Source organism: Citrus sinensis, chromosome 8 (assembly GCF_022201045.2).
Source record: "Citrus sinensis cultivar Valencia sweet orange chromosome 8, DVS_A1.0, whole genome shotgun sequence".
NCBI classification, from domain to species: domain Eukaryota; kingdom Viridiplantae; phylum Streptophyta; class Magnoliopsida; order Sapindales; family Rutaceae; genus Citrus; species Citrus sinensis.
In genome coordinates, this window is record NC_068563.1 from 15,581,573 (window position 1) to 15,653,661 (window position 72,089).

Genomic DNA, 72,089 nt, shown 5'->3' on the forward strand with positions numbered 1-72,089 from the left:
ATCAACATATAAGAATGGAGGAGGATGAAGGTACAAGCCACACTGGTGGAAACAAGGTGCGTATAAGGCCAGCATGGGCAAATGTTGAAGAACAAGCACTGTTGGATGCACTAGATGCAGTGGTCGTAAGTGGTGGTCATGCTGATAATGGATTCAAATCCGTTACATTTAGACATCTTGAAAAGGTACCAAATCAAAAGTTGCCAAATTGTGGTCCGAATGCTCCTTCTCATATTGAGAGGTTAGGAAATGTAAGAAACAATGTGGGTTTATATTTGAGATGCTGAACATGAGTAATTTTGGATGGAATGATGTGAAAAAATGGGTGGAGGTTGATAATGATGAAGTTTGGAATTCATATGTGTAGGTTAGTGAAAATTTAAAAAAAAATGGATTTATTTACTCTCATTTATAGGTTTTTAAAATTTTCTTTTTAGAGATTGATAACTATTTAGCAATTGTTATGTTTAGGTTTATTAAATTTTTGAAATTTTGACTATTTACTACATTTAAATTTAATATTTTTTACTATTTACTGTATCTAACTACATCTTGATTAAATATTTTGTAATCTCATAACACAATAATTAAGAAACTGGAGAAACAAGGCATTCTCACTTTATGAAAGATTGGCAAACATATTTGGAAAGGACCGTGCTACTCAACATGCATGCTGATACAAAAGACGAAGCAAATCAAGAAGAAATTAGCGATGATGATAATGAAATAGATGATGGATGTTCTCCAATATCAGCAACACCACTTTTAAGTTCTCAGCACATTACTCGATCACTCACAACAACGAAATAGGAAGAGATCTAGTCAGAGGGTGACCTGCATGCTGGCATTGATACGATTGCTAATCTTATCAGCCAATCATTTGAAAACATGAATACAATAGCTCAACACATGTTTGATAACAAAAAAGATCGTTTTGACATTTTTTATGAACTTTCAACAATGTGACCTTCTATTGAAGAAGAACTTCTAGCCCTAGAGTTAATTCTAAAGGAACCCCATAATATTTTAGTTTTTAAGTCCTCACAAGGTGAGTGTAAGTTAACATTTGCTCATAAGCTCTTACGAAGAGCACGAGGTTGATATGTTGCTTAAAACAACTGCGATATTTTAAAGTCGATAATATTTTAGTATAGAAAAGAAGTGTGTACTAAACACGACCCAATATTTTATTATAGTATTATAGCATGTGAGTGCATGTGTGTACTTAACACAACCATATATTTTGGTATAGTATTGTTTCAATATTGTATTATTAAGTTGAATAAATTTTTGTAAACTTTTGAATGACTATGTAATTTGATTAGAATTACTTTGAATAATTTTCACAATAAATGTGTAGAAAAATTATGTGTTGAAATTTTTTAAAACTTATAGTTTCATAAATAAATATAAAAATCTTAAATTTGTATGTAAGTATTTTTGTATATAAAATTATTTTTTAGCATATCCATCCTTTTTAGCATTCAAACATAATTACATGTTCTAAGGATTATGATATTTGATATAAAATGGTTAGTTATTTACTTAAATTATTTATTTTTGACAAAAATTAATTGCCAAACATAGGACAATTGATAATAATACAATACAGCGCAGCATCAAATGTTGTACAATTTATACAACAAGTCAATAAATACTATTCTAATACAACACACTCCAATACAATACAATACAATACAATACAGTATAGTGTGGCTCACCAAAGCAATACTCGTTGATTGACTCCAAGTTGCGTTATTATCACCATTGAATAGCTTGGTGACCAAACTAATTCTTGGAAGATTTGAGAAATGAAGATAAAATATTTCCTTTGGATGGCCAGTCAGAAAGAACTATTCAGATGCTTGAAGATATGTTGTGAGAATGTGCTATCGACTTTCAAGGATCATGAAGCAATTTTCCAATGGTTGAATTTGCCTACAACAATAACTACCAAGCAACAATTAGCATGGCACCATATGAAGCTCCATATGGTAGAAAATGTAGGTCACCTATTTCATTAGGATGAGATAGGCGAGCTAAGGTATCTTGGAGTCGACTTAATTACTGTCTCATCGGAAGCGATCGGGAAAATACGTCAAAGAATGTAGGCAGCTCAAAGTTGATAGAAAAGTTATGAGGATAAAAGGCGAAGTGCTTTGGAATTTCAAGTTGGTGACAAAGTATTTCTAAAAGTTGCCCCAGTAAAAGGATCAATGAGATTTAGGAACAAAGGAAAATTAAGTCTGAGGTTTATTAGACCATTTGAAATACTTGAACTTATCAGGAATATTTTTTACTGACTTGCCCTCCCACCATCGTTATTAAGAATACGCAATGTCTTTCATGTCTCCATACATGTTCCAAACTCCTCTCATGTGCTAGATTATAAGCCTCTTCAATTAGAAAAAGACTTAACCTATGAAGAACGTCCAATTCAAATTCTTGATAGAAAGATAAAAGAATTAAGGAACAAAAAGATCCATTTAATTAAAATACTATAGCAAAATAGCTCAGTGGAAGAGGCAACATGGGAATGTGAGGAAGAGATGAAGAATAAGTATTGTGAGCTATTTAGTAAGTAAATTTCAAGGATGAAATTTTCTTAAAAGGGGAGGAAATTATGAGGTACAACTTTCTCACTTGAATATAATATAATTAACTTTAAGCTAAGAAGCCCCCTTAAGTATAATAATAATAATAATATAAATATTTAATTCTAAAGTAATGATGGCATGAGCAATGACATAAGTGGTGATGCAATAAGAGATGTTTGTAGAGATAGTTAGGAATTCTATAATTTACTAAGATATTTATGGAAGGATAATCTCAACCATTAATCAAGAGTTATTGTGGCAAAATCCTAACCATCCATTAACTTTAGGAAATCCTATAAATACCTCTTAGGCCTTTCGTTTTCTATATAAAAAAATAAGAATTCAATCATCTTCTATTCTAAGTCATAACATTAAGAGTAGAGAAATCTTCAAGTTTGAAAGGTCTAGAGAAGTCAAGGTTAAAAGATAAATAACACTTCAACTGCAATGTAGGGACAAAATCCTATTTATACTTAACTTCAACTTTACCTAATCCTTTTTCTTGTGATGGCTACTATAATGTGATTGGTTATAATCTAAATTTTTATATGGATGACTATGCCACCTATATTATGGTATTTTCTTATTTATCTTTATTTGGTTAGCTAGGCTGCCTATATTATGATATTTTCTTATTTACTCATTGTATGGTCGGCTATGCCGCCTAATCTGTGATACTTTTACTTAATTATACTATGGTTGGCTCTGCTGCATATATTATAATACCATTTTGTTTAATCTCTATATGAATGGCAATGCTGCCTAAATTAAAGATTGTTGTCCTTAATTAATGTTGTGTCTTGATTATGTTGTACATTTAGGAACTTCACATGTTATGACCTAAGTTGCATTAAACACGTGCATTTCATGGATTACTTTATAAAGAAAACTTTTTTTTTTTAAAAAAAAAGAGAATTTTTGAAAAATGGGTTGTTGTACTACCAAGTGGCAAAGTTCCCAAAGAGGGAAAGCTCTCTAAGCTAAGTAAAAAGTAATCTTTTGGAGACGGCGATATGTAATGCCCAAAAGATCAACTAATTAGACTCAAGGGCATGTTGTTTTAAAGAATAAAAGTGCTAGCCTTTTAGTGCAACATACCTGGGGCCCTAATAAAGTTGTTTTGTATTTCTAAGTTTCTTTTAAAAACTTAATAAGGTCATCTATATGCATAATCATTTAAACATGCATCAAAGTGTTATCTTACTAGACATTGTCTCATAAAGTCCTTACACTGCAGGTAACGATGAGTACGGCAAGCTGACGCCAAGTCCCAATCGAGGCAAAGTGCTTATGAGCATAACAAATCTTGTGTTTTATGATGGAGCTTTGGTTCTATTAAAAAATAAATATCTTAACCTTATGTAATAATAAAAATTTTAGATTCATACTAAGGAATCTTTGCATGTCTCTTACATTTTATAACAAAGTTTTGCATGTTATGTAAAACTTTTTTTATAATCCGTATTTATATTAAAAGTAGCGAGGTTTTAAATATTTTTAAAGTAAATCATTATTTTTATTATAAAAGTGGAGTGTTACAAAAAAAAAATCAAAATCTCTTCTTTTTTTTAATTGTGCTTTTTTTTATGTCTGGGTTTTAACATCGTTAAGTGTTTGATAGAATTTCCCAATTTTCTCATTTGGGTTGTTTAAAATATTTCATATACTTTGAATTGTTAAATTTCTTCCTTTCTTATCAAATATCAATTTTTTTTTTTGTGGTTTTAACCTATCTTCTTGTTTAAGCTTTGTAACTTTTTGTGGACAGTTGATGGATTGTTGGGACCTGATTAAATAGTTCATGTACTTTCTGGGTATATGTGATTTTCCCAAATTGTTCACAAAATGGTATTAGACTACGGATGATAATGCTGTATTAGGACATGGGCAGGTTAAAGAAATAAGATTCTTTCTTCATTTGACTTTCTCTTGGATAACAAGAACACAAGAGGAATTAATTTTAACCATATCACGACATGACGATCTTCTCTTGATTTAGAGTTTTTAAAGGTCATCTTATGCCATGTCCATATCACTCTTGTATGGTCAAAATTTGCTCCTTTCATTTGAACAAGTTTAGATGTTAAGTTAAACATCATGAACATAAAAAAAAAATTTACCAATTACTTGAAAATTGAGTGGAGTTTAAGCCATTGGTGATTTTTTTGAGCCTTGAAGTTCATGCAACTACCGCCTTCGTTTTGGCTTAATTAATTTAACTATAGTAGTAAGCTCCCAAACCAAATACCATTTTATTTTTTAAGTTCCTCTATTTCTTAATTAATTTCTTTAATTTTAATTAACCATATCTTCTTGCAAATTATATATATTATATCTCCAGTACTCTTCATTATCTCATGCAAATTTGTATCTTTGTATGTATGTATATATGGTGTGGGTATGGGATTCAAAAGATTCAAGCGTAATTTCTCGATGAATTTGATTCCAAATTAATTTACTTTGAATTTTTCGAGATTTTCCTATTAGAAATTTAGATCTCTAGTTATATGCATAGATTGTTGATGACGAGTGGGTGCCGCCCATTTTTATATTCTGGTAGAATATAAAATTAACAACGTGCTCAACTCATCCAAATTCTTTCAAATTCAGCAATTACGCTTCTTAGAATCTTCATCAATCAATTTGATTTCAACACTAGCTTCTCGGGAAATGGCTAGAGAATGCACTTGAGATTTACGTGCAAAGCAATTGTTTAGCAAGTTATACAAGGAGCTCCACTCAGTTTTTTACTTTTTACTTTTTAATTTTCACTAGTTCTAATAGTAAGTTTTAAACTCCTAGTGGGATTAAAATGTTCACAGCAATGAGTGGTAAAAAAAGAGTGGACCCTGAATTAAAATCAGTGCAGGTAATTTTATTTTCCCTATTATTTTAATTAACTATATGTTAAAGTTTTTTAGGTACTTAGATTGAGTTTTACTGTCGTGGGTTCCAAAAAAACCTGGTTTATACGAATGTGGTTACTATGTCACGCTTTATATAAGGGATATTACTGTTGATCATAGTTTGTTGTGCAGCAATGTAAGTGATATGTTTTTGTTAACATGAATATGTTCACAATATTGATTTTAATGATAACAAACTTTAAATGTTTTTTATTAAAATGATGGAGCTATCCATTAATAAACAAAAGCTTTATAATCATTCCAATTATATTCATAAAAGTTGGATAACTGTTAAATTTGAAATTGGAAAATGATTCTCTACAATATCTAGCTAAAACTGTGATTCTGGAAATAAACGGTGAACCGTTTTCCTTTAAACGGTTAACCGATTAAATCCAGAGAGTAACAAATTACTTAAGCTTTAACGGCAAACCGTTTATTTAAACGGTTAACTGATAAAATCCAGAATGAAAGATTGTACTCATTTGGTACCATTTAACAGAAACGGATAAGGCTAATTTGTTTTGCAGGTTACTGGAAACAAACGGTGAACCGTTAATGACAAACGGCTAACCGAAAAATTCCAGAAAGGTCATCTCGTGCAAATCTTTAACCGTTTAGTATAAACGGATAGCTAAAGTTTATCTTGCAGGTCTTTGGAATTTAACGGTGAAAGGGTAAGCCTAAACGGCAAACCGTTTATTTGAAATTCGGCCCAATGGTAACTTTGACCAGTCTAAACGGTTAACCGTTAATGGTTAACGGCGAACCATTTTCGGGCAGACAGTCTGTAACGGCTAGTTTTTCAGCTCCAACTATAAATAAGCTCACTCAAATTCAAACAAAGGTTGATCACAACACTACCATTGAACTAATATTCGAGAATACAATCTTCATAGAGCTTTAAACACATTCTTGCTTCATCTATTCACACATTGGGCATCGATTTGAAATCTTAAATATTGTGTGAGAAAAAAATAATTTGTAATCTTTTACTTTGAGTGATTGTAAGTGTTGAGATATACTTGGGTTAAGAGATTGAGGATAATCTCTTGTTGTAAAGGTCCATTGACACCTTGGAAGTCAAGTGTAAGCATTTAAAGCCTTGGAGGCTTGCTTAGTGAAATTCTCAAGCCCGAAAAACTTAAAGGCGTGGACATAAGCGAGGTTAGCTGAACCACGTAAAAATCTTTGTGTTTGAATCTCTCTTCCCATTATCTTTTTATATTGTGATTGATTTAATTGTTATTGCTTTAAATTCGTTTTAGATTTGCTTGGTATTTTGTTTTAGAATTGATTAATTTTTAAAATCTCAATTCACCCCCCTCTTGGGTTGCATAACTAGAATTTCAATTTTATGTCCATTTTTTGTTAATATTTTTTCTCCATCATATTTCGTTAAATCATTTGGCCATTTGCAGTTTAACAACAAACCAGTTTACACTCACTTAGAAATGGATGAGGTATAGTATGAATGGATAAATTATGTCTGAACGCTCATATAAGGAGAGGAGATATTTATTAAATGCTTCGGTTAGTTTGGATCTGTTTTGAGTTTTAATGTTCATTTACTTGGCTGTGTTAGGTTGGTTTGAGAGCAAAATTTTGATATGTCAATATATTGTATGATTTTTTTTTTGAGTTGAGGTTGTAATTATACTGGATTAGATTGGTTTGGTTTTGATGGAACACTGCATTTTTAGAAATTTTAAATGTAATGGTAGTATAGGACTAAATTAATTTTAATTGAATATTGTGTTAGCTTATATGACTATAAAATAAAGATTTTGATAATAACAAACCACATGTTTTTGATAGAAAAAGAATTACACATTATGCTTTTATAACAAAAAAATGATTTTACGAAATTAATTATTTTTCAAGATATGGACTAAAATGAAAAAGTTTGATTTTTAAAAAGTATTGTTTTGAATTATGAATTGGGACCTATTTACAAATAGTTGAAACATTTTGGGCCATACCATAATTTCCACATATTTAGGCCAAATCATAATTTTAAAAAGTTTTGGGATTAATAAGTATTATTTAGAAATTCTGAAATTGAATCTTTTTGTAAAATTTTATGACATTTTAGGCCATAGTATAATTTTATAAAGGTTTGGGGGCAACATTACAATTTTAGAAAATAGTTGTTTCATTGTAGCGAAGCGGCTAACCGGATTTGACAAGCATCAAGCCATATTATGGGTAGAAACTCTCTGGATTGAAAGCGGCTAATCGGATTCTGAAAGCGGCATGCTAGATGTTTTAAAATTCAAATATTTGCTGTAACTGTAATATAAAAGCGGCTAACCGGATTCACAAAGCAGTAAGCCGGTTATCACCAAAAAATCAATAACGGCTAATTTTCTTCTTCAACTATAAAATGACTCAAATTAAATTCATTGCAAGTGATGCAACCATTAATACTTTGAGCATTTCTCTGCAAATCTAAAAGCATAAACTTTGTGTATTCATTCAATTGTTCACACATATTGGGCTTTCATTTGTATTCAAACACATTGTGTGAGAGAAATTTTTATAATCCTTTTTGTAAAATCAAATTGAGAGGTTGTAAGTGTTGTGATACACTTGGGTTAAGAGATTGGAGATAATCTCTTGTTGTAAAGGTTCATTGACACTTTGAAAGTCAATTGTAAGCATTTGAAACCTTGGGAGGCTTGGATAGTGAAATCCTTAATCCCGGTGTGCTTGGAGGCGTGGACGTAGACGTAGATTGTCGAACTACGTAAAAATCCTTATGTTTGTTTTCTATTCCCTTACTCTTTTATTATTGTGATTTATTGAATTTATTGTTTTCGATTCTATTAAGGCACTAGATTGAATTGTTGTGTGGTTTGCTTAGCTTAAGTTTTAAAATCTCAATTCACCCCCCTTTTGGGTTGCATAAGTTGTATTTCGTATTGCATCTAGTCTAATTATTAGAAGTGTGAATCTAGTGGAATTTGGTTTGGTTTTTTTTTTATGTTCTCCATAATTTCACTTGCATCTATTTTTATTGCATATGTTTACTTGCGTTTGATTGCAGTAGCAAACTATGTTTGGTTTTGTGGCATTTGATGGCAGTTCGACTGTTCCTGGTGTTGATTTAAGATTGATCTTGTTGTACTGATGTTAATTCCAGGTGCTTGAATCAGCTAGTGTCGCTAGCTTATTCAAATGGTTGACTCAAGCGGTGTTGCTGGTTTAAGGTGGTGTTGCTGGTTGATTCAGATGGCTGACTCAAGTTGTTCATCTAAGAATTGTAATTCTAAAGTTAAGAAGCAAATTAAGAATTAATGAAGTATTCATTTAACTGTAATTGTTGTAGTTATTATATTTCATAATTGAATTATAATCTATGAAAATTGTGGATGGATTTGAGAATTATTATGTATGAATTATATATATATAGATAGATAGATCTTTCTATTTATATAATAATATAAAGAGTATATTTCAATTCCTTTAAAAAAAAATTGGCGCCAATTTCAATAATTGTCGCTAAATAATTAAAATGATTTTATTTACTGCCAAAATATATCTTAAAAAAATTTTAGTTATTCTCGCCAGATTCAATAAAAATAATTTTTAGGAATTATTATTTAATTAAAATAATAAAATAATTTTATTATTCCAATTAAATATGTCATTTTTATATGACAGACAACAATCATAAATGGGGAGTCTTTATGATTGATATTAATCATGCATGAAATTTTTTTATTAAAGTAAAAATGACAGAATCGTGATAAATAGTATATCATGCATAACATGACATATAAAAACAGTCATCTTATTTTCTTGGCACCGAAATCAATGACGGTCGCTCAACTATCATGTTATAGGACAAATGACGGGTAATAACCGTCATAAAAGCCTTTTTTTTTGTAGTAGTGAAAAAATAAGAAAGGAAGGGAAAAAATATTGGAAGAAACTTATTACCGTAATACATTACATCATTGTTGCACATTGTTTATATACAAAACCATCAGCTAACTAAAAGGGTAAAAAAATTGATTGCTAGCTATACACAACAGTAAAGAAAATTGCTGCTAATAAGAGAAATTTGACTATCTAATTACGTTTATTAATGCAGCAGAATAATTTTCCTTAGCCTTTGCCAAATTTCAACATCTCTTTTTATTTTTACAAAAAGTCTGAGCTTCCTTTCTTATTTATTATTTCCTCTCTCTCATTTCCCTCAAACTTTTTCAGTTTTGTTGAATGAAATAGAAGTGGAAGGAAATTATCTAAACCAATATTGTTAGTATAAGAAAGTACGCAAGTGAATTTATATTACGAGAGCAAATCTAAACTGAAATGAAAATATTTATATGTCACACAAGAAAATTATTTAAGTTGAGAAAGTCTATAGAAAGAGAAAGCTAACATCAATTAGGGAGAAAAAAAAAGTTCCAATGAGTTTTTTGATAAATAAATGAGTTGAGATACTACTCCAATTAAAGTGAGAAAGACGTTTTATTAGAGTTTTCAAGGGAACTAGCATCACTGCGTCACTCGAATTTAAAATATCCAGGCTTGAAAAATTTGTAGCCTCGGCCAGCACTAGGTTCAATTCCGGCCTCGGGCTTTTCCTGGGCCCGGATTTGAGTCAACAACGGCCGGGCCGGGCTTGGCTTCAATGTTCAGGCCATTTACAATTTTCTAAAGAAAGTGGTGAATGTGAAAATTAGTAACAAAAGACAGGCCGTAAAGTAATTGTATAAACAAAACGACTCCACTTGCACGGGAGTCTTGACCATGGCTTGTCTCAACTCTATCTCTAAAACGAAGTATAAAGAAACAGATAAACACAAACAAATAGCAAATTAGCAGTATCAATCAGTGTCTCTTTAATAGACGGAGCATTGCAGCAAGCAACAACAATGGAGTCTGCATTATCTTTATCAACTACAACTACTACTTTGACTCTCTTCACCATCTCGAAAGCCCGCCATTTCCTCAAAAGAGTCCCAACGGCTTATCGAATTCGCCCGCTCACTTCCATTTCTACTCAAACCTTACCCCTTGCTTCTCTCTCAAGGAGAAAGTTTTCCGCCGTGCTGCCGCCACACATACGATGTCGTTTGGAGTGCATGTCTAGCTGTGCGGCGTCGTTTGGGGCCGCTGGTGGAAGTGCCGGAGGAGATGTTGGCGGCGGAGGCGGCGGCGGCGGCAATGGTGGATCGGATGGTGGAGATTCGAAGTCGAAATTGGGCGGCAGAGGAGGTGAAGAGCTATCGGCGTTGTCCTCTGATGTTATTATACTGGATGTCGGGGTATGAATTCCCTTTCTTTCTTTCTACATTGACGTTCGTTTTAGGTTTTAATAATGTACTGAAGTTAGCTTCAATTTCTTGTAGGGAATGACATGCGGGGGATGTGCAGCCAGTGTCAAGAGAATACTAGAGAGTCAAGTAAGTCTTTTTCTTTTCTTTTTTTTTTTAAATTTTTTTATCAAGTAATTAATTTAAATGAGATGAAAGATTTTGAAACTAGATTCTTACTGTGAAAAACTCCAAGCTGGTGACATTAATTTAAATCGAACATAGAATTGCAACGACATTCTCTTGAACAAATTGTAGTGAAAACTAATCCGAAGTTATCTCATTTCATATTGAGATGCAGCCACAAGTTTCTTCTGCTAGTGTTAATCTCACAACAGAGACAGCAATTGTATGGCCGGTATCCAAAGCCAAAGTCATACCAAACTGGCAACGTCAGTTAGGAGAGGCACTTGCAAAGCATTTGACTAGTTGTGGTTTTAAGTCCAGTCTTCGAGGTAAGAATTTTATGAGCATCACCATTTTTGTTTTTGTCTCTTGACTACGATTGGCATACACCTTATCACCAACCAAAAAAATTTACTAAAAAAGTTTGTTAAAAGTTTGTTAAACATTTGTAATCTATTAGTTTTACAGCTATAGAGAAGTCAATGCAGAAGAGAAAGATCTTTTAGATAATGTATTAGAACTTAACAATCGTTAGTAACATTGCATGTTCTTGACATTCTTGACTTTTTTGACTTGTTCAAATGCTGTTACTTGGGATTCCGGTTCTGTTAGATCCGCAGTCCTGTGAATATTGGTAGAACTTTGATGAGTATCTAGAAAAATCGCTTACTAATAGCATCTTGCGGCTTTTAATTGTTGTTTATCCATATGATTCATGTAGTAGTCCCTAGCAGAGGAGAACAGTCCACTGGTGGATATTGTCACTGTAGACATGTTTATGGTCCATAAACTTGCATGTGTGCATCTTTTTGAACATATATGCTGCTGAGCTCTAAAATGTCTGCTTCCAAAGTATGGTTCTCAGGATGCTGTCTTTTACCTTTTAATTCTCTGGTGACTATTGTGTAAAACAGTTATTTTGAGTTTCATTCGTCAAAGTATTGGACTTCATGTTAATCTTTGTTCATGTTGTAAATGCGAGGATAGCCAATTTCAGGAAGTTTAAGTGGTATAGGTTATGAAGCTTCCACTTGTAGGAGATGGAAAAATGATAGGCAAATTGTCAATTTTTTAATGTACAACAGTACACAATTTGTTTGTCATATCATGTGTATATCAGATCAAAGAACAAGTTTGTTGTTTTTTTTTTTCCTCCAAATTTTTGGGTATCTTTATCAACTTATGCATTAGAGCAGCTCTATCTGTGACTTAGAGTAGATGTAACATAGTTAAATATACAGAGGGTTTCATGTGACTTATGTGAAGCTTGGTCGGTAACTGGCAGGTGAGGGAGCTATTGAATGAGATATTTCACCATAATAATGCAAAAGATAATTTTAGGGAGAAATCATAGTTCTTTGTGGTATGTCTGTAATTTATTGAGTTTAATTGCAAAAGATTGTTGCAAATGTCATTCCAGTATTTGAGATGTCGAAAGATAGGCTGCAGAGTCATTATTAATTCTACAATTTCTCCCTTTAATAGGTGAGTTGCAGCAGCTACTTGGGGTGGATTGTTGGAATGGAAGTCTGGTGCTAAGGAGCCATTTGCTTTCTAGAATTTATTCTCCTCAATCCAAGTTTAGCAAATTTTTAAGTGATTGGCAGGAACTCAAATTTTTTATTCTTGAAAAGTTGATTGTAGATTATTTTTGAGAGTTGATACTACTCTCATCTTGTATTTTTCATTGGGAAAGTTGATATTGGTTTATATGAATATGATCATCATAACATATCTAGTATATTTTCATCCTTTTGAAGTTTGTGCTCTGCCCTTCTCCAGAGGTTTTGTATAAGCTTTTCCGTTTGGTGAAAATCGTCTTTGTCATTTTATGCCTGTGTAGTTCTTTTCCTTCCGTAATAATTGTAGAGGTACTAAGTGTTGTAGTCTTTAGAAAACCACTAAAAATTTGAGCTACGTGAAAGCTTTCTTTCAACTGAACATGCTATCACTATTATAGATTGGATGTTCAGGAAAAGTTTTCCTGGTTGAAATTTATTATGCAATTGATAATTCTAATCTTTCTTCAATTGTAGATGTCATAAAGTTGTCTAATTTTTGAACTTTTGAGCCTGGCTTGGAAATTCATTTATTTTCATTATGATTTGGTTATAAATTTCATTGCATTTCTATGCTCGCACTTGTTTCCTTTTCAATTCTTTATTTTTTATTTTTTTAACTCTCTTCCGCCTTTTTTTTAGATCATACCTTTTAGGATAAATCTGAGAAATACGACTTTATGTATTTCAAAAAATTGTTAGTAAGTCTGATTTCTGGCCAAACAAATTAATATATTGAAAAATGAAAGTAATATAACTGAACCTTCAGTAGCTAATAAAATTTTATTCTTGTATATTATCAAATAAAATAAAGAAATATTTCTTGAATTTGAGAGCACATTCATTGTAAATGTTAATGGTATTTTTGTTGGTTACAGGACATTCATTGTGGCAAGAAATGATTTATGTCTTTGTGGAGCTAGAATAGGTTTTCATTGTGGGTGATTTTGCATTAGAAGTTCTGTTCACCTCTTGTTAATCTTGGTTATGCCCATGTTCATGGCTGTTTCTTTGATTATGGCAGGGTGATAACCAATTCATTCGATTTCCTGATGTTTTGGATTGTTTGTCTCCTTTCTGTTTTGGTGTACCCTAGTATTAAAGCAGTTGCGTGTAATTCTTAGCCAGAATTTGGACATTATTGCACCTTCCTAATGCCATACAATATCCATAAATGGGTTCTGGTACCTGGGTGGAAAGTTTTGCGTTGAACCAAAGTATTATTTATTTTATTGTATGTTTAATATCCTGAACTGGTTTTAACTTCACTAATGTGTTTCGAATTTGAAAGTGACTGTATTCTTATATGGATTTATACCGTAAAACCTTTTTCTTCTTGTAATAACCATTGTAGCTGGGTTTAGTTTATTAAGTGTTTGCACTTCTATTTACCCATCTGAGTAACTGCTCAATTGCTTCTCTTCTCCTTTCGACAGATATGGGGACTGATAATTTCTTCAAAGTATTTGAAACGAAGATGCATGAGAAGCGTAATCGCTTAAAAGAAAGTGGCAAGCATCTTTCCTCAACTTTTTTCTTTGTTTTTCTTTTTGATGAAAGTTACATTATTATGCTGTGATAGAGGCTGAGAAAGAAATTTGTGGCTAATTGCTCTACATTTGTTAGGTCGCGGGCTTGCTGTCTCCTGGGCGTTATGTGCTGTATGCCTTGTTGGGCATCTCTCTCATATCTTAGGAGCCAAGGCATCATGGATCCACGTATTTCATTCCACAGGATTCCATCTTTCCCTGTCTTTGTTTACATTGCTTGGTCCTGGGTTTCAACTTATTCTTGATGGCGTCAAAAGCCTATTTAAGGGGGCTCCAAACATGAACACATTAGTCGGTCTTGGAGCTGTATCCTCTTTTACTGTTAGTTCATTAGCTGCCTTGGTACCAAAGCTGGTAAGTATGATTCTCGAATCATACATGGCTTTTGTTCCTTCATTGGAGTTCCATTGCATCAATAATTGAACATGTGTGGTGTTTTAGTATATTCTTTCAGAAATTCGTACTATTTGCAGTTTCTTGGTACTCATTTAAATTTCTTCTGATATTCTGATGTGCCAACTTTTCTGTTCCTAATTGTAAACCTTTGCTTGTTTACAAAATGTTTAAACATTAGGGGCTTTTTTAAACATACTTTTATGTTGGCATGTGTTATCATCTACTCTTTGGTAATCATTCATAGGTTTTGCCAAAAAGCTAATTACATGTTTAGAAGAATGGGACTGGATGATTTCCAAATCCTCATGAATGCTTAATGTACTAGTAAACACTAAGGGCTTTCGAACATCCGTGTATGATAGTATGTGTCATCATCTACTCTTTGCTGCTAATCATTAGTAGGTTTTGCCAAAAAGGCAATTATGTGTTTAGAAGAATTGGATTGAATGATTTTCAAATCCTCGCGAAAGCTTTTTACGCTAGTTTGAACTCAAACTTACTGTTTGTTCTCACCTAGTTATAATTTTTAAGAATTGAGAAATTACTTGTATTCTATGCTGTATAGTATGTATAAAGCATAGTGGTGATCTGGCCAGAATCAGAGGACATAGCCTGCTGTCATGGAATTTTATAATTGCAATGAGGGAAAGAAATTTCTAATGCTGTGTAATGGGAAAATGATTTTAGCAATAATAGTGTTTTTGGCTAGACATTGGATCACATTTACCTGCTGCATCATCCACTATGTGCCCCAAATTATGGTTTGGGTACTTGGATAAGTCTTGCTATGTTTTGATAGATTATCCAGGAGTGCTGTTGGCCTCTCTGTCTCATCTCAGGTGAAACATTATTGTAAAACTTGTACTGTCAAAATATGATTTGAGATGAGACATGATTGTAAAACTTGTACTGTCAAAATATGATTATTTTATTTTTTGGGTTTTGTTTTTATTATAGTTCAACAAGCAATACTTTCACAAAGCATAAATGGTTACAGTCAAATAATTATAGACGGCAACTTGGATTTTCTGATTGGAAATGGACTTTATTAATTGAATTGGTGTTTCTGCTTTTAACTCTTAAGATATAGCATGATTTTTGCACTAAAAATATGGGCTTGCAGATTTGGCACATGATATTTTGGTTGACACGATGACTCTTTTCAATGGATGACGTTTATGCAGGGTTGGAAGGCATTCTTTGAGGAACCAATTATGTTGATAGCATTTGTTCTGTTAGGAAAGAATCTTGAACAGAGAGCTAAAATAAAAGCCACCAGTGATATGACTGGGCTACTGGGTATATTACCTTCAAAAGCTCGTCTTCTTGTTGATAATGATGCCAAAGATTCAATTATTGAAGTTCCTTGTAACAGTTTACATGTTGGAGATCACATTGTTGTACTGCCTGGGGTAAGTACAATTAACTCTCATTTTCTTTATGGTTTTATCCTTCTTTTATCTTTTTTTCTAATTTCATTTCAAAATAAGAAACATGGATTTGTTAGTTAAATGAATTGGAAGTACAAAGGGTGAACAACCAGGTGTCGATGCTTGACCTTTTACATCTTTCTTTCTGAATTTTTTGTGTCATGGGGAAATAACCGTTCCCAATTTGCAATACAGAAGATATATTTAAGTAAACTATTGAACACAATCATGACCATCATAACATTGTAGCATAGGATCTCAGTGTCAACATAGCCCAGTGTAGCATGACAATAATGTTGAAGGAGGTTGGCGGAGCGCTTTGGTGTATGTACATTTACATATTTTTCAAAAATAATAAAATATAATGTAACAAATAACAATTGGTCAAACACAGTGCTGTTGTAGCACTTTTTTCTTCTCACTTAATATAAATTATAGTTTCTTATATAAAAAATGGATCAAACACAAGCTCAAGATTTTTTAATTTAGTTAGGGAGGACCTGATCACCAACTTGTTAAAAAAATCTGATTTAATAACAACTCAACTCCAGCTCTTGCTAATGATAGTAAAGCTCCAATAGGTAGACTACAAGTTGCTTTAAGTAGCTTCAGTGGGAAAATCTTATTTTCTTTTCATATTGTGGTCTTTTCATGCAATGGTTTTTTGTTTTCTTGACTTCGGTCTAAATTACTACTTGTTTTTTACTTTGTTCTTCTGAAGTAATGATGATTTCTGGACTATGAGTTTGAAAACAGACAATCAATATCAGCTATTATCGAAATGTAAAAGATTGAACGGTTTCGTAGCTTATCATTCTTAAGAAAATCCTTCTATATAGTTGATACTTTCTAATATATAAGATCTGACACTTATTTCTTCTCATTACAGATATCATCTACATGTATGTATAAAATTTTTCATACCAATGACCAAGGCATCAAAATTTCTCTTACAATAATAAAATAAAAATGTAAGAATGCGTTACACAACTAGATAACCTTGTTTGCATTTTTTAAGTACAAAAATAACATAAACATAATTCTTTTACTATCTATAGCATGAATTATTTAAAATTAAAATTAAATTGTAGTTTATTCTCAAGGTTCCTTTGCTCCAATTTATGATTAGAAAAACTCTTAGTTCACATAGTTTTAGGATGTCAATATAAATTTGTGAAAATAGGTAGAGAAAAAGTTTATGGAATAATTCTCTATTTCATATCTTCATGAGATTGTACACAGTCTTAATATAGGGATACAAGAGACTAAGAAAGGAAAGAAAAAATTAAAGCAGAATATTACACACTGATTTCTAGGAAGCAATAACTCTATATTTACACCAAATATGCACCTAAATATATAAGGAATACCAAATCAATTTGATTTGGTCAACCTTTCAACACTCCCCCTCAAGCTGGTCTAAAAATGTCTTTCATGGCCAGCTTGCAAACCAATTTCTCAAAATGTTTCTTAGGTAGTCCCTTGGTGAGTATATCAGCAATCTGCTCATTTGTAGGAATGTAGGGCATGCAGAACAAACCACTGTCCAGTTTTTCTTTTATGAAGTGTTTGTCCACTTCAACATGTTTAGTTCGGTCGTGGAGTACTGGATTATGTGCTATTGCAATGGCAGATTTGTTGTCACAATATACTTTCATAGGTAGAGAATTACTTGCCTTAAGTTCTTCAAGAATTTTTTTGATCCAAAAAAGCTCACAAATTCCTAGAGCTACTGCTCTATATTCTGCCTCTGCATTACTTCTTGCTACCACAGTTTGTTTCTTGCTGCGCCAAGTGACCAAATTTCCTCCAACAAAGGTGCAGTAACCAGAAGTGGATCTTCTATCGGTTACACTACCAACCCAGTCAGCATCAGTGTAGACTTCTACTTGTAGGTGCCCGTTTTTTCTGAACAAAAGGCCTTTACCCGGAGATCCTTTTAAGTATCTAAGGATTCTATATACAGTTTCAAAGTGTTCTGGTCCTGGAGCATGCATAAACTGGCTGACTAAGCTCACTGCAAAGGCTATGTCCGGGCGTGTATGTGAAAGGTAGATTAATCTACCTACAAGACGTTGGTGCCGATCTATGTTGGTCACATCTTCAATTTTAGCCGGCTGTAATTTCATATTAGGATCCATGGGTGTCTCGGCTGCTTTACATCCAAGTAGACCTGTCTCTTCAAGCAAATCAAGAACATACTTGCGTTGAGACACAACAATCCCATCTTTTGATCTAGCAAACTCCATGCCCAAAAAATACTTCAGGTTGCCTAAGTCTTTGATTTCAAAGTCACGTGCAAGTACTTTCTTTAATCTGCAATTCTCAACTAAGTCATCACCAGTCAAAATTATATCATCTACATATACAATTAACACGGCTAATTTCCCTTCAATAGAATGTTTGTAAAACATTGTATGATCTGCCTGACTTTGGGAGTAGCCGTGTCCCTTTATAACATTACCAAAGCGTTCAAACCATGCTCTAGGAGACTGTTTGAGCCCATACAAAGACTTATGTAGTTTACACACTTTACTGCTGCCATGATTTCCCTCAAAACCTGGTGGTAAATCCATAAAGACTTCTTCTTCTAGCTCCCCATTCAGAAAAGCATTTTTAACATCTAACTGGTATAGATTCCAATCAGAATGTACAGCCAATGAGATAAGGACCCGGATGGAACTTATCTTTGCAACGGGGGCAAAGGTTTCTTGATAATCAATTCCATAGGTTTGAGTGAACCCTTTTGCTACAAGCCTTGCCTTATATCTCTCAACACTCCCATCAGCATTACATTTAAGTGTAAACACCCACTTACAACCCACAGTTTTCTTTTCTTTTGGTAAATCCACAATCTCCCACGTACCATTCTTCTTTAGAGCATTCATTTCCTCTAAAACTGCTAACTTCCAATCTGGGTGGTCTAAGGCTTCTTTTATGGTTTTAGGAATTGGTATCTAAGAGATTTTTGTGGTAAAGGCTCTTTGTTTATTGGACAACTTTTCATAGGAAACATATCTAGCAATGGGGTGCTTAGTACAGGTTCGGGTTCCTTTCCTATGTGCTATGGGTAAGTCAAGATCAGGAAAAAAAGTGCTGGAATGTTTAGGAGAAGAAATGTTACCTGATTTTCTGAGGAATCAGTACTTGGAGGCAACGATTGTGGCTGTACCGAGTTTACGAGAGGGTCTTTACTGCTGTGATGATACTTTCGAGTATAAACACGAAGATCTGGTGGTGGAATTTTATCTTGTAGTTTTTCTCCCCGTCTCTGGTGCATTAACACTTGGTTCCTGCAGTTCAAGGTTTCCTAGGTTTTCATTATTAGAAATATCAGTTTTTTGAGTTTGAGTTGAAGTGCCCAGATCAGGTAAAAACAGATTAGGCATAGGTGTAGAAGTATGCCAAAAATGATCTTCACTATTTTCTTTCTCCCCCTGAAGAGAATTTTGGCCAAAAAAAGGTTGATTTTCGAGAAATATAACATCCATACTAACATGGAATTTCTTTGTTTGAGGATTGAAACATTTGTAAACTTTTTTATTAGGAGCATAGCCCAAGAAAACACATTTTTCAGATCTAGGATCCAATTTAGATCTAAGATGGTTAGGAACATGAACAAATACGGTGCACCCAAAGACTCTTAACTGAATATTGGAGGTAATCCTACTAGAAGGATATATAAGTGTGAAGTATTCTAAAGGTGATTGATACTTTAAAACACGGGTAGGCATCCTATTAATCAAATAACATGCTTTTAAAACAGCATCACCCTACAAATATTTAGGAACATGCATAGAGAGTATGATAGCCCGACTAACTTCAAGTAAATGGCGGTTTTTTCGTTCCGCAATTCTATTTTGTTGTGGAGTATCACGACAAGTGGATGTGTGAATTATACCCTTTTCCTTACAAAACACCTCTAGATAATTATTAAAATATTCAGTACCATTATCTGTATGGAGTAGGCTTATTTTTGTTTGAAATTGATTTTCAACCATGTTATAAAAATCTTTGAATAACCCCTCAACTTCAGATTTTTCTCTCATTAAATAAACCCAACAAAGCCGAGTATGATCATCTATGAATGTTACAAACCATTTTTTTCCAGTTAAAGTGTTGATTTTTGAGGGTCCCCAAACATCACTATGAATTAAATAAAAAGGTTTTGAGGCACGATAAGTAAGTGCTTTATATGAAACTTGATGACTTTTAGATAAAAAACAACTTTCACACTGAAAAGTAGTACAATCAACATTTTTAAATAAATCTGGAAACAAATATTTCAAATAAGGAAAGCTGGGGTGTCCTAGTCTAAGGTGCCAAAGCATTATTTGATCCCTAGCAGAGTTTGAACTAATATTACTGCTCAAACCTTGAGCTTGTTTATTCCTTGATAAGTAGTCATCAAAATAGTAAAGACCTTCTCGCAAACTAGCACTGCCAATCATCGTCCCCAAGTCCCTGTCCTGAAATTCACAATGGGAGTCAAAAAAGACAGCACAACAATTAGAATCTTTGGTTAATTTACTGACAGATAACAGATTGCAAGAAAGTTTAGGGACATGTAGCACATTTTTAAGCTCAATGGTTCTAGAGATTTTTATTGATCCTTTTCCAGCTATGGAAGATAAGCTTCCATCAGCAACTCTTACCTTTTTGTTACCAGGGCAAGGATAATAGGAATCAAATAAACTAGAAATGCTAGTCATATGATCAGAAGCACCCGAATCAATAATCCATGGTGCAGTAGTTGAGTGGCTAAATAGAGCATTAATAATAGTACCTGTTTGGGCTAGTGAACCACTAGGAGTACTAGGTGGAGGATTAGAAGTCAGCAGCTTTATGAGATGGTCAATTTGCTCCTTGCTGAGATTTTTTTCTAGATTCTCCACTTCATTGGCAGACGCACGGCTATGCTTGCTGTTTTTCCAGTCTGCAGGCTTTCCGTGGAGTTTCCAGCAAGCCTCCTGAGTATGGCGTGGTTTATTACAGTAATCACACCATACTCGAGGTTTTAGTTGCTGTTGAGTGATGGAGCGGGTAGCATTAGCATCTGCTGTAACAAGGGCAGATTTTTCCACAGAGACAACGGAGTTCTTTTTTCCCAACATAACACCTCGACGACTTTCTTCTCTCCTTACTCCAGAGAAAACATCCTCAAGAGTAGGAAGTGGCTTTCTCCCAATAATTCTTCCTCTTACCTCTAATATACATTCTAACCGACTGAGACCATCTTTGAAAATTTCCTTCATTCAGCCGGATAGTTGTAATCTGGACAGAATGAGATTCAGAATGGGAAATTTTTGGTTCTCGTCTTTTTGAGGTGACTGTGGTTTCAGAAGATTGGTCAGACATGGTAGGGAAGATATCAGAAAGAAAGGGAGCCTAGCTCTGATACCATGTGAAAATAGGTAGAGAAAAAGTTTATGGAATAATTCTCTATTTCATATCTTCATGAGACTGTACACAGTCTTAATATAGGGATACAAGAGACTAAGAAAGGAAAGAAAAAATTAAAGCAGAATATTACACACTGATTTCTAGGAAGCAATAACTATATATTTACACCAAATATACACCTAAATATATAAGGAAAACCAAATCAATTTGATTTGGTCAACCTTTCAACAAAATTATCTTTTATTCAACATTAGATATTTATGTGAAATTGCATATGAAAATGCTGGTTTTCAGATACTTTTAGCTGTTAGAAACAACTAAGTCATTATTTTAAAATGTTACGGTATGTATATTTACACACACACACACACACACATGCTATGTAGACTCATGAATTTGAATTTCATATCAATTAATAACTACTAATATTTTAGTTAGAAAACAAACGCTGCTCACTGCTGGAATCCTCTTAAGCATGTTTTTTCTGGTGTTTTAGGATCGTATCCCAGCAGATGGAGTTGTCAGAGCTGGTAGAAGTACCGTTGATGAGTCAAGTTTCACAGGGGAGCCATTGCCAGTGACCAAAATACCCGAGGTAATGATTTTCATTTACCAGTAAATATTTTTCTTACTCTAAGCCTCAAGCTACATACCGTTGTATCTTTCTCCTTTTTTTTTTTAATACCTTGGTAAATTTTCTGTGCCAGAGTGAAGTAGCCGCTGGAAGTATAAACCTTAATGGAACACTTACAGTTGAAGTGCGGAGACCAGGGGGCGAGACTGCAATGGGAGATATTGTTCGTTTAGTGGAAGAAGCACAGAGTAGGGAAGCTCCTGTACAACGATTGGCTGACCAGGTTCTTCTTTTAACTTTTTTACTATGTATAAGTCATTTTTGTTTTAGTAGTGCTAAGGAATTCTGCAAGATTTAGAATTTTCATTTTATAATATGAATTATTGGCATGTTGGGTTGTGTTGCAATGCAATTTTCCTAAATTTTCAGCATTTCACCCTATCGATGAACGGTACAAGATATAAATAAAATACGCTTAATATCTAAAATGGCATCTTAAGAGTATGTAGATCCTTGAATGTGATCTTTCACTTGGATTTATTTTTTGCGAGGAAAAGGACATCTAGACCTCCTAAATACAAAGAAATATACTTAAAGACGCCTATGGTTTTGAAAATACCTTGAGAACCCGAGTAGACTCTTTAAGTTGTATGGTTTATCAACTTTTATGTTGTATTTACCAATATATCCCTCTAACCAACTTTAATATTTAATTGTTCTCTTCAAAATTAATAGAGGTATAACAAATCAACTTTTCTTCAAGGTAATAATATTGTTGCTTAGCTTCGAGGGGGCAGCCCAGTTCAGTTGGTTGAGTGCTCGGGATTTGGTGCTTGGCTATATCGAGGTCTTAGGTTTGATCCCTCTGGTGAGCTTAAAAATTCCGCGGTTTGTGGTCTCATGGGTCATAGGGTTGGGGAGCCTAACTGACCCTCCAATTGTAGGGCCTAGCCGGGGGGATCCGTGGTCTGGGTCAGTGTGGGAGTCTGGGTTACACACACACACACACACACACACACACACACACAGATATAGAGAGAGAGATATATATACATTAGTATATCTTTTGTTGCTTGGTATGGTTTCTTATAAAAAAATAATAATATTAATAATAATATTGTTGCTTGGTTTGTAAGAATAAAAATAGATAAAATTTTATCCTGCTTACTTTTGTACAGGATTTGGCTGTCTTTTTCGGGTTAAATCAGACATTTGCGGATTGATACTGTTTTGTATAGCTTTGATTGATCATGGTTGGATACCTGGTCTACTACTCACATACAATATGTCTGTTATATATTAATATGCGTACTCGTAGTTCTTATAAAAAAAATGATTAAATTTTATGACTCATAATTCATATTAAATCAAGTATTTATGGTCATGATTATTTTCTCTATACTTTAATATGATAAATAACAGTGCATGCCAATTGGCATAACTGGTAAAACTTCTTGGGTGTTATAAGAGATATGAGGTTCAAACTTTGTCTCATGGATAGGGTGAGGATTTAATTAGTACTTTTGTAATAAAGATTGATACATGAAATGTTATCTATTTATGAAAGAATTTTTATTAATATGTTTATGTATATTTTGTTTATGAAAAATAATAAATTCTGAATTTCATGATTCACTGAATTGTTGAGTCGTTTTCTACAGTAAAGCACCAGAGGGAGGTAAATGTGGTGAAACCTGTGGCAGCCATTGTAATGCTGCTTTCAGTCACCGATGAGTTTCAGTGTACATTGACCGCATCACAGTGGATGCCATGGGTTTTGCCTCATTTGACCTTCCATTGCTTTGTACTTAGATCTAGAAAATCTGGGGTTTGATAGTGTCACTTGTGTGCTGATTTGACATTGTCTTGCTAGTGCACGACAGAGTTTTTCAATTTTTTATTTATTTTGTTCACTTATAAAATAAGTAATTAATTATTGAGAACTGTTAGGGGACCAGATTGTGTCACATGTATTGTTACGATACATTATGTTATATAATAGTAAGAATACTACAAATTCTACAATTCCCTCATGATTTTCTTAATTGATTTTGATGAGTAGCTGTTAATTGTTCGACTTGATGGAGATGGCGCTACATCATGGCAGCACAGTGGCTGCCTTGTGTTTCGCCACAATTGAACCTCCTCCATTGCTTCATTTTAAAAATGACTATCCTATAGCATAGATCAGAAAATACCCTCCTGACTAAACTGACTGAACTTATTTATGGGCTGGGTCTTGTCAGATATTTTTGTATCATGGCTCCTTAAATAAATTTGGCCATGCTTAAGGGCAATGAATATCTTTTTCCAATTGTGCAGCCTGCTGTGCTGGCAAAAATGCCAGCTAACCTGCTAGGGAGTTTTGAAATAAATATATCATATTGATGCTACAATGACTACCATACAAAACTTTGCAAGTACTAAATACTATTTTTGCCTGCATGCATTGGATCTATTAATTGTATTGATGTTGTATAACATCACTGAATGAGAAAGAGGAGTAATTGCTGCAATTTGTTCGTGTTATGGATATAACATTGCTGCAATTATTGAGTTTTGACTTATATTTGAATTCCCTCCCATTTTCTCTTGTTTTCTTTTATCATTCTATAGACTCGAATAGCAATATTTTGAAATAACTTTACAGTTATGTACATGATTGTGATAGCACGAAGAGGTATGCGATGACTGTGGACATTGTGGTTGTACAAACAAGGGGAATTTTTTTTTTTTTTTAAAAAGAAAGATCCAAGAATTCTTCTGATTCTAAGTAGCTGCATTGGAAGTAAAAGATGTTATATACAAGTAAAAGTTGTTTAACTAATCTTGGTGTCTAAATCTTGTAGCTGGTTAGTTAAATCATTGAAATCTCTTTTGAGTATCAATCATTGTTTTTGTGGATTTGTAGTCCCATCAATCGTTGTACATCTCTCTTATAATACTTCTCATTTTCTATGAACAAATTAATTCATAGAAACCTTACATGATGAATGATTTATATTTTGCGATTGAGTGCTAAGAAAGTAATTTCATTGTAAAAGTAATATGTTCATGTTGTTTGATTTGGGAGGAGAAAAGAAACTACTGAAAAGACTCAACATTTTGCATCTGTTATGTCATAGAATTATATTTGTTGTGAGCCCAGAAATCCTCTGTTTTCTCTTTTCCGCACTTGCGTTCTTATGCTCTTAGATTAAGGGAGTCCCAATTCAGGCAAAAAAGTGCGCACAGAAAGAATTCTTGATTGGTAAATCCATCGTCAAAAGGTCGAGTGTCAATCATGCTTTCCTAAAACGTTAGCAAGACAAAGTCTAGGGAGTTAGTGTTGCTAAATACTTCCCAAAAGCCGTAAAAGTATTTAAAAAAGGTAGTTGCCTATTTTTAAGAGTCCATTCACTGCAATCCGTTCAGGCAGTATATATTCGGTATTTTCAAAAGGATTTTAAATATTCTACTCATTTTAGGCTACCCTGAGTTTCTTTTTAAGAAATCTAGCTTCACGGGTGTTTAGAATCAATCCTAGTTAATTGGGACGGTAGGATGATCTTACTTTATGGTTGGCTAAAGTCCTCAGTCTTTTACCAAACTGAAGATATCATCAACTTGATTGATACTTAAGGACTTTGTTGGCATTAATTGCAACGCAATTTTTTTTATTTTTTTTTATTTAAGTTTCATTTCAGGTTTTCTTGACTTTTGGTAATCCATGAACATCTTTATCCTTTTTGCTTTTTTTTTACAAGGCATTATAAAATTAATAAGGAAAATATTTGAAAGATATAAATACTGATAGCGATTGGTTGTCTCATCAATTTAGTATGGCAAAAGCTTTGAAGAATTAGTTGAGTTTAGTGAATTGGCTGTGCTTGTTGACATTTATTTTGTTAGCATTGAGCGTATTTATTTGGTGGAATACCGTTAATGTTTATTTTTTGGTTTCCCAAGGTATCTGGGCACTTTACTTATGGAGTAATAGCACTATCAGCTGCGACTTTTGTGTTCTGGAACTTGTTTGGTGCACATGTTCTACCAACTGCTATCCAATATGGAGGTCCAGTTTCACTGGCTCTACAACTGTCTTGCAGTGTTCTGGTACTGTACTTGGGAGTTTAACCCTCACAAAATTTCTTGACTATCCTGATATAATGATTGAGTTGCTAATTCATTTAAAAAAAGATCTATTAGGGTTTTGTCTACGGTTTTGTTTCCAAGTATATGGTTCTTGTTCAATTTTTCTTAATTATTATGCTAGAAAAACCAAGTTACTTTATTTGAGTTAGTTGTGATTTTAATAGTGAATGATCATTAGATTCTACTTTTTACGTAATGGATTTAAAGATGAATTTGTTTTCTTTTTAAAAAGGCAAAGAAAGGAGAATTAGAAAGCGATTAGGGAGGTTGGGTAAATGGAGGAAATATGTTGGTGGCAGAAACCCAAGATTATTTGATTGAAAGCAGAATTTTTGCCCCCTTCGAAAAGCTGATTAATACTTACAAGGGTTCTAGTTTTGTTGGAAGCTGCTGATTGTAAAACATCTTAAATCATAATATTCAGATTAGCATGTAGAACTTTATTGAAGTCGTTTATTGAGGATGGTTTGGCAGCCTTATATATGGAATGAATCCTTCTTGTCTTAGCTGCTTAAATTCAATTTGGCACGAAAGGAGTTTTAAGAAGACTTTAAAGCAGCTTTGGGTTCAAGTGTTTGTAAGGCATGCTGTCCTTATAGGTTTTCTATTGTTTCTTTCCACATTATTAATGTTGTATAAATAGACTTGTATAGATGTATTGGTAATTATAAATGAGAGCTACTGGGAAAGAACAAAGGACCACTACATATTGTATAGTTATCAGCTACATATCTGAATGATTACAAGAAACAACTTTGGCTTTATTTAAAGAACTCTGAAGAATAAGAAAAAGAACCCAATGCTCTCGGCATTAAACTAAAACCTTCACTGAGTTCATAAAGCAAAAAAAAATGTCTCAAACTTTTATTGTCATAGAGACTGTATTGATTACTGAAATCAAACTTTATTCCACAACTGCCTCTAGTTTTGCATTTCGTTTTATTTTACTCTTGCAAGATCACTCAAAAATTGCACCACAACAAACCCATTAATGATAAGCCACATGAAACTGGCATATTCCAAAATATTTTTGCAGCCTCAATAATTATACCACAATCTATTTGCTTAATTGTAATCTATTAGTTGATGATTAATATTTCCACATTTCTTTTGTACATTGTAGAGAAAGGAGACAAGCATATGTATGGTTTCTGTCCCTGAATATCTCTCTTGTATAAGTCCTGCCTTTCGCTAGTACCTGGTTTATTCAAACCTCACATGAAGTGTGGTGTTCCTAATCACTTTAGCCAGCAAAAAGCTGTTACAAGATTGACCTTCAATCAGCAATGTTACGTTGGATTTGTAACAGAAGCTACTCTAAGAATTCAGCAGTCACATTTTCCTATCTTGCTGTAACTCATTGATAGTACCATTGGCTTCCATGATGAGAAGAATTGAAAATTCTCCTGAACTTCTCTCTCATTCATGTTTTGAAGTTTTTGGTAACGTCAAAGAGTAAAACGGAAGGCTCCTTGCTTCCATTTTGTACATGTATTAGTTCAAACCTCTATTTTCTATTTCAGGTTGTTGCTTGTCCATGTGCCCTTGGCTTAGCCACGCCTACAGCTATGTTGGTAATCTCTTTGTAAACTCTGCAGTTATTCCTTTTCTAATGGTGATATGGCCAAACTTCTTTTGCAAAATACATCACGACTAACGTTCTCCATTTCAGGTTGGAACTTCATTAGGGGCAACCAGAGGATTGCTTCTGCGAGGTGGAAATATCTTAGAGAAGTTTGCAATGGTAAATACTGTAGTGTTTGACAAAACAGGGACCCTTACAATTGGCAGACCTGTAGTGACAAAGGTTGTGACTTCTGGCAGCCTGACAGATCCGAATTCAAAGTTGAGTGTTGAAAGAAATTCCCTTTCTTAAATTATTCTGTTCATGATGTTTCTAAGGTTTTGTAAAATGTTTCTTATGGTGACTAAAGGTCTTAAACATATTGCTAAAATTGCGTAAAATCTTCAAGTATAAACATGTCTTTTTTGTATTAAAATCCGAGGAAAAATATTTTTTCCTTTTTTATCTGGCTATTTTCTATAGTGCAAATGTGAATTATTTGGCCTAGTAAATTGTGGCCAAACAAGAGAGCATCAGTGGATCTTGTTTTAAATGAAGATTATGATTTTGGGAAACTGTGGCTTTCTTGTACATGAAAAACATGGCAAGAAAAATTGTTGGCAGTAACAAAGAGGTTGAAGGTATGGCTGTGCACATCAGAATAATATGCTTTTATCCTAATCCAAGTTGGGCATTACAAACATGCATTCTCCAACTTGAGAAGTGTTATAGCTTAAATAGGAATTTGTGGGGTGTCATTAGTTGGTGCTTTTTATGATTTTACTGTCATTGAGTTGGCCTTCCATATATGTTTTAATTTAGCACTACAAAAGTCCTGAAAAATTCATCAGTAATACAATACAGTAACAATGTACTTCTTTATGTTCATCTCTGCCTATATGGCTCTTTCTTTTTCTCTGTTAACGGTCTAGAATGTAATTGACCATAAGTTTCACATGGTAGTGATATCCAACAGCACAGTGCGTGGGGCATAGACCTTTGATTTCCAATTAGTATGCTACATAATTATGGAATTTTTTCTTTGAAAGCGACCATATCCACAGTGACCTAGAGCATTAACTTTTAGTCGTGATGTATTTTGCAACCATATCCCCTCTTTTTTTAATTAAAAAAAAAAATTCTCTATGCAGGTTAATTATGTTAGTACCATGACAAATATTGACCTGCATTATATTTATATATCCAAAAGCATATAACATCAACATTTTATGATATTAAACTGCAAGCTTTGATGCAGACAAAATCCCATTCATCCTTTGTCGGAAACTGAGATTTTAAAGTTTGCTGCTGGTGTTGAATCAAATACAGTTCACCCAATTGGCAAAGCAATTGTGGAAGCAGCTGAGTTCTCTAACTGTCAGAATGTAAAGGTACCTTCTTCTTTTTTCCTTTGTGTAATTGTATATAGTCTATGCAATCAAGAACTACTAATCATCTTTAACTATAAGCAGCCATCTTAAAATGATTTCTACCAGTACTGCTAAAACATTGAAGATCATACCTTAATCCTTTAACTATCTTCTAAAGATCATGATGCCTCTAATATCTGGTTCTTTGGAGCCTTTGGACTCTAGAGCTGCCAAGAAATTGGCTTGCTAAGTTGAGGTATTACTCTGCACTATGCAACAGAAGCCAATTTGTCAAAGTGAAATTTTGGGGACTTAATATTTACTAGTCTTTATGTCAGAAGAATCCAAATTGACATCTTCAGTGATAAACCTCTATGAGGGTTTTTGATTTTCCTTTTCTATTGTTGATTTTGTAAGGCTGTCACTAGATTAATTTTGAGGTCAAAGACATATCATGGGTGCTAGAAATAGCCAAGGATTTATTAATCGATATTCAACTTGCAGCGTTTCATATAGAATTGCTTACTGCTCTGGCTGCTGCTATTTTATGGTATTTATAGGTATTTAAAACCCCCTGTGGTTGCATCTGACCACATATGACAGACACTGTTGTTCTTAGTCTTCTTTTTCATAGTCATTTATTTTGATCCTACAATTAAATATGGAAACAATGATATATATATTTCGAAATTTTCATGGAAGATGTTTCTACAGGTAGCAGATGGAACATTTATAGAAGAGCCTGGGTCTGGCACTGTAGCTATTATTGAGGACAGAAAGGTGTCTGTTGGGACAATAGATTGGCTTCGCAGGTGCTGTCCTTGAGACTATTTCTTAATTAAGTGTCATGGTGTTCTAGATTTGTTTATACAACAATTCATTTCATTGCACACAGGATAGATTTTTTTGCCGGTACGCATTCTACATTCAAGACATCTGGTACTTGGTTGGATGTATATCTTATTACTCATGCTTTTGATGTCATTTTTTTGTCGGTTTTGGTTAATCTAGCAAGTCAAAACATATTTAAGTGATCAGGACTTCTATGGTATTATCTCAACTGTAAACAATGTCACTGAGGTGAATTTATCCTTTTTCTGGCATTATAAACAGGATAGTGGTTAGGATTTGACCATCTAAGGGAATACTTGGATCAGTGTAAAACCCACTGGCTGGGACCTTAGAAATGAAGTCGCCTCTCTCATGATTATGCCAATGCCTTTTGTGAATGAATCCATGACTTCTGATAATTATATATTACATAAAACTGGAAGCCCCTGCCTTTGGTTTAGAGATTGGTGTGTGGGACTTCTAATTACAGCTCATGACTGAATCTTTTCTTTCTGCAGTCATGGAGTTGATACCAGTACATTTCAAGAAGTGGAAATGGAGGACCTTATGAATCAATCTCTTGTCTATGTTGGAGTAGATAATATGCTTGCTGGTCTTATTTATGTTGAGGATCGGATCAGGGATGATGCAGCACATGTTGTTAACTCTTTATCTAGTCAAGGAATTGGTGTGTACATGCTGTCTGGGGATAAAAAAAATTCTGCTGAGTATGTTGCATCCCTTGTTGGTATTCCAAAGGACAAGGTAAGATATGCCCTTCTTGTTATTAAATCCTGAATCTTAAGGTTGAGTCCAAGTCTACCTGTTCTTTTGGCATTCGATTTTATAGCCAAAATATAATAATGATAATAATTAATAAAATAATTCAACTATGTGTCTTTTGTTTTTGTTATATTGATTTTTGTTTTCATTTAAATTTTCTTGTTTCTTAGTAGTAAAATTTTAAAGTAATAGAAAGATCATCAATTTCAAAGAGATGTTTATTAAATATGCCTAGGAAACATGTGCTCATAATATGAAGGATCATTGATACAAAATAAAATCTCACTTCTAATGCTAGTTTGATCAGAAATCCATTACTTGGTTAACTGTATCACACCTATTGATCTTCTTTTCTTCAAAACTATGGTAAAATTCCTTATCCTAGCTTGTATTTCTAGTTATCTTAGTCAGGACTCGGGTGTTAATCCTAATCTTTTGTTTCTTATTCTCTCTGCATAATTCGCTGCTAGTTCCTTTTTTTTTAACTCACTATTCTTTTTCTCGCAATATCTGCTATCTTTCCTTTTCTAGTTCCAATTCTTTATATCTGGGTGTTTCCCAGTTATTCAAATGACTTTTGTGAAAGTAGAATCTCTTGCACAATAGATTGAGGAAATAATTGGACTATTGGCTTTAAAAATTTAATGAGATACTTAAGAGTTATCGCTATTTTATCTAGAGAGTAAAGAACTAGACTACAAGACAATTCAGACTCCATTTTGTTTTAGGAGTGAAAAAAAGCTGGGAAAAAAATAATAAACAAGTGTATATGGAGTTTAAGAAGAAAGGGATATTTTTGGTCTTAAAATAAGTATAATTGAAAATGGGGATTCATAAGCATTTTAAAAGTTGCTAGAAGCTCTACACATTTCTGGATCCATTCCATTTTCAGGCCCATTCGGCTACCATGATATTTATGGATGATTTATTTTTGGGTCGATTTTTTGGCCCATTAGGCTACAAAATAAAAATAAAAAATAAAATGTGGCCAGAAAATTCCAATGTTTGGTGATGAAGATCCAGCTAGATAGGTTTTCCAAATATAAAAAAGATCATCAATAGGTCAGAAGTGTTGGATGGTGAGATGAAGGTTGTGGTTGCAACTTAGTCATAGTTACACATGCTGACATGCATAATATATCATAGTCTATCCATTAAGTGCTTCGATTTGGTGGTGCAGGAAAATTAATGGTTCTTTTTAGATATAAACACCCATCACGCTTATGCTGTTTAAGTAGCAAAATTTTGGGAGGAATTGGTCACCTTTATAACAAGAAAGCACCATTGTAGTTGTATTTAAGTCATTTGGCTCTAACTATCCTTATAACAACTTAAGCAAGCACTCCTTTATTCTAACTTCCTTTGGCATATCTGCTTTTGAGCATTTATAGTTAGCGGAGCAAGTGAAAATGTGTTTCTTTTAATTATGATGAGCAATTTAAGCTTAACATGCATCCAAAATGTCAACCGTTATTTTTCAAAATATCTCCAGTGGTAAAGATCATGTTACACTAGAAGTGATGCAAAGGCAAACATATCTGCATACATGCTTGAGGTAGAAATTTTCATTGATTCTGTAGTTCTGTGATTTTCAAACTTGAGATGACTGTGATGAGTTGGCTGCTTATTTTCCAGATTGTTTTCTTCAGAACAGGTATCTTTAGGCTCTGTTTGTTGTGGCTTTTCAAATAGAGCTTAGTTGCAGGACTTTTACCAGTAAAGCTTTTACAAGTGATGCTTTTACCATAAAATTTTTGGTTTTTCGGTTGTCAATGAGAGCTTTTTAAATAGAGCTTGTTCAAGTAAAACTTTTACAAGTTATGTTTTTACTGTAAATTTTTAGTTATTTAGTTGTTAATGAGAACTTTTATTGAAATTATAAAATTACTTTAATAGATTAATTTTTTAAAATTATGTTATAAAAGGAATGAAATAGTTCTAATCTTTGTTTTCTGAGTGGACAATTGGTCCACTCTCTATTTTTACATCTTCATTAACACATTTTTTAGTTTCTTATCAAAAAAAGGAATGAAGTAAGACTGTGGATCGTGTAAAGGGTATTCTGGATAGTTTAACTTTTTTGAAAAGCTTTAGAACCTCTATTGCCAAAAATAGTTTATTTAATCCCTAAAGCTCTAATCAAAATGGAACCAAACAACACAGTAGAGAACCCTAGTACTAGCCCCTGTGCTGTCTTTCTGTTGGTCAAATTCAGCCGTAGATATGAAACGGATGTGGTAGCCTTAACACTACTGTTTTAATTTTTGGATACTAACTTTTAATCGACATCTTGAAGAAATCATGAAATACAGATTAAAACAATAGAATTAGCATTTCATTTTTCTAAGCATGGAAATTTTTGAAGAAGCATTTGACATCTATCAAAGAGAGAATGGGATGTTTTGGATCTGAATTAGGAACTCTATTAGTTTGTCATAGAAGTATCTCTTCTACAGGGACTCTTGTTTGGAAATGGTTTTCATGATGGACTAAATTTGGCCCTCCCTAGGATTTTCAGAGTTCCTCATATTAGAGCTTAAAATATGATAGTCAAACCTCACTTATTTAGCAGCTCCTTAATATGGTATTAGAGTCAATTTTACCAGAATGCACAGACTTTTAAATTTATCAATAATAAGTCATCATTTTAATTTTCTTATGTTTTTGCTGGGTCCATATTAGAACATGTTGACCAATCCAACCTTGCACGTAGGGGGGTCATGGCAGAGATTAAAACACTGCTATTGTATCTTTGCCATCACTTTAAACTTTTGGGTTATACAACTTCTTAACCCTAGAGACAATTGCCTTGCCATCTGTGTTGGCTTCAGTATTATGATTTCCTCAAACAATTGTATATGATCTGTTTTGTCTGTACTTATAATTGTTCGCTCTTCACCAAAGCACTTTGGTACAGGCTATATATTGTAAAAGGTGGTCCATTTTGTTGGATCGAGATCCTTGTTGCCACCTCCCAACAGGTCACCCATCATTGGATTTCTCTACCTTTAGAACACTTAACTATAGAGTTTTGAAGTAAAAGTTACCATACTAAACTATTTAACCTTCATCCCTCAGCAGTCCTAAGGGTCGTTGCTGGCCCCCCCATAAGGCCCACAATCTCCCCCTCAGCAACACCCTGGTGACTTGGCCACACTCGAGCCTTCGCCATTATGACTTGGCCACACCTGGCCTCTGCCATCCACGATGCTAGCGCACTGTTGATTGGTTAAAACGGTGCTAGCCCACCTATCAAACACATGATCAAGCTTTGATACCACTTGTAGTTCCCAGCAAGTCCCTTACCATTGAATTTCTCCACCTTGAGCATGCTTAACTATGTATGTTTTGAAGTAAATGTTGCCATAATCCTTTGAAAACCAATTGGTGCTTGGAGAATGGACATTAAACCCATTTCACTTCGTCCCTCTGTAATCCTGTGGATGGTCGCTGGTCCCACATAAGGCCAACACATTGGGTGGGGAAAATTACGCATAGGTGCATATCAGCATTATAAATTAGAAAGTGCTAGTAAATTAAAAGAAAGCTCTCTAGCTTATATTTGTTATATGAATATGGCTAATCAGTTTTCTGTACCTGGCTTGTTTGATCGACTTGAGAACTTATTTTTATCTACTGATTTCTGAATATTAGTTTTTGTCAGCTATTGCAATCCATTTTGAATTCATAATGGCTTTACAATGGAATGCTACAGACATGGGACCTAACTGCTTTTGTAGTGAATAATAATCATATCTTAATCAAGACTATGGACAAAAATAATAAAATTTGGAATTTCTGAACTGCAGGTGCTTTCTGGTGTTAAACCAAATGAAAAGAAGAGGTTCATTAATGAACTTCAGAATGATGAAAACGTTGTAGCCATGGTTGGTGATGGAATCAATGATGCTGCCGCTTTGGCTTCATCTCATATTGGAGTTGCCATGGGTGGGGGTGTTGGAGCTGCCAGTGAGGTCGCTTCTGTTGTATTGATGGGAAACAGACTATCTCAGGTATTTCTGACATCATTTCTTGGCTAGCTGCATTACTCTAATTAATTTCTAAAAATTTATGCAAAATCTCAAAAGTTCTGAGCTTTTCTTGTCTTACCTTAAATCTGTCCCATTTTCTTTTCTGAACTTGAAGTCTTCAATTTCAATGGTTAGAAATTGTTATGAATAAGCATAGGCTGGCTGCCTGAGTTGTCAAAGTTTGTTTTCTTGAAAAGGAGACTGTTGGTTATAGACAGTGTTATATGCATACGAGGGAATTATGTTGTTCTTCACTGTCCAATTACTGATGAAATTTTGCCTCTTTTTGGTCATTGCTTGATGTTAATTCGGTCATGCTTCATGCAGTTATGGGATATGTTTCAAGTTTTAGGGGTCATTGAAGTATAGGTTCAGTTTGTTGTTTGGACGGGGGTTTCATTTTGTTTGTTTCAAAATTTATTTCTTGAGAGTAATTGTCAATCTTCTTCGGGAGTATAGTACTCATTATGACTTACACAGGATTTAAGTAACCCTTTTTCTTGATAATCATTTCTACTTGGTGAAATTGGCGGAAACTTTTTTATTAATTTATTGATATGATAGATATAGGCTATAGAGATTACTTCTTTCATTCTTTTTCCAGCACTCCCTTGTATATTTCTTGGAATGACTCAGTTTCTTACCTCTACGCAGTTACTTGTTGCATTGGAGTTGAGCAGGCTAACCATGAAGACTGTGAAGCAAAATCTTTGGTGGGCCTTCGGGTATAACATTGTAAGTTTTCATGAACCATGCAGGGATAGACGTGTACTTGTAATAAAGGCCATGGAACATGAAGCCGTATTATGCGCAATGCATTGCATACAATACATGGATCTAACCCATACATTATATGGGTTCCACTTTTCACACAAAATAAAGTATTTGCATTTCTCTACTGCAAGCTGTGGGACGACCTAGAAGCTAGGGATATGCCTCCGGTAGAAAATGAGCACTAGTAAAATCATCAATAATAATATACTATGGAAATGCTGCAGAACTTATTGAATCTTATTTCCAGTGCTCATATCATGATTCTTTACGTCTGGTGTGAATGAGGATCTGGATTCTTTTAGGGTATCTCAGCACATGGTCCAGCAATTAATAAAATGCAAGTTTATATGCTGCCCATATCTTCTTCTATACCTTTTACCCTCTGCCTTACATTTCACCCTCTCACTAAGAAGTGCTTAGATTGAAGAAACTGATGACATATATTTTATATTATTGCTGCTGCCAGAGTTGTTCATTTCACATTCCTTCTATTATGGCGCAGGTCGGAATTCCAATAGCTGCAGGAGTGTTACTCCCAGTAACCGGGACAATGTTGACTCCATCAATTGCAGGAGCCCTTATGGGTTTAAGTTCTATTGGAGTGATGGCAAATTCATTGCTTTTGAGATTAAAATTTTCCTCAAAACAGAAAGCGAGTTTTCAAGCGCCTTCTTCACGTGTCAATAGTAATGTTGATTCTCATCAACTCATGGATTTAAAAGGAAAATAAAGAACCCGTCTGATGATGGTAGATAGAGAGAGATAGATGACACGGCATGCGGCATCCTTGTGTATCATATTTTTTGTTACTTTTGAATTAAAAGAAAAAAATTCCTTGTACATATTTAACAATTGAGTATTCATGTGTTCCCATTGCAAATGTTTCAACATCTGCCAGAGAACAGTTTGTGAATGCTGATATTGTTAAGTGAGTTTTACTTGCAAAGAGTTCGTTACTTCCCAGTTGACATTTTTTTTTTCCTTAAAAGGTGTGTTTGATATATTATATTGTATTATGTTGTATTATATTATTTTAATATAAGTATATTATATTATGTTGTATTGCATTAGTATTGTAATATTGTATAATATTTAATGCTACACTTTATTGAAGTTTTAAATTTTAAAAATTTAACATTATTTTCTAATATAAATGTTAAAAAAATAATCCTTCATATAATAATACTATAACATTTATTTTTTCAGCATTTTTTAAATAAATAACTTGTGAAATAAAGATAATCAAATCATTCAATCAAATAATCTCTAAAAATATCACAACAAAAGTTAATTATTAAAACATACAATATTAGTTCAAAAATCATCTTAGAATAATAAAGGGTAGCGTACACATAGTCAAACCAAAGTAGAAAAATACGTAAAATGTTCCTTTAAAAAAAGGGTAATTTCCACTTTTCTCCCCTAAAGTTTGGTGTATCTCCACTTTAATGGAAAGTACGGCTGTATCTCCACTTTTCTCCGCTGCTGTTAGTACAGTGTTTCGTATATGGTTAGTCACTAATGGTAATTTTGTAATTGTATACTTCATTAATTATATATTCAGGCTAATTTAAAGGTTTTCACTTTAAGAATAGTGTAGTCATAGAAACATGTTAACATCCACTGAGTAACAATAGATGTAATCTTTTATCCATTGTATTTTAACTCACAACAAAAGCCATGCTTTTCTCTTTCATCTATTGGAATCGAAGCTGCAAAAAAGCTCATAAGTAGGGGTGGGCGCGGTTCGGTTCGGTTCGGTTTTTTACTAAATTTTTTATAATCGTTCAATTACGATTATTTTAAAATCATAATCGCGATTAATCAAATTACCGAAATAATCAAATACTCGATTAATCGAAATAATTCGATTCGATTCAATTTGATTATTTCGATTATGGGCATATTGGACCTATTTTGGGCTTTTTAAAATTTAAAACCTTAAATTAATAAATCTACCACAAACATAAAAAGCTAACAAACAAAAAATTAAAATGTCTCAAAGTATGTTCAAGAACACATAACATGTTCAAATAACATGTTCAAAAAGTCTTTTTTTCCCATCATCAACCTCCACTTCTTGCACTTCTTCCTCATCATAATTTTCCATTCTGCACAAACACATGCAATAACATAGACATATTAGAACAAAAGAAGATAAAATCATTCATGCAAAATTGTGGTAAATCAAAAATCAGCACTCAGCAGCAACAAATAAAAAATCAGGGTAGAGCAAAAGATCAAAACAAAAGCAGGTTCATTACATAATTCCATATTGTAATCGAAACGCTTGAAAGCCATAATCAAACAACTTAACAAACCTGTTTAATGCAAAAAAGAAGCACAACCACATATTTCACAGGTTCAAGCTATGTACAAAAACCACAAGGCAATCTTATGTTACTAGGCTACATATGCACGAATGGATTGAACAAAACTATCAATCCTTTTCCTTATCTCTTCTGGATTGGCACCCACTAGTTTGTCGAATACAATTAAATTGTATAGGTTTCTCTTTTGTTTTATCTTTTTCACCTATAGTTCTATCCAGGCTCCTGTATTTATTTGGTCATTCTTATTTCATTTCCTTTTCGATTTCAAGCTTTCAAAATGTTGCAGGATTCTTTTATAATTGTTTCATTTATGATAATTAATACTTGAGCGGTTTCTTAATGTCATTGAGTATCTGCTTAATGTCTAGAGTCTGCAGATTGAGTTTCACTAACATGTTCATGCCTAGGGATGGCAAATTCTGGGTCCGGGTCTGGGTTTGGCCGTTTCGGTTGCGGACCCGGATGTGAATTTACTATCCCGGATCCAGATATAAACCTGGATAATTAGACCCCGGTTCTGGAACGGATTTAACCCAGAAAAATACGGGTTTCCGGATTGCGGGTTTCAAACCCGGATACCTATATGAATTTTTCTTTTCCACTTCTCTTAAGGCCATGGATACAATGGGAAAAATGGTACAACCGCATATCAATTTCACCCAAAAAAGCAAAAGCAGCAAAATGTGAAGCAATACAATTATAGAATCCAATTACTACAACAAATAAGCAAGCAAAAGAACACAAGCTACAAAAATTACAAACACAGATCATCTCCCTGATCACCATGTTCACCGTCACCAAATTCAGCACCAACCTCCTCATAATCCTTCCCCAAAGTCGTAAGATCCTCACGGGCTTCAAAGAATTCACCTTTCTTTATGCCCTCTAAACATTACATCAAATCAAATTTGTGGTCAATGCGAGAAAACACCTTGGCCTCACAAGCTGAGTTCAATATCACGCACACAGCCTCTACACCTTCGCGAGATCACCACCTGGAACAACAGTTGGAGGCTGGTAATTGATACCGCACTTGAATCCAATTTGACGCCAATTAACGAATTGAATGGCAGCTAACGACAATAATGATCAACACAGCCGTGATGGCAGCAAAGCAACAAAGGGGCGTCACGATGATGGCAGCAAAGCGGCATCACCACGATGGCAAGAAAGGCAATAGTTGGCGACTGTGTTCGATTAACGAAGAGAATAGGAAAATGGTGGCGGCTGTGTTGAGAGAAAGCTGTAAAGTATAAACTAGGGTTTCCTCTTTTCTTTTTTATTCTTTTAACTTTTTGTTTTTTCTATTTATATTAATTAAAATTAAAAATATAATATTTAGAATAAAGAAATCCGGGTTCAGGTTCTGGATATACGGGTTGACTCATTCTGGTTCCGGACCCAGATACATCTGAGTTTATTATTTTACTTCCGGATCTGGATATTATTTATATCCGGTACGGGTTGAACCCGGTCCGGATTATCCGGGTTTATGCGGGTCCGGGTCGGGTCCAGGTTATTTTGCCATCCCTATTCATGCATGCAGCTGCAACTAGTAACATGAAATAATTTTTGAAGTTTTATCTGGAATTTGAATGGAAATTAACTTGAACAAAATATTTAGATGTTCAATAAAAGTCCTCTACTCGAGCTCTGACCCATCTCACTGTTGATAAATGAAAACCAAAACATTGAAACTGTTGGCAAGCTCAAAGTGATTTCCATTGCAATTTCAGAAGAATGCCAAAAATATACACTTTACAAAAGTGATTCTCAACGTAAGCAATCTCAACACGAATTGATTTACAACTTAAATTTCTTAAAACACACCGAGCATAATTTGCTCTTAAATCATCAAAACAAAAAGGATCGTGTGCCCTGAAACTCCATCATTGGCCATTAAGCCTAGACTAATTGGACTCTCTATATATACACACACAACTTCAATCATCAACATAAATATATACAAACACAACTTCAATCATCAACATAAAACAAGAAAAACGACATGGATTACAATCATCAAAGAAAGAAATGAAAAATGGAACCTTTCTCATTCAATTTTTTGTTCTGCTGAGAGTTTTTTGTGACAGTGGCAACAATAGCAGATGATAGCGGCTACAGCAGGTGGTAGCGGTGGCGAAGACTCGGTGACGAGCAGCAGCGGTAAATCAGATTCGTGAAGGATGAGCAGCGGTGACAACTGACGAGCAGTGGCGACGACAAGATTGCAGTGGCGGTGACGAGCAGCGGGGATGAGATTCCAGCGGCTGAAGGTGCTGCGGCTGAATTTTAAAAATCAGCAGCGGCTGAAGAATGAAGATCAGAAGAAGAAGTGTTTAGTTTCGAATTTAGGGATTATTATTTGAATTCCAGTTCGGTTTTTCAGTTTTTTTTGTAAAACTGCAAAACCGAACTGACTGGTTTTACTACTTTTGTTATATTACTACTTCGGTTTTTTGGATGCAAAAAAAGGCATAAAAATCAAACCGAACCGTTGGGTTCGGTTCGGTTCTTGATTAATCAGTTTTTTTTGCCCACTCCTACTCATAAGCTTTTCTTTTTCATCTACTAGAATCGAAGCCACAAAAAGCTCATAACTTATTTCAATTATTCTCAAATCATTTTAAGAAATCAGAAGTTGTTAACAAAATGAAAAAGAGCCAATCTCAATTGATAACACCTGGGATGGATTCGATGAATCCAGCTGAATGGACTACTATTAGCGAATATCGTCGACGATCTAGAGATCATCCACTTGCATTAGAGCCAAGGGCTAGGTAACTGCAACTTTCCCTTGCTTAGGATTTTTTTGTCTTTTTTGCTTATAATGGTGATGGGATTAGTTAAAATGCGGCTGAGATGTTGTTGTTCATAGTGATGTGAGTTTGTGGGGATGATTTTTATATATATTTTTTCTTAAAGTACGAAAATGGATAACACGAACTGATGTTTCAGTTAACTCAAATTGATGTTTTTGTAAATTGTCCTCGACTTTATACAGGAATATCTTTTCTTGACCTTTACCTCCCCAAATACCTGAGATGAGAGAAACTTGTAACGAACATTTATGATCATTTTGTGCTGTACAAATTTTTCTTCATGTCTAAATAAGTACTAATTTTTTGAAAAAAAATTGAAGAAAAACTCGGCTAACCCACCTACATGTTTGTGATATTAAAAAAATTCTTAGTGATTTTAACTATAATATTTTAAAAGCTTTTTTCTATAATATTTTTAAAACTTTTTTCTTTTTTGTTAAACTTTGATTTCTAAATCAACAAAGAAATTTCAGTTTTTGTTAGGGATAATATGGTAATTTTGTATTGTTTATATACTTGGCACCAATTTTTGGAAGAAACTATCACCCAGCAGATCTTCGATAGCTTTGATTGTACTAGTTCAAGGGTATTTTCGTCGTTTACTCAGTCAACTAACGGGTATTTAAACACTGTACTAACGGCAGGAGAGGAAAGTGGCGATACAACACTACTTTCTATCAAAGTGGAGACACGCCAAACCTCTGGGTAGAAAAGTGGAAATTACCCTAAAAAAAACAGAGAGTAAAAACAAAAACAAAAACAAAAGTAGCATTAAAATTAGATCCACCAAATGAGAAATTCAATTCCTTTTTCTTCTCAGACCAAGTTCAAAGACAGCTCACTACATTCTCATATATACGCCTTTAATTTCCACCCACCAATGGCCCTTTTCAAGCAAATAATTCTAGTTGGAGTCTTTGGAGAAGGTTTGTTTTTGGTCTGATGCTTTTGGATTTTTTTTTTTATATTGCCCAATTTCACCTCCCTCTCGCTTACTCAATATGCTCTTCAAAAAAGCTCTTCTTTTTCTCTCTCTCACACCAACTTCAACTTTTTTGGATCCAAAACAAAACATAGTCTAGGAGAAGAAGCCACAATAAGCTGGTGTCGTGCGGTGGTGTTTTCACCTACCAGCAACAAAAGGAAATGCTGTTCTTTAAAATTTTAGTCCAATAAATGGAAATGTATACTCTTATTTCTTTTTCTTTTTTTCCCTTAATCTCAAAGCTCTATGCCTCCATAATAAAACTTGACATATGTTTTATAATTCAAGAATAATCGACAAATGAGAATATTTGAAAAACTTTTGTAGTGCCTAAGCTGAACTTGCAAAAATGTATAGAGCTTGATTTTAAAAAAAGGCTCAATGTTGATTTCTAGAAAAAGCCAGTCAAGTAGAAGAGAAGGGCCTTCAACTAAATAAGGTACGAGCCTATTAAGGTGGAGGTAGACCGATTATTGTAGGTCGGGTTTATAAGGAAGGCTATTTATCCAAATTGGGTTTTGAATGTTGTTTTGGTTAAAAAGGCCAATGGGAAAATGGTGCATGTGCATCGATTTTACAAACTTAAACAGAGCATGCCTGAAGGATAATTTCCTTGTCCTTGGAGTAGATTAGCTAGTTGACGCCACCTCCGATCATGAGATGCTAAGCTTCATGGATGCTTTCTTGGGTTATAACAACATCAGAATGTTTGATTCAATAAGGAGAAAACTGCATTGATCACCAATTGGGGGCTCTACTGTTACAGAGTTATGCCTTTTGGATTGAAAAATGATGGGGCAACCGAACAACGTTTGGTCAATAAAATTTTCAAAGACCAAATTATTAAAAGTATAGAGGTCTACATGGATGGTATGATTATTGAATCCATACAAGCTACTGACCATACATAAGACCTCCAAAATACTTTTAAACTCCTTCAAAAATACAATATGTGATTAAATCTTGAGAAATGTGCCTTTGGGGTAATGTCAGTGAAGTTTTTAGAATTCATGATGCAGCAAAGGGTATCAAAGCTAACGACAAGATTAGAGCTGTGCTTGAAATGAGGTCTCCACATATAGTGAAGGAAGTACAGAGTTTAGCCGGCAAAGTAGCAATATTGAGTCGATTTATCTCCAAAGCTACGGTGGAGAGAAGCCCTCAAGGCTAGAAAGAAGTTACAGTGGACTCTAGAGTGTGAAGAAGCTTTCCAACAGCTGAAGGAATATATGGTCCAACCACCAATGCTCGCCAAAAGGAAACTAGGAGAAAACCTTCTTTTATACTTGGTTGTTTCTGAACATGCTAAGCTCAGTTCTGGCTAGGGAAGAAGATCATGGAACACAAAGGTCTGTCCATTACACCAGTAAAGTGCTGGTGGACAGGGAGAAGAGATATTCTTTATTGGAAAAGCTAGTGCTACCTTTGGTAATCTTCACAAGGAGACTCAAGCGCTACTTTTAGGCCTATATAACAGTGGTCACAAACCTTCCCTTGAGGCAAGTGCTCTAGAAACTTGACGTGTTAAGAAGGCTTGTGAAATGGTCCCTCAATTAAGTGAGTATGATATTGTTTACTATCCTCGGTTGGCAATCAAGGCACAAGCCATCACCAACTTCTTGGCCGAATTCTCCTACGAGGAGGTAACCGTCGAGGTACCTGAGAAGCATTGGGATGCCTATATGGAAGGATCTTCAAACTTTTATGGTGGTGGAGCTGGTTTGATCATCGTAAGCCCCAGAAGAGTGAATCTCCAGTATGCATTGCAGTTCGACTTCAGAACTAAATACGAGGCAGTTATTGCTACGTTGAGAATCTATAAAGCTCTCAGGGCAAGAAAGGTTGTCATTAGGAGTGATTCTCAGTTGATCGTCAATGAGATTGGCTTAGAATATTAGACCAAGGTAGAGAATATGAATGTTTGTTTGAAGAAGAAAAAGTTTGATGATGGAGTTTAAGGAAGTGAAAATGGAGCAAGTCCTAAGAGCCAAGAACAGTGAAGCTAAAAACCTGGCTAAAATAGCCTTATTGGGGACTGGTCAATTACCATAATAGGTGTTAGTAGAGCATGTCCTTTCACTAAGCACTACGCCCATTGAAGCAAAAGTGGTAAGCTCTATTTGTTCAAAGGAATCTTGGATGACACCCATAAAGAGGAGAGCTCCCAAACAATAAGGAAGCCGCAAGAAGACTGAGGTGCAGAGTAGCTCGCTATTGTCTGATTGAAGAAGTACTCTACAGAAGGGTGCTTTCCTTCCTTTATTTGAGATGTTTAGAAGCAGGTCAGGCCGAGTATGTTTTGAGTGAAATACATCAGGGGATCTACAACAATCATTATGGGGTAAGTGTATCGGCTCACAAGGCTTTAAGACAGAGGTACTACTGGCCAACAATGCATGAGGATGCAAATAAGATGGTCAGAAGTTGTGATAAGGGCCAGAGGCTTGCTAAAGTAACATATATGCCCCCTAAGAAGTTAATTATGACGTCTTAACCATGGCCATCTGCTGTATAGGGAGTTGACTCCATTGGCTCAATACCAACCAAAAGAGCACAAGCGAAGTACACCATAGTAAGCATGGATTTCTACACAAAGTGGGCCAAACAGAGCCACTTTATTCCCTTACCAAGAGAAAAACTACTAAGTTTATTTGGAGGTCCATGATTTATAGATTTTGTGTTCCTAATGCCATAGTTAGTGACAAAAAGAAACATTTTGACAACCAAAATTTTCGGGAGTTTTGGTCAAGGTTGGGTATAACTGATAGGTTTTCGTTACTAGCTCACTCGCAATCCAATGGCCAATGAAGGCCATCAACAAGATCATTAAGGGAATTTTAAAGAAGAAGCTTGAGGATAGGAAGTGAACTTGGGTAGATGAGCTATTAAAGCTACAACATTTTAGATAACCAATTTGAAAATACTGCAATATTAAAGTGGGAGTGGAGACCTTAAAAGACCTAGAGATGAACTCAATTCACAAAAAGGACCTATGAAATATACATTTTCAGTAACTGAATCGTCCATACACACTCCATCCTAGATGTTTTTTATTTCTAATAAAAATCCACTAAGATGGTGGGGGGTTAGGCCAGGCTCCCTACCTGTAAATAAATCAATCGATGAATGAACAAAAGGAAAGGGGGACACAAACTAAACCTCCCAAGAGAAGCAAATGATTTAGTGATCAATATATAACCAATCCAAATCAAGATGATTAATGCCGAATATATGGAATTTCAAGAGTATCCAAATGAAGAATGCCCGATAAACCAGCTAGAAGGTCTCCAGGATTAAAAAATCACTGACAAGTCTGATGAGTACAAGCTTAGTTGGCCATAAAGTCAGCAGCATATATAGCTTCTTGAAAAACATGCATGATAACAATAGATGGGCTAGATGCCTGAACACGACCAAAGAGATAAGCAAAGTTCCACTGCATGAATCCATTTGAAATAGCCCAAGGGACCATAGTGGCTGAATCAAATTCCACCTTAAGATAAAAAAAAACCAAGTTGAGTAGCAAGATATAAACCCTCTAACAAAGCCATCAATTCAGTAAAAAGAATAGACTGATACCCCAAAAAGGAACCAAAGGCTGTTAACACCATGCCTTGATGATCTCGCAAAACACTACTAGTAGTAGCCACACTCAACTTCACCACCTCTAGCGCGGTTTCATCCAAGAAACCAATCGAGGTGGTCTACGGGGAGGCATGATAATCTGTAATCCCTCCCCAATCTGAGTATCCAAAATACCCCTTAACTGAGATGGCTTGAAATTAAACACGTCACTTACTATCCTATGATCCAGGAGCACTCTCAAAATAATAGCGTCCACATTAAAGGCAATAGAATTGTACCGAGAGTGTTTTGAGCCTTCCAAACATGCCATAAAATGAAGCATGGGAAAAATTACTCGAATATGTTTTGAAGAACGGTAACACTACCGCCAATGACTAAACAAAGCATGAGGAGGCAAAAAAGAGAGATACGAACCACCAATCATTGAATAAAACCGCCGCCAAATCTATTGAACCACTGGGTAATCTAAAAACAAGTGTCTGATAGTCTCAACATCTTAATTACAAAGACACCGAGAAACCATGTGAAAAAATCTCAAGCACAAAGCATCATTTGTTGCCAAGAAACCATGCAATAAGCGCCACAAGAAAAAAAAACCCCCCGCAAACGAATGTCATTGCCAAATTAAAGAAAAAAAACCTCATTCTTGCTAGAGACCCACGTACACATTCTAGCTACTCCATAGAGAAAAATTCTCATCCCTAGATAAGGCCCAACGAAGTATATCTGGCCCAGCACCAGAAATAGGTACTAACAAAATTTGCTCAACAATTGAAGATGGAAGTACTAATAAACGCTTCCCCCTGTCCCAATCCATACCACACCAAAAGATACTAGGGCCATAGAAGTTGCTGAAGGATTAAAATGGAAAAGAAGCATAGAACCAAGCCAACAATCATACTAGAAACTATCACCAGATCTAACTAGCCAACAAATATGAGGCTCAGCAATACAACGAATAGAGCATAATCATCTCCACAAAAGAAAGGCGGATAATGAAATTGAACTATACTTGGATGCTCAGTTTTAGAATATTTAGATTTCATGAAAGAAGCCTAAAGCGAATATTGGTCTCGAAACCACCACTACAGCTTCATCTCGAAAGCATCAGCCAAATTAGAAAGTGAATGAACTCCAAGACCACCCTCCGCCACTGGAAAATAGACAAATGACCATCTGGGTAATCTAAAAACAAGTGTATGATAGTCTCAACATCTTAATTACAAAGACACCGAGAAACCATGTGAAGAAATCTCAAGCACAAAGCATCATTTGTTGCCAAGAAACCATGCAATAAACGCCACAAGAAAAAAAAAACCCCCGCAAACGAATATGTCATTGCCAAATTAAAGAAAAAAAACCTCATTCTTGCTAGAGACCCACGTACACATTCCAGCTACTCCATAGAGAAAAATTCTCATCCCTAGATAAGGCCTAACGAAGTATATCTGGCCCAGCACCAGAAATAGGTACTAACAAAATTTGCTCAACAATTGAAGATGGAAGTACTAATAAACGCTTCCCCCTGTCCCAATCCATACCACACCAAAAGATACTAGGGCCATAGAAGTTGCTGAAGGATTAAAATGGAAAAGAAGCATAGAACCAAGCCAACAATCATACTAGAAACTATCACCAGATCTAACTAGCCAACAAATATGAGGCTCAGCAATAGAACGAATAGAGCATAATCATCTCCACAGAAGAAAGGCGGATAATGAAATTGAACTATACTTGGATGCTCAGTTTTAGAATATTTAGATTTCATGAAAGAAGCCTAAAGCGAATATTGGTCCCGAAACCACCACTACAGCTTCATCTCGAAAGCATCAGCCAAATTAGAAAGTGAATGAACTCCAAGACCACCCTCCGCCACTGGAAAATAGACAAATGACCATCTGGGTAATCTAAAAACAAGTGTCTGATAGTCTCAACATCTTAATTACAAAGACATCGAGAAACCATGTGAAGAAATCTCAAGCACAAAGCATCATTTGTTGCCAAGAAACCATGCAATAAGCGCCACAAGAAAAAAAAAACCCCCGCAAACGAATATGTCATTGCCAAATTAAAGAAAAAAAACCTCATTCTTGCTAGAGACCCACGTACACATTCCAGCTACTCCATAGAGAAAAATTCTCATCCCTAGATAAGGCCTAACGAAGTATATCTGGCCCAGCACCAGAAATAGGTACTAACAAAATTTGCTCAACAATTGAAGATGGAAGTACTAATAAACGCTTCCCCCTGTCCCAATCCATACCACACCAAAAGATACTAGGGCCATAGAAGTTGCTGAAGGATTAAAATGGAAAAGAAGCATAGAACTAAGCCAACAATCATACTAGAAACTATCACCAGATCTAACTAGCCAACAAATATGAGGCTCAGCAATAGAACGAATAGAGCATAATCATCTCCACAGAAGAAAGGCGGATAATGAAATTGAACTATACTTGGATGCTCAGTTTTAGAATATTTAGATTTCATGAAAGAAGCCTAAAGCGAATATTGGTCCCGAAACCACCACTACAGCTTCATCTCGAAAGCATCAGCCAAATTAGAAAGTGAATGAACTCTAAGACCACCCTCCGCCACTGGAAAATAGACAAATGACCATCTGAACCAATAAATGCGCTGCTAAAAATTCCTATCACACCATAAAAATCTGGCGAATAACCTCTCAAGGATCTGAATGACCGTAGCAGGCGGTCGAAGAACATGAAAGAGATGAAGCGGCATGGATGAAAATATATGTCGAATGAGTACTAGCTTACCCCTAAAAGGGAGCAACCAATTGGCCCACCCAAAAATACTTCCCTTGATCTTACGGTTCATATCATCAAAGTATTGAATCCGCACACTTCCCGCATACACTGGACAACCCAGATAAGTAAACAGAAATTATCGTGGCTAGAAACCAATAATAGATTGAACTATAGCCTTATGTGAGACCGAAGCCAGTTGGCCAGAAACATTCTCATAATGATGTAAAAAATCCATAAGACGATAAAGACTAGATCGGCACCCATTCACAAAGATCATAATATCATAAGCGAAGCTCAAATAAGAAACACACATAGGAGCGGCCACAGTATACCTCAGCGAAGGGTACTAAGAATATAATTGTTCTAAACCTCGAGAAAAAAATTCAGTGGCAATGATAAATAGGCAGGGCTACAAAAGATCACCTTGTCAAAGACCACTCTACGACTGAAAGAAATCGTGACTGACTCAATTAACCAGCATTGAAAACCATGGCCTATGAATCGCCCCTTTGATCAAGGATATCTATTGATCAAAGACCCAAAGCACTGGAGCATTTAAAGAATAAAGAACCAGGACATTCTATCATAAGTCTTTGCCATATCTAGTTTTAGAACTACATTACCACTTCGAGTACAACGATTAATATCATGAGCGATCTTTTGGACCAATATTACATTATCATGTAACACCCGACTCGAAACAAAGCCACTCTGGGATGGAGATATAATACATGAAACATAAGACCAGCAACTTAGTCAGCACCTTATTACTGACATTACAAAGATTCATAGGTCAAAAATCTGCCCAAGTAGCTGGGGTATTCTTCTTGGGTAAAAGAATCAACAACGTACTCTAGAATCCTCGAGGCATAGCAGATCCACTGAAAATTTCATATTCGAATGAACTGCATAATCGTAAAAAAAGTCAGTTTTTTTCGCTATAGGCCTAGCAAAAGAAAAATTGGGATAGGAATCCAAAACAGCAGCATGCTGGTCAGCCCCAACTATATCCCAAAATGACTGATAAAATCTACTATATAAATCATCTAGTCTAAAGGCACTATCTGGGTCGATAGAAAAAATTGTTTGTCGAATCTCCCTCATATCAGGAATCCTACATAGGTCTGCATCCTCCTCCTCTATAATCAAATAAAGGATAAAACTAAAATCATCTAGTTGAAGTTGGCCATCCCCATCTGTCAACAGGTCCTGGAAGAATGCTACAACAGAATCAGCAATTGCAAAAGGTTTAGAAAGCCATACTGAAGAAGCATCCTGAATCCGATAAACATGGAATAACTGATGTTTCTTTTGAATCATCGCCTGAAAAAATCATGTATTAACATCCCCTTCCCAGATCCAAAAAACACTAGACTACTGCCTCAAAAAACTCTCCTCATACAATAAAGCATGTTGTAGTCTAGCCCTAGCCTCTGAAAAAATAACCCTGTCCTCAGGTGAACTAGACAAATCATACTTGAAATACTAACTAGGCAGCCCAAGAGGGGAGTGAATTAAGTTTTTAAAACTTAAGCTAAGCAAACCACACAACAATTTAATCTAATGCCTTAATGAAATAAAAAACAATAAATTTAACAATGCTCAAAAATAAAAAGAGTAAGGAAGGAGAGAGAAAACACAAATATTTTTACGTGGTTCGGCAATCTCTGCTTATGTCCACTCCTTCAAGCAAACCAAGCTTCATGATTTCACTATCCAAGCCTCCTAAGGCTTCAAATGCTTACAATTAACTTTCAACGTGTCAATGGACCCTTACAATAAGACATTATCCTCAATCTCTTCACCCAAGTGTATCACAACACTTACAACCTCTCAACTTGATTTTATAAAAATGAATACAAATAAATTTCCCTCACACAATGTGTTTGATTACAAATGAAAACTCAATGTGTAAATAAATGAAATGAATACAAATTTTATGCTCAGATTGCATAGAATGGTTCAATGATAACAATGATTATATATCTAAATTTGGATTCAATTGAAGCCATTTTATAGTTGGAGAAGAAAACTAGTCGTTATTGACTTTTTTGTGATATTTGGCTTACCGCTTTGTGTTAATCATCTCGCCACTCTATGTTACAATTATGTTCAAAGATTTGAATTTTTGCACATCTGGTTAATCCGCTTTTCATTTTCAGTTAGCCGCTTTTATTCTAGAGAGCTTCTGCTTGATAACTGGTTGCCGCTTTTGGAATTCGGATAACCACTTTTATTCTAGAGTGCTTCTACCCATAACCAGTTTGCTGCTTTGATAAATCCGGCTAGCCACTTGCTAAAGCGAAACATATATTTTCTAAAATCATAGTTTTGCCCCAAACTTTATAAAATTATACTATGGCCTAAATATTTATAAACTTTACAAATAAGTCCATTTTCAGAATTTTAAAACCATACTTGTTAATTTCAAAGTTCTCAAAACTTTTCATTTTAAACCATAAACTTGAAAACAACTAATTTCATAAAATAATTTTCTTGTTATAAAAACATAGTGTGTAATTCTTTGTTTATCTACAACATGTGGTTTGTTATCATCAAAATCATCATTTTATAGCCATATAGGCTAACAATCTCCCCCTTTTTTATGATGACAAAACACATTATAAACATGTGATTTAGTTATGAAAATCTCCCCCTTAATAAATGGAAGATTAAAAATTGATTTGAAGGAGACTTCTAAAAAGCTCCCCCACATGAATGCATATGAATATTTTTCATGACAAACAGTTACATATCATATCTCCCCCTTAATCATCAAAAAGAGTACAATACTCCCCCTATTTATCATCAAAAACTCAAGACAAACACATTAGTTCCACATTATCCAAAACATAAGTGAAAAACAAAACAAAGACCCATATCAAATCCACATGATCCAAAATCATAACAAACATCCGCATAATTTAAAAAATGGTTTATTGGTTTTCCTAATTGGCTGACTGGTTGTTTCCAGTGAGTGAACAATAATTAATCGGCTTGTCAGTTTTCTATATTCGGCAATCTGGTTTTTGTCCAGTGAGTAACCTTTAAGCAAACAGCTAGCCGGTTTCTCTAATCGGCTGACCAATTTTTTCCAGAAAGTTTTCATTGAGAAAATGGCTTACCGATTGGTTACATTTGGTATGCCGCTTCTGCCTCAGAAATCATTTTGCCTCTTAATGAATTTTGGTTAACTTGTATTGTGCATACCAATTTAGCTTAAAACTTGATCAATTTTAAATCATTTTGTGATTCAAAATTTTTCAATAAGCCATTTAATGCATGAAACATGAATGCATAGAAGAGCAAATATATCAAATACAAGTTTTGTAATATCACTCCCAAATTATCATAAATCACGATACAAACCAACTCCATACACAAATCATCACACAATCCATCAACCATAAAAAGATCATGAACCATTATTCCATCAATTACCAAATCAGCAACTCATAATATTAAATCATCATATAAAACAATCATGCAATCAAATCATCACCATATCTCAAAATCATCACCATAATTACATATCAATCATTAAAAGAAAGTTCAAAGTTCATATTATTCTCCCCCTTTTGACATCATTAAAATGATATATTACTTTGTCTCCCCCTTTGGTCAACAAAATGTTCAAAATGCATATTATCCAAAATAAAAGCAACAAGAACTAAGTAAAGTTGCCAAGGTACCTTCCTTTATCAATAATCAAGAAAACAAGTAATAAATCAAGCAATGGCATGCAAAAGTCATAAGAGCATATTATCAACTATCCAAGCTCCATAATCACTAATCACATTTTAGAAATCAAGACAACTAAATTTATCAAAGATCTAATGTGAAAAGCTCACATCCCATGACCTAATACCGGGGTAGACCAAGACTGTCTAATAACATCCAAACAATTAGGATGTTTAAGCCAAGCATAAAGAAACTTGAACCTCGATGGTCCCCTAGCAGTGTTCCTGTCGCAAGATAGTAACAAAGAAGAATAATCTGAAGCAGCTCGGTTCAGGTGAGAAATACTGAAAATAACCTAGACCATAGCGAGTTACATACCACCTTATCAAGGCGTCTCCAAGTATACCTATTAGTCCAAGTAAAAGGACTTCCAGCAAAACCAACATCCTCCAAGCCACAATCCAATAAAGCCAGATTAAATGCATCCAAAGCAACCTAAGGTTGAGTGCGGCCACCAGAAATCTCAAACAACGACTGCACTACATGAAAATCCCTTGTGACCATCCAAGGATTATTATGAGTATTCGCAAACTCAATAAGAGCATTCCACAAAGCCTCCCGGCCAGATGTGGAACAATTAGCATATACGTAGGAAATCAAAACAAGCTCTGGGAAAAAAAGTGACTAACCCGGCAATTAATCACTTGACCCACATCTTGAATTACCTCAACTGAAAAAAGGGAAGACCAAAATATCCAAATCTTTCCAGACATAGAAGAAAACGCCATCTCCATCCCCAGACGAACTCTAGTAAGATCCAGTCTATCCGCACCTAAAGACGGCTCCAAATTTGTTTTCGTAATCTACAAGCCCCAGATGCCTTACTAATCCCCCGAATATTCTAAATAATGGAATTAATCATTGGGATGAAGAAAGTTTAGAAGGCAGCATACGCCTTCTAATGTTACGATTCTTTCTACTAGTAAGAGAATCCACATGTATAATATTTGTATCATCAATAGGTCTTGAACAATATTAGAATCAGCCAGAGTATTAGTATTAGTAACATTAAGCCGATATTGGTAACCCAAATCAATCTCATTAGTCTGACATCAGACACTGGGATCCTGACATCCGTGGATGCATCCTTAATACTAACTGGCCTTAGAGGCCGAACTTATGCCCGCGAAACATGTTGTTATGCTAAACCAAAAGAATTAGGCTTCTTAGGCCGATTATCATTAACTACTATATACTGGGCAGTAGGAGCCACCTTAAGTTGTACATGTGTAGCAGGTGTATGTTGTTTGCCATTATCCCTAAGATCTGCACCTTAAGCTTGGTGTTTACGAAGCCTAGGTTTAGTAACATAACAACTGTCGACCGAATGGCCCAAATGCTTACATGAATCACAATAGGCTAGAACCCGCTTAAAACAACATCCTGCCAAAAATCTGAATGACCCTCACCAATCCAAATATACGGTAACAAAGGGCGTGAAACATCATACTCTACCAATACCCTGATGACATATGGCCTATTAACCGAGGCCGTAGCATGATCCACACATAATGGAGTACCAATAGCGGAAGCAATTGAAAATAAAGCAAGCTTACAATGAACAAAATGAACAGGTAAATAAGGAAAAGATACCTAAACAGGAACAGTGAGAGATTCCACTGAGGAACGGAAGTCAGTAAACTATTTAAAAACCCACATTCCTCTACCACTAACATACCAAGTCTGCCTAACCCATATCCGAGAATAATCTTCCTCCATTTCCAATTTAATCAGGATGTGTCTATTATCAGTAAGGAAATATGAGAATTTCCTTTCAGCTCTAAAAAAAAAAAAAATTGAATAACATCCATGGGAGGACGACCAAACGAGAACTTATCGACAAGAGCCAATTTAAAAGGCTTAGCCATCTCTTGAATTTCCGCTGCAGAGAAATAGACAACTGGTTCACCTCTGTGTAACTGAGCCGATTTCACAAGAATTGATGAAGCAGTAGAACCAGTCACAAAATCTACAAAAGACTTTTGTAGTCTTAAAGTGGTATTAGGGTTGAGGACAGTGACCGGGTTAAGAGCAGAAGCATATGAAGGCTTGGGGTTGATGTTGTTGCTATGGTTTGGAGGAGTTGGGTTGTTGGAATGGGTTTTGGTAGCCACAAGAGTTAGGCCATTTGAGTGGCTAGTGGTGGCTACTGAGATGTCGATGTGCGTAATGTTGTTTCTGAGAGGTTCGAGGGTGGTAATAGTTGTCGTGTTACAGCATCGTCGACGTTAAGAATGGCGCTAGCGGTGTGCAGGGTATCACGCGACATAAGTTTGCTGTTTTAATGTAGGTGTGGTTGTATTGGGTGTAGACGATCAAGAGGTTGACCGCCGGCAAAATCTAGTGGATCATCACCATCAGTGGCTACTGAAGCCATGGGTGGTTTATAGTGCTCCTGGGGCCTCAAAGTGTAAAATTATGAATTTTCCCTTATCGATCAAAGATGGCCGGTAGTCAAGCCCGGCGCCCAGCAAGCTCATGTTAGACCCTTCAGGCCACGCTGATTCCAATGATGATGGCCGTGAGCTTTCACGCGCAGCTGTGGCTTCAGATCGAGCTCCTGAACCCGCGAGTCTCCAATAGCTGAGCAGCAGTGAGAACGACCAATTTGGTGCTTACGGTTGATTGAAAAATGAAGAGAGAATCTTAAAGAACCAAACTCAGATGGTGGCGTGGCTCGAAACCAACAAAATCAGGCGAAAATGAAGCAGCATTGTCGTCATTTCGTGAGCTCGATTCGCAGCCTTCTGGTTGTTTTACTGCGGCATTTACAGCAGGGACACGACCGGCGTAGCTCCAGCTTCTAATCGATACCCGCCTTGGTGGATGAAGTGGTCGGAGAAGTGAGGTCCGCTCGGGTCGGGTCGTTGTGCTTGGTCAAGTGTTATTTTACATGATCGTAGACCACATCATTTATGAAGTTTGAATTACAATACTTGTCACTCCATCCTAGATTGATTGCAAACCACTCAGCTAAAAAAAAAAAAAAAACAAGTGCCCATCATGATGGTTAGCTAAAAATGCATCAAGAAGTTGGCCTCCGAAAGGGTTAATTGAACAGTGAAAGCAAGACAAGCCTTCATAAGACCATTCCCAAAATGAGGGAATACTATGCCCTAAATAAGGGAATGGCTACTATTTACTATGGGAGACACAAATGCTCCTATATATATGACTAGGGATGGCAAAAATCTCTATAGGGATGGGTACCCTTGGGGATTTTCCCCATTCGGGGAGGGTATGAGGATAATTTCATATCCAATTTCTTATTCGGGGAGGGGACGGGGATGAGGTGGAATCCCCATCCCCTACCTATTTCTCCATTTTAATTTTTAATTTTTTAAAATTACTAGTAAATAAATAATAAAATTTAAATTATAAAATTATAAATATTGGTAAAAATAAAAAATATCGAAATATTTATATTATTAAACTTTTAGGCCTAATTAACTAATTAAAGTTCTAAATTTTTATTTAGGACATTAAAAAGATCGAGTAGATTCTATTAGCCAAATATTTTTTTTAATTTTAATATTCTTTAAATATTTTAAACTTAAATCTATTTTTTATTTATTTTTAGATGTTATAATTGCCCACAGCGAATCACAATTTTAATATCTAATCTAATCTAATATTTGCTTTTGATTTGCTCCGATTTAACTATTGTGTTGTAAAGGGAATAGTCCACATTTATAAAGTGCCCACGCCACCATTGAAAAAGTTAATTTTGAATCTAAATTTGATTTTATTTGTAACAATTTTGTATTAAACTATTAATTTGTTTATGATAGTTTGTAAAAGAAGTTTGTATTCCTTGCATGTTGCGTTACTTACTAATTTAATGTATGTGACTTTTGTAATAGATATTAATGTAAGATATATTTCGAATTTTACTTTTATTTGAATTTTTTATTTTAATATGATTAACTCAAAATTGAAAAAAAAATGTATTAGTTATTCGGGGATCGGGGACTCTCGGGGATCGGGGACCCTCGGGGATCCCCTGTTATTATTCGGGGAGGAGATGAGGATTCTCTCAAGTAATTCTGACAGGGACGGGAATATACGCAAAATATCGAGAATGGGTACGGGGAGATCGGTCCCCTCCCCTCCCCTCCCCATTGCCATCCCTATATATGACATAATGGTGTAAGAAACCATAAAAGAGCTCAACTACTTTATGCACTTATTTATCATCTATTTAAATCACCCTATGAGTTATCGCCCTAGGAATTATCACCTATGGGAGCTAAACTCTGCTTTTCTTAGATTGCGTAAGCTCACCTTGAGCACATGGACTGAGAATTCCTCCCCATGAGATTCTTTGTTAATTTACCATGAAAAAGCACTTTTGAATAGGCACAAAGCGTAAACACCTTGGAAACATGTCTAAAGCACTATTAAGAAAGCTAAATCTCCATAAAAAATTGGTAAAAGGGGTGGAGAGCTATTCTCTATTTACAATTACTCTCTATTTGGCTAAAAAAATATAGATGCCCTATCATAGTACGCAAGCCTCTCTCCCAATCTTATGTGCGGAAAGCCTGCACAAATTTTGGTATCATTGCCTAAGTAGGACAACTCTTGAAATTTTCCCAAATTTTAGAAAAAATCACAAACATCACCAGTAAAATAACTAAACATTACTTCTTATATTAACACTTTAACCATAAATTGACCTCAATCAAAAGTTTTCTGCTGAGTGATTCGTTTGAAAATATCCAAAATACAAAACCCCCCAACAAACTCCAAACAAAGTCTTAATAGAAGAGCAATCTAAAGTGCTTGAAAAATGTAAAAAGCATAAGTTGTTCATATGTCTGTGAAGAGCATCAATAATAAAGCAAACATCAATGAGATTGATTTAGGCAGAAGGATTAACTTCTTTAATTGTTTGGGAGGTTGGCTCCGGGAGAGTAAGGGGATCAGTACTTGGCAGAACCTCCTTGTTCAAATTTGTGATATCTTGGGAATCGTCTTCAGTAGCTTTCTTGGCTGCCTCATCCTTTTCTTATTTTATCAAAGTCGGGGTCCACCTTCTAGATCTTTGACATGACGAAATTCATAGCAACCTGGACATTCTTGTCACTCTTTTTTCAGACCCCCTAAGTAATCCTCCAGTTTAAAATTAACTTTTTCTCCAACGTTTTCTTTCTAGCTTCATATTTATGTCTCTTTGCCTGTAGCAGTGAGTTCACCTCCTCTAGAGGCTCCTCCCATCGCTTGTCTTCACGTTTGCGTTCTCTCTTAAGTTGAGCCATTCAATCTTCACACTTGGCACCGGCCGAAAAAATAGTAGATGATTCTTTGGCCTGGTCATAATTTACGGACAACATACAGGTCCTTTGGGAAAAAGGAAAAGAGATTTAACATCTAATACAATTAAAATATAAGTACACCTTATAAAAAGGAGTAGGAAAACTCACATCTCCAAATGCCCTGATGGCCCTAATGACGCTTTCTAAAAGACTCTGCCCACTCATTTTGGTACCATCCTTGGGAATCAGATGTTCCCCTAAGAATTGGACATATCTCTCAAGATGTGAAGGTATGTCGCCAAAGGCTGGGTCTAACTCCACAACATTGGGGTTGGAGGAAAACGCCTCTAGATGTTTCATTTTCTTGGAGATGTTTCATTTTCTTGGAGGAATCTAAAGTATTCTCCGAAGGGTCTTTGGAGTTGGGTAATAGAGAGGCATTGATACCTAGTCATCCGGAGAGTGGGTGAGGGGATAACTTCTTCCCCAAAGAAGCTCTAGCCTTCTTTCCCTCTAACTTGTACATAAGGCTAGCAAAGGCATGTTTGTCCAGTGTCTTTTACTTGCTCATACCAAAGCCAAAAGAGAATTCCATAGCTACAAAATAGAAAGATAACTGCTAGTCAACAAATAAAACAATAAATTAAGAAAGCTAAGCAAAATAAACTGAAGAAAAAAGAATCAAGAGAGAAGACAAAAGCATTCATCATTAATTTGACTTGCTCGTCAAATAGGGAGCTCTTCTTAACAAGCCCAGACTTAAGAAGTCTATCTTTACACAACATCTATTCTTTTTTCAAGATGGGCAAGCCTTATCATATGGAAGGTCACAAAGTCTTTCATTATTGCTGTTGTTGCAAACAAATAAGCTCTGTTTTTTTTGTTGTTATTTCCACTCTCTGTTTCAGCTTTTCATTGGCTCATTGTCTTCGGTTTCCTTTTTAGTTTTTTGGCTGCTTCTTTTTCTTCTAGGTTGCTCGACTTTGAGGCTTCTTTGTAGTTCTATCTCACGTGGTCTTCCTTTTTCCTCTTGATCCTTCTCTGTTCTTGTTCTTTATTTCCATTGCTGCCTTGGTTTTCTTGGATTTAATTATTGTTGCTGCTCTTGCCTGTTATTTGTCGTTGCTGCAAATTGTCTCTCCCCGCTGCCTTCCTTCGTTGCCTTTTTTATAGATAATTTTGTGCTTATCTATTACAAGTGTCAATATAAGTTACACATGCCCTACACTTTGACTCTCCAGCTCACTTGACTTATGTTTTATTGTCTAACACCTGACCACTCTGCTTTTATACAATTAATTTATTAACAGTAAGCCCCCCATTGTATTATATTTTATTTTTAAATATAACGCAATGTTTTGACAGTTGTTACTGCACGTGTCATTATCCTTAAACCATTTGCTTTAGGCAAGGCTCTGAACGTTTAAATAACCTTACTTTGAACTTTTTCTTGATCTAAAATGCTTCCCTGACGTTGGATTAATCAAATGTGAGCGGTGATAACTATTATCGAAGAGAAGAGGCTAGTTATGATCATTATCCGAGAAGATTTGGTGTTGGTGATTTCAAGAGGGATGATGAAAATCGAAAAAGAAGCCGCCACAAAATGTATGGAAGTGATCGTTACAGAGCATGTTATGAAGATCGCCAAAGGGTTTGTGATGAAGATTATTCCACCACAAACGTAAATCCCGATGGTCAGAGGATTTTTCTGGGAAGGCGAATTATGAAGTTTCAAAATTTATGGAAGAAGAAATAAGATCAGAAAAATCTTCATCAATTGCTCATCTAAATATCAAAGCTGCTCAAATTAAAGTTTTTCCGTCTACTGGAGCTGTTATTCCAGTTTCAGGGTCTGAAATTAATGCAAGACATATAATTTCTCAACCTCTGAACACCCAAACTCGAGGGGATGCAAGTAGTTCTCGTATTCCTGGCGGCAATATTTCTTCTCGAAAGGGTGTTTTGAATGAGAATTTTTCTCTGCTTAATAATTCCCTTGTTGCATCAGCTTTATCAAAGAGAATTATCCCAACTAATGACCGGGCTTTTTAAGCATCCCTTGACGATCATACAGTTTGTTTGGGGATTGCTAATGGATTGTGGAATGTAAGACTTTACAAATTTACTTTTATTATTTAGTTTAATTCCTGACTTATAATTTTTATTCTTATTGTTTTATAGGCTTTATGCAATCATACCATTCTTCATGAAAGACATGATCGTCTTTTGAGCTTAAATAAGATGTCAAATGATGAATTGAATGTTTTGAGGGAATCGGTTCCACTTTTGAGGGAGGAATTGGTCAATACAAAGGATGTACTTAGAAAAACTGAAGAAGAACATCAGCATACTTTCAGCTGTTTAAATGATGAAAAGAAGAAGAGAAAAGAAATTGAAAAGAAATTGCAAGAACTAACATCTGTTAAGAAATCGGACTGTGCGTCGATGAAAGATAATGGAAAACAAGAGGTAGACTACTCAGTTGAAAAAGGTATTGCTCACCGGCTTGTAATGTCTGAAGTTTCGGGTACTGAAGAAAACAAGGGGAAGCAAATTTGCCAATATGGCTTGGATGAGACTTTCAAAACTTTGGAGCCATCCATACAAAATATTTTGGATGAAGCCTACGTGGAAGAGTTCTTGGCATCGATTGAGATTGAGAAAAAAGCCTAATATCCTAAGCAATGGGCCTGAAGCTTAGAAATATCTAATGTTTTAAGTCTCAGTTGAACCTCCATTTTGGAGCTTTTTGTTTTTTGTGTAAGTTTTTTATGAGGATATAACTTTTTGTGTAAACAATTGCCTACATAATGGAACATGTTAATTTTATAAATAACTCTTTATTTATTTTCAGAGAAATTTATCTTAAAGGTTTAACCTAGATAAGTCTTATCTTGCAGATTTTTCTTATAGCTAAAATATTATTTTACTTAATTTGTTTAATGTAAATTAAAAATAATTTTTTTTAATAATTTGCAGGTTTATATCCGTCTCTAAATGAGTTTGAGTTCATAAATCATTTGTACCTACCCAAAAGTTTAGATAAAACTAATTATAACTCTAAGCTTCGTAATAGAATTTCTAAAAATTAACGAATTGCTTAAATTCTGGAAATTCTATTATGATCTTAAATAGTTTTTGGAAAGTCAAATTAACTTATTGATGAGAACCATCAAGGGAATATCATTAAAGCTTCAAGTGATCCTTTGCACATTCATGGAGGCCGAATTACAAGAGCTAGAGCCAAAAAGATGCAAGCTGCATTAAATGGATTAATTGAGAAAATATGGATTGAAAATGCAATTCAAGATGCAAGACATCATGAATTGGGCTTGGAGAGAAGACAAGGCATTGTGGGCATTATTCAAGCTATTGGGCAGCCAAATACACAATTTGGATCAAATGTACAAAGGAAAAATTCGGAATAAATCTGGTATTGATTGAGCTAGAATTAATGTACAAGTTATATACCGTTGAAAAGATAATTAAGTTAGCTTTCCAATGCATTTTACAGAGCTGGATTTGGAGTTCTCTAGAAGGAGTTATGATCAATTTATTACAGCTTGTTCAGGCTTAGGAATTCAAACGACTCCTTTGATTATTCAACTTCATTTATTTATTTTGTGTCAAGTTTATCAATGTGTTAGGTAAGTCTATCATTAATAATAGTGGGTTGGTGAAGGCTTTTAAAGCACCCTTTGACAAACCTATACTTGGAGGGTTGTTCCAATGTTTCCATTTATATTTTTAGGATCTTGGGTTTCTTTTAGGCTATTTAAACTCAGCAACCTTACTATGTATGATAATTAAGAGATTAATGTTATTTGAATTTGAAAGATTATTCTTTCTTGGGTTCTTTTGAGAACTAGTGAACTTATCAAGAATTTGCATTCTTGTGGCGTTCCAAATTTAGACTTATCACTCACCTTTTCATCTATTTCTTGAGTGTGGCGTCAATATCATTCTCTATACCTTTGGTTCATGCTTTTCTTAAGAATTAGGTCAAGGTTTTGTTTGTCATAAATCTGTTTAGAACTTTCTTGGGAAGTTGAAACTATAATTTAAGTGTGAGTTTCAAAGTTTCATTGTGAGATTTCGTATCATTTGGTATCAGAGCTAGTTTCTAATCAGGTTTGAATGTCTTATTTATTTTGATTATAAAAAAAATGTACAAAAAAAAATTACAAAAGGATTCAAGTATTTCTACTTTCATCAAATTGAATTTTAGTTATTCATTTTTCTTGACATTGCTTACACACAATATCAATTGTGTTGCTTCGCTTGCTTGCTTTCCTTTCTTCAATTTCCTTTTCATTCTTTGTGTTCTCTTAATTTCTTTTCTTTGTTAGTGTGCTGGATTGTCATATTTGGTGTGCCACTTGGGTTTTTTTTCTTGATTGTGTTTATTTAGTTCAATAAAGAACCTAAAGAGAGAATTAAGTGTGGTAAAAGGCAAAAGTTTGTGAGATCATTAGAGGAAAAAAGCCAATTTGTGTGTTAAACACGAGAGTTAAGTGACATCAAATTGAGTGAAACACGTGAGGGAGTGTTGTGAGGTCTTTTTGCTAATATTCTTTTCAGATCACAAATATGTCAAAAGATCAAGAAGCTATAGACCAATCAATTATGCTTAAGGCCATGCAACAACAATTTGAGCGCATGAATCTGATGTTTGGAGAGATCCATGACAAATTGGAGAGGCAAGACACTGTCATAGCCAATCTACAAAGGGGGCAACAACCAATAGCTCCTAATGTAAGAGGTAATCAAGGGCGTGCTGCCATGGGAAAAGAAGATGGTGATGACTTAGATAATTTTGATGACTAGGCCACTGTTGACATGCGTGGAAGAGATGATATAAGGGTAAGACGTATAGATCATGATTTGGGGAGTATCAAACTAAAAATTCCTTCTTTTCAAGGTAAAAATGATTTGGAAGTTTATTTGGAGTGGGAAAAAAAGGTGGAGCTAATATTTGATTGCCACAACTACTCTGAGGAGAAAAAGGTAAAACTAACTACTGTTGAATTTACTGATTATGCTATTATTTGGTGGGATCAACTTGTTTTGAGTAGGAGAAGAAATCGTGAAAGGCCTATAAACATTTGGGAGGAGATTAAGGCAATCATGAGGAGGAGATTTGTTCCTAGTCATTATTATAGGGAGCTGCACCAAAGGCTTCAAAGTCTTACACAAGGTTCTAGAAGTGTGGAAGATTACCACAAGGAGATGGAAATAATCATGATTCGAGCCAACATTGAAGAAGAACGAGAGGCCACTATGGCAAGATTTTTACATGGTTTAAATCAAGATATTGCTAATGTGGTTGACTTGCAGCACTATGTTGAGTTGGAAGACATGGTTCACATGGCCATGAAAGTGGAACGACAATTGAAAAAGAAAGGTTCCACTAGAACCAATTTGGGTTCATCTTCCTCATGGAAGTCAAAATGGAGCAAAGATGAAAAGGCTATTTCAAAGCCTAAGATTGAGCCATTCAAGGATCATAAAGAGGGAGGCAACCAAAGCAAAGGTAAATCTGATTCTCAACACTCTAGAAATAGAGATATTAAGTGTTTTAAATGTTTGGGGACATGTCATATTGCATCTCAATGCCCAAATAAGAGAGTAATGATCTTGAGGGATGATGGAGATGTTGAAACCGAGAGTGAATCAGATGATGATCCTATGCCACATTTGGAGGATGCTAATGATGGTGTAGAGTATCCTGTTGATGGTAAATTGATGGTTGTTAGGCATGCTCTCAACGTGCAAGTAAAAGAAGATGCAGAGGCAAAACGTGATAACATCTTTCATACTAGATGCCACATCAAAGATAAGGTATGTAGTATGATAATTGATGGTGGAAGTTGTACTAATGTGGCTAGCACTGGTTTAGTTGAAAAATTGAATTTGAAAACTTTGAAACATCCTAGGCCATATAAGCTACAATGGCTGAAAGATTGTGGGGAAGTCAAAGTAAATAAACAAGTGATGCTTTCATTCTCTATTGGGAGATACAAGGATGAAGTTCTATGTGATGTAGTACCCATGCATGCTGGACACATTCTTTTGGGGCGACCTTGGTAATATGATAGGCGTGTGACACATGATGGTTACTTAAATAGATATTCTTTTGTAATGAATAAAAAGCAAATCACTCTTGCACCATTAACACCTAGGCAAGTGTATGAGGATCAAATGTCAATACAAAAAGAGAGTGATACAAAAAAAGAAAATGAGAGTACAAAAGAAAGAGAGATTGAGAGAAAAACAAGTGAAAAGATAAAAAAAAATATTGTTGAGAGAAAAGAGAGGCAGCAAGTGAACTTGTTTGCAAAAGAGAGCGAGGTTAAGAGGGCTTTCTGTTCAAAACAGCCTATCGTTGTACTTTTGTGCAAAGAGGCTTGTTTACATATAATGAGCTTAATTTTTCTTTGCCTAGTGCTATTGTGACTCTTTTGTAGGACTTTGATGATGTGTTTCCAAATGAAGTCCCTAATGGTTTGCCACCTATTAGGGGAATTGAACATCAAATAGACTTAGTCCCTGGAGCTACCATTCCTAATAGACCCGTATATAAAAGTAACCCTGAGGAGACAAATGAACTTTAAAGGCAAGTTGAAGAACTCTTGGCAAATGGATATGTGAGGGAGAGCATAAGTCCATGTGCGGTACTAGTTTTACTAGTGCCCAAAAAGGATAGCACATGGAGGATGTGCGTTGACTGTCGTGCAATTAATAAAATTGCTGTAAAGTATCGACATCCTATTCCTAGACTTGATGACATGCTTGATGAATTGCATGGTTCTTATGTACTTAGTAAAATTGATCTTAAAAGTGGATATCATCAAATTAGGATTAGAGAGGGAGATGAGTGGAAAACTGCCTTTAAAATAAAATATGATTTATATGAGTGGTTAGTGATGCCATTTGGGTTATCTAATGCACCTAGCACTTTTATGAGGTTAATGAACCATGTTTTGCGTTCTTTTATTGGTAAATTTGTAGTTGTCTATTTTGATGATATTTTGATCTATAACAAAGGCTTAGATGAACACATTGAACATTTGCAAACTGTATTGACTGTTTTAAGGAAGGAAAAAGTATATACTAATTTGAAGAAGTGCTCCTTTTGTACAAATCAGATTGTTTTTCTTAGTTATGTTGTAAGTGCTAAAGGAATTGAGGTTGATGAAGAGAAGGTAAAGGCTATTAAAGAGTGGCCTACACCTAAAAGTGTAAGTGAGGTAAGAAGTTTTCATGGTTTGGCTAGTTTTTATAGAAGATTTGTGAAAGATTTTAGCACTCTTACTGCACCATTGACTGAAATTGTGAAGAAACATGTGGGATTTAAGTGGGCTAGTGAACAAAAAAGGGTATTTAATCTAATTAAGGAGAAATTGGTTTCTGCACCATTACTCGCTTTACCCGATTTTGCTAAAACTTTTGAAATTGAGTGTGATGCTTCATGTATATGTATTGGAGCTGTTTTGATGCAAGAAGGGCGTCTGATTGCTTATTTTAGTGAGAAATTGAGTGGAGCAGCCCTAAACTATCCTACATATGACAAGGAGATGTATGCATTAGTGAGAGCATTAGAAACTTGGCAACACTATCTTCTACCTAAAGAGTTTGTTATACACACTGATCACGCGTCCTTGAAGCATTTGAAAGGGCAGGTAAGTTGCATAAGAGACATGCCAAATGGGTTGAATTTATTGAGCCATTTCCTTATGTGATCAAATACAAACAAGGTAAGGAGAATGTGGTGGCTGATGCATTATCTAGAAGATATGCACTTATCTCTACATTAAATGCAAAGTTGTTAGGATTTGAGTACATTAAAGAATTATATGTTAATGATCCTGATTTTGCTAATGTGTTTAATGCTTGTGAGAAAGTTTCATTCGGTAAGTTCTATAGGCATGATGGGTTCTTATTTAGAGAAAATAAATTATGTGTGCCTAATAGTTCTTTGCGTGAATTGCTTGTGCGTGAAGCTCATGAGGGAGGTTTAATGGGACATTTTGGCATTGCAAAGACTTTAGATGTTTTAAAAGAGCACTTCTTTTGGCCACATATGAAATGTGATGTTGAAAGAATATGTGAGAAGTGTATCACTTGTAAACATGCTAAGTCTAGAGTTTTACCACATGGATTGTATAACCCTTTACCCATACCTAGTGAACCTTGGGTTGATATTTCTATGGACTTTGTTTTGGGTTTACCTAGGTCAAAAAGAGGAAAGGATTCTGTTTTTGTTGTTGTTGATAGGTTTTCAAAGATGGCACATTTCATTCCATGTCACAAAACTGATGATGCAACAAACATAGCTAATTTATTTTTCAAGGAAATAGTCAGATTGCATGGAGTACCAAGGAGCATAGTTTTCAGATCGAGATGCTAAGCTCTTGAGCCACTTTTGGAAAACTTTGTGGGGTAAGTTGGGTACTAAACTTTTGTTTTCTACTACTTGTCATCCACAAACTGATGGACAAGCTAAGGTTGTAAATAGAACTCTGTCTACTTTGTTGCAAGCCATTATTCAAAAGAACTTGAAAACTTGGGAAGAATGTTTGCCACATGTTGAATTTGCTTACAATAGAACTGTCCATTCAGCTACTAAATTTTCACCATTTGAGATTGTATATGGTTTTAATCCATTAACTCCTTTGGATTTATTACCTTTACCTATTGATGAGCGTGCTAGTATGGATGGTAAAAAGAAAGCTGAATTTGTCAAGCAATTGCATGAGAGAACGCGACAACACATAGAAAAGAGAACTGAACAATATGCTACTCAAGCCAACAAAGGACGTAAGCAAGTGGTTTTTCAGCCTGGAGATTGGGTGTGGGTGCATAGGAGAAAGGAGAGGTTCCCAGCACAAAGGCATTCCAAGTTGCTTCCAAGGGGAGATGGTCCATTTCAAGTGGTTGCACGAATCAATGACAATGCCTACAAATTGGATCTTCCTGGTGAGTATAATGTAAGTGCTACTTTTAATGTTTATGATCTTTCTCCTTTCGATGTAGTTGAAGATTCGAGGACGAATCCTTTTGAAGAGAGGGGGAATGATGAGAACCATCAAGGGAATACCATTAAAGCTTCAAGTGATCCTTTGCACATTCATGGAGGCCCAATTACAAGAGCTAAAGCCAAAAAGATGCAAGCTGCATTAAATGGATTAATTAAGAAAATATGGATTGAAAATGCAATTCAAGATGCAAGACATCATGAATTGGGCTTGGAGAGAAGACAAGGCATTGTGGGTATTATTCAAGCTATTGGGCAACCAAATACACAATTTGGATCAAATGCAAAAATGGCAAATTCGGAATAAATCGGGTATTGATTGAGCCAGAATTAATGTGCAAGCTATATACCGTTGGAAAGATAATTAAGTTAGCTTTCCAATGCATTTTACAGAGTTGGATTTGGAGTTCTCTAGAAGGAGTTATGATCAATTTATTACAGCTTATTCAGGCTTGGGAATTCAAACGACTCCTTTGATTATTCAACTTCATTTATTTGTTTTGTGTCAAGTTTATCAATGTATTAGGTAAGTCTATCATTAATAATAGTGGGTTGGTGAAGGTTTTTAAAGAACCCTTTGACAAACCTATACTTGGAGGGTTATTCCAATGTTTCCATTTGTATTTTTAGGCTCTTGGGTTTCTTTTAGGCTATTTAAACTCAGCAACCTTGCTATGTATGATAATTAAGAGATTAATGTTATTTGAATTTGAAAGATTATTCTTTCTTAGGTTCTTTTGAGAACTAGTAAACTTATCAAGAATTTGCATTCTTGTGGCATTCCAAATTTAGACTTATCACTCACCTTCTCATCTATTTCTTGAGTGTGGCGTCAATATCATTCTCTATACCTTTGGTTCATGCTTTTCTTAAGCATTGGGTCAAGGTTTTGTTTATCATAAATCTGTTTAGAACTTTCTTGGGAAGTTGAAACTACAATTTAAGTGTGAGTTTCAAAGTTTAATTGTGGGATTTCGTATCACTTATCAAATGATAGAAACAATAATACTCGTACCTTTGAGTTCAAGTTTTCGTTGACCTTGTTGGCCTGGTTTTTATGCTCCCGCTATGATTCAGAGTCAAATATATGACTACCAGTTAATTAACTCTTGAGCCTGAGCTTTTAGGTTCATCAAGGATGAACCTGTTAGTTTCAAATAAGGCCAGAGCCTTGAAAGTTAAGCTTTCAGCTGCTGAAGCTGTAGGTCAATCATGAATTTAACCTTTTAATTTAATGGCCATAAGAATTGATCAATATAGATTTAATTCCTAAAATTAAATCTGATATTTCATTCTTGCAAAAAGAATATTTGTTTCCTAGCAAGGAAGATCATCGCTTTATTGATATATATGCATGTATTTACAGCTCTGCCAATTTATTCATAGAATAACTGAGAGTTCTATGCATAGTAACTGCGTAAATTGGTAGCATTCCAGGGTCTTGGTATTTTTTTCCCTTCCATGTCCGCGAGCCAATAGGCACCTTTTGATCCAACTCCGATGATCTTATAAGGGCCTTCCCAATTTGGACCTAACTTTCCAGAAATGGATTCTTGGTTGTTGTGGAAGATTTTCTTGAGGACTAAACTTCCCAGATGAAATTTTCTATATTTGACTTTTTTTATCTAAGATCAGCTTGGTTCGTTCATGATATGCTTCTAATCGGATCAATGCTTGCTCTCTCTTTTCTTCTAGCAAATCTAAATTATGGTTGAGCTCTTCTATATTTGACATGGAAATTCCAAACTGTGTTCGAAGTGTTGGCATTCCAATTTCAACTGGGATGATTGCTTCGGACCCATATGCAAGCGAAAATGGTGTTTCCCCGGTAGCTTTCCGTTTTGTAGTTCGATATGCCCATAGTACTCCGGGAAGTTCTTCTACCCAATTGCCTTTTGCAGCTTCCAGTCTTTTCTTTATTCTATTCAAGATCGTCCGATTTGAAATTTCAGCTTGTCCATTTCCCTATGGATATCTTGGAGTAGAGAAACTTTTTTTGATACAAAGCTCTTTGCAAAACTCTGAAACTCGTTTCCCGGTAAATTGTGTGCCATTATCAGAAACTAGAATTCTTGGAATTCCAAAATGACATAAAATATTTTTCCATGTAAAGCTTTTAACTTTTTGTTCTCCAATTTTCGACAAAGGTTCAGCTTCTATCCACTTTGTGAAATAATCTGTGGCCAAAATTAAAAACTATTTTTGTCTTGGTGCAGTTGGAAGAGGTCCTACAATATCTAGCCCCCATTGATAAAAGGGCCATGGACTTCTTACTGGATTTAGATCTTCTGGAGGTTGTCTTGGTATCAAGGCAAAACGTTGACATTTATGACATTTCTTCACATATTTTTTGGCGTCTTCATGCATTTTGGGCCAATAATATCCAGCATTTAAAATCTTGTGAGCTAGAGTTCTTCCACCCAAATGGTTGCCACAAATTCCTTCATGCACTTCGGCCATGACGTATCGAGCTTCTTCAGGAGCTAAACATCTTAAATAAATCCCATTATATGATCGTTTGTAAAGATTTCCTCCTGTTATGGCATAACGGGCCGCCCTTTAGCGAATGTTCCTGGCTACCTTTTTATCATCAGGCAAAATTCCACTTTGAATATATTGAAAGATCACATCCTTCCAGCTTGGAGATTCTGTTGATTGATAAACTTTTTCCTCCACTGAATCTAAACTGGGATTTTGTATATAATCTGTTGTGATTGTGCGTTTAAATGAATACCTTACCATTGATCCTAAATTGGCTAGTGCATCTGCATGGCTATTTTCTCCTCGAGGAATTTGTTCAATGGTACATGCTGGAATTTTTATCATCAAGTCACGAACAACTTTCAAATAAGCTGACATACGAGGTTCTTTAGCTGAATAATTTCCATGGATATGATTGACTATTAATCGTAAGTCACAGAAAACAATCATCTTCTTAATTCCCAGACCAATTGCTAACTTTAATCCTGAAATCATGGCTTCATATTCTGCTTCATTGTTTGATGCTTTGAAACCAAATGTGAGAGCTTGTTCAATCATCATTTTGTCTGGAGTAATAACTATTCCTCTCCGACATTATTGCGATTTGAAGATCCATCGACATACAATTTCCAGATAAATCCATCTTCTTCAATCTTCCCGTTGTTTCGCATTTGACTATCCATTGGCGTAAATTCTGCTATGAAATCAGCCAAAATTTGAGCTTTGATTGCTCTTTGGGGTTGGAAACGGTTATCGTATTGCCCCAATTCCACTGCCCACTTTGAGACTCTTTCGGATAAATTTGGATTATACAGAATAGAGCGCAAGGGAAATTCAGTTACCACAATTATAGTGTGGGCTTGAAAGTAGGGTCTTAGCTTCTTTGATGCTACAATTAATGCTAAGATTAACTTCTCGATTTTCATATACCGTGTTTCTGCTGCAATCAAAGCTTTGCTTACATAAAACACTGGTTTTGAATGTTTGTCTCTTCTCGTATCAGAGCTGCACTAACCGCGTTTGCCGATACTGCGAGATAAAGGAATAAGTCTTCCCCTGTATTTGGTTTCGACAATAACGGTGGTGTCATTAAGCATGTCTTAAGTTGAATAAATGCTTCTTCACAGGACTCGGTCCTCTTAAAATCTTTATTTTTCTTCAAAGTCTGAAAGAAAGGTTGACATTTGTCTGATGCTCGAGAAATAAATCTATTCAACGCAGCAATCCTTCTTGTTAGTGCTTGTACTTCCTTTATGGTCCTTGGTGAATTCATTTTCATAATAGCTTGGATCTGATCTGGATTTACTTCAATTCCTCTTTGACTTACCAAATAACCTAAAAATTTTCCCGATTCAACACCAAAAGTGCATTTTTCTGGATTTAATTTCAAGCCATATGTTTGCAATATAGAGAAAGCTTCTCTTAAATCTTTGACGTGGTCAGATCGATTGAGACTTTTTACCAACATATCATCGATGTAGACTTCCATTGTTCTACCAATAAGTGGCTTAAAAATTTTATTGACTAGCCTTTGATAAGTTGCACCTGCATTTTTTAACCCGAAAGGCATCACTTGATAACAATAAGTTCCCCTTTTAGTAATAAATGAAGTCTTCTCTTGATCTAGTTCTTACATCTGGATCTGATTATAACCTGAATAAGCATCCATGAAGCTCATGAGTTGATGACCTACAGTAGAATCCACAAGTGAATCAATTTTCGGAAGGGGAAAACTATCTTTCGGACAAGCTTTGTTCAAGTAAGTGAAATCAATACAGAATCTCCATTTTCCATTCTTCTTCTTAACCAGCACGACATTTGCCAACCATTCTGGATAATGCACTTCTTTGATAAAATCAAGTTTAATCAATTTTTCTATTTCTGATTCTATGACTTGATTGCGTTCTGGGGCAACATTTCTTTTCTTCTGTTTAACAGGCTTCTTACTTGGGTCAATGTTCAAATGATGACAGATGACTTCAGGTTGTACTCCAGTCATATCTTCGGGTTTCCATGCGAAAACATCTCGATTTATTTGAAGAAGATTTAGAAGTTGATCATTTTCATTTGGTTGCAATAGTGAGCCAATTCGAACAAATTCTTGATTATCTGGATTTATCGGAACAATATTTACTTCTTCCACGGCTGGGTTTCTTGTTGATTCCAGTTCTCTGTTTTGTTTACCCATGTCGTTTGACTGTAATTGCCATTTAGCATTTTGTTTAGCCTGATTCTCAAAATCTGAATCTTTTCTCTTAGTTTCTTTTAATGCAAAAACCGCACATGTCCGAGCTGTAACTTGATCTCCTCTAATTTCCTCTGTCCCATAAATTGTCGGATAACCCAAAACTTGATGATAAGTTGAGGGTACTCTCATTTTATGTATCCATTGTCTTCCTAATATTGCATTGTACGGGGAAGTTGCTTTCACAACGAGAAAGTCAGTTAACAGACTGTATGGCTTAGCAATGACTGGAAGTGTGATAACACCATATGAATATGTTACTGTTCCACTGAAACCTATCAATGGTTGTTCAAACGGTCTGATTTTATCTTGCTCTAAGCGCATTTTTTCGACAGTCGCGTCATAGAGTATATTCACCGAACTCCCATTATCAATCAAAATCCTTCTAACGAGACAATTTCCAATTTTAATTGAAATCACCAATGCATCATCATGTGGGGACTGAATCAGTTTAAGGTCTTGGGGCGAGAAACTAACTTCTGATTGTACATCCAATTTGACATATTTCTTTGAGAATTCTTCAGGAGCTTCAATTTCTCTTTTTTTACAATACACCTGTCTTTCTTTGCTCATGTGTACTTCCAAAGGTAAGGGAGCCGTAATAGTATCAACAATTTCTTCAAGAAATTGTTTTGGTTTTGGGGCTGTTTGTCTTCAACTTTTACAAATTCTTTTAATTGACCCTTGGAAATCAATTCTTCAATGTATTTCTTCAAAGCTTTGCAATCTCTTGTATAATGCCCTCAATCCTTATAGAAGGCACAATATTTTGTGATATCTCTGTTTTGGTTCTTGGCCATTGGTGCTGGTCTCTTTAACCATGGTTCATCTTTTATTTGATGCAAAATTTGTCCAATCGGAATTTTCAGTGGTGTGTACTTCTTTGATTGATCTTTTTCTTCTTTCTTCATTTGACTTAAGGAATCCGTCCATCGGTTTTCTGAAAACCTTTGCTCCCGATTATTGGTTTTGTTAAATTTTGATGCAAGACTCTTCTTTTCTTCTTCTAGAGTTACATACTTTTGTGCCCGAATTAATAGATCCCACATACAATTTGGTTTATTTTTTACCAAAGATTCAAAAAGCGGGTGATTTGATGGAAGTCCGCGCTTAAAAGCCACTATTGCCAGCTGGTCATCACAGTTTTCAACCTTGGCAGATTCTAATCTAAACCTTCGGATATAATCTTTCAATGTCTCTGCATGTCCTATTTGTACTGTAAACAAATAATCTGATCCTTTCTTCATGTCTCGATAGGTTGAATATTGCGCTATAAAGGCTGAACATATCTCCGCAAATGAGTGTATCGAACTTGAGGTAAGTTGTGGTACCAATTTAATGCTGAACCGTCAAGACTGGAGGGGAAGATACGGCACATCAAAGCATCGGGATGCTCATATAAAGCCATTGTCTGCCTGTAATGTCTGACATGGTTGATCGGATCCGACGTCCCATTATAAACTTGAATCTTGG

At 35.1% G+C, this 72,089-nt stretch overlaps 2 protein-coding genes across 9 annotated transcripts; one reads left to right on the top strand and one right to left on the bottom strand.

The window, feature by feature from the left end:
• The first annotated feature begins 10,241 nt into the window (after positions 1–10,241).
• On the top strand, positions 10,242–36,321 carry LOC102612705 (copper-transporting ATPase PAA1, chloroplastic). Of its 8 annotated transcripts, XM_006487585.4 has the most exons (18): positions 10,246–10,785; positions 10,870–10,923; positions 11,135–11,288; positions 12,445–12,555; positions 13,955–14,029; positions 14,145–14,422; positions 15,649–15,876; positions 21,794–21,892; positions 22,005–22,154; positions 25,820–25,966; positions 27,529–27,579; positions 27,678–27,850; positions 28,828–28,960; positions 29,654–29,751; positions 30,289–30,535; positions 34,363–34,566; positions 35,239–35,319; positions 35,861–36,321. In XM_006487585.4, exons 1-18 carry the CDS (start codon positions 10,393–10,395, stop codon positions 36,086–36,088), a joined length of 2,904 nt encoding a protein of 967 aa, XP_006487648.2. In that variant the 5' UTR covers positions 10,246–10,392; the 3' UTR covers positions 36,089–36,321. The 8 variants fall into 8 exon arrangements, 4 of the variants coding, with proteins under 4 accessions (XP_052287838.1, XP_052287839.1, XP_006487648.2 ...); XM_006487586.4 differs by lacking the exon at positions 12,445–12,555 and having other exon boundaries at positions 10,247–10,785; XR_008050905.1 differs by lacking the exons at positions 34,363–34,566; positions 35,239–35,319; positions 35,861–36,321 and having other exon boundaries at positions 10,242–10,785; positions 28,899–28,960; positions 30,289–30,341.
• Positions 36,322–70,001: 33,680 nt separating this feature from the next.
• LOC127899344 (uncharacterized) lies at positions 70,002–71,189 on the bottom strand. The gene has a single exon (XM_052432701.1). The coding sequence runs from the start codon at positions 71,187–71,189 to the stop codon at positions 70,002–70,004; it is 1,188 nt and encodes a 395-aa protein (XP_052288661.1).
• Between the last annotated feature and the right edge of the window lie 900 nt (positions 71,190–72,089).

What these genes read in the sequence shown, in the direction of transcription:
- LOC127899344 (XM_052432701.1), bottom strand. Translation starts at nt 71,189, where the DNA reads ATGAGCAAAGAAAGACAGGTGTATTGTAAAAAAAGAGAAATTGAAGCT.
- LOC102612705 (XM_006487585.4), top strand. Translation starts at nt 10,393, where the DNA reads ATGGAGTCTGCATTATCTTTATCAACTACAACTACTACTTTGACTCTC. An exon ending in TTATTATACTGGATGTCGGG is followed by an intron (nt 10,786 to 10,869) that starts GTATGAATTCCC and finishes AATTTCTTGTAG; the next exon opens with GGAATGACATGCGGGGGATG. An exon ending in CAGTGACCAAAATACCCGAG is followed by an intron (nt 21,893 to 22,004) that starts GTAATGATTTTC and finishes TTTCTGTGCCAG; the next exon opens with AGTGAAGTAGCCGCTGGAAG.